General features: G+C 36.0%; 3 protein-coding genes across 4 annotated transcripts; 1 reads left to right on the top strand and 2 right to left on the bottom strand.

Moving 5' to 3' along the window:
• Positions 1-1,728: 1,728 nt before the first annotated feature.
• On the bottom strand, positions 1,729-15,889 carry LOC137399344 (aromatic-L-amino-acid decarboxylase-like). The gene is made up of 13 exons (XM_068085421.1): positions 15,775-15,889; positions 14,804-14,904; positions 10,566-10,679; positions 8,715-8,834; positions 7,850-7,975; positions 7,315-7,458; positions 6,569-6,635; positions 5,644-5,738; positions 5,202-5,360; positions 3,853-3,951; positions 3,602-3,703; positions 2,963-3,040; positions 1,729-2,241 (listed from the first exon to the last, which is right to left on the bottom strand). Exons 1-13 carry the CDS (start codon positions 15,878-15,880, stop codon positions 2,086-2,088), a joined length of 1,467 nt encoding a protein of 488 aa, XP_067941522.1. The 5' UTR covers positions 15,881-15,889; the 3' UTR covers positions 1,729-2,085.
• Positions 15,890-21,137: 5,248 nt separating this feature from the next.
• Positions 21,138-45,114, bottom strand: LOC137399767 (centrosomal protein of 164 kDa-like). Of its 2 annotated transcripts, XM_068085986.1 has the most exons (24): positions 45,037-45,114; positions 44,818-44,905; positions 42,797-42,922; positions 42,481-42,585; positions 41,712-41,822; positions 41,064-41,182; positions 40,276-40,397; positions 39,156-39,228; positions 38,274-38,465; positions 37,888-38,104; positions 37,104-37,297; positions 35,275-35,492; positions 33,064-33,216; positions 32,127-32,229; positions 31,601-31,780; positions 29,123-29,325; positions 28,502-28,659; positions 28,088-28,263; positions 27,681-27,883; positions 24,862-25,030; positions 24,139-24,302; positions 23,635-23,881; positions 23,234-23,414; positions 21,138-21,778 (listed from the first exon to the last, which is right to left on the bottom strand). In XM_068085986.1, exons 2-24 carry the CDS (start codon positions 44,876-44,878, stop codon positions 21,585-21,587), a joined length of 3,669 nt encoding a protein of 1,222 aa, XP_067942087.1. In that variant the 5' UTR covers positions 44,879-44,905; positions 45,037-45,114; the 3' UTR covers positions 21,138-21,584. The 2 variants fall into 2 exon arrangements, with proteins under 2 accessions (XP_067942087.1, XP_067942088.1); XM_068085987.1 differs by lacking the exon at positions 45,037-45,114 and having other exon boundaries at positions 44,818-44,921.
• Positions 45,115-50,026: 4,912 nt separating this feature from the next.
• LOC137400419 (fucolectin-6-like) lies at positions 50,027-53,013 on the top strand. The gene is made up of 3 exons (XM_068086748.1): positions 50,027-50,066; positions 51,880-52,077; positions 52,781-53,013. The coding sequence occupies exons 1-3, from the start codon at positions 50,027-50,029 to the stop codon at positions 53,011-53,013; spliced, it is 471 nt and encodes a 156-aa protein (XP_067942849.1).
• The last annotated feature ends 8,063 nt before the right edge of the window (positions 53,014-61,076 follow it).

Genomic DNA, 61,076 nt, shown 5'->3' with positions numbered 1-61,076 from the left:
ACACACATGGTAATGAATAATACCAATGATTTAGAAGCTTCTATATTATTGATAATACAAAGAGTGACCAAATAGAAATTAAACTAATAACAAACTAATGAATCAAATGAGGTTTAGAAGCAGTTACGCTGGACCACTGTATTAAACACCCATTAGACATGACTGAAAATAACTAGACGAGATAGTTTTTGTCTAAGGTTGGTTGAACTAGATTCCTGCTTTGAAGCGGCATAGTGTTTTCTGATTTTAGTATAGCGATTTAATATAGTTTTGAGTAGACTGTTGGCATGCACTGTACATGTAAAACCTTGATGGAGGTTATGTAATAAGACATATATGTTACTGTCTGTGATGTTACTTGTTTAAAAGCTCTCTGTGTGATACCACAGCTCTCCATGTGTGAACGTAGGCACTTTTCTGCAGCAATTCATATTCGGCCTATCAATCTGGTCACCAATCCTCCTCTGTTTTTAACTGAGATTAGGGTTATGTCATCACTATTTCTATTTCCCAATACTTCGACATCGGTCAAGAACTTGATACGCTCATCACATTTGAGTTAGAAAAAAATCCTCATCACCGAACTCCTCATCTTCACCTTCCTCAGCTTTTGTCTCTTCTTTCTTTTTCTTTCTAGCCAGAGAATGTAGCAGGAGTTGGCCAGTTTTTTCAGCCCTGCTCACATCCAGATCAATACAGTTAACATTGGGACATGGTGTGATATCTGCTTTTATGAACAGTGCTCGAAGTGCAGATCTAAAGCACTGCACATCCGGATTATTGTTATAGCCACCCTTAGATCGTATTGTGGAAAACAGAATCTCAATGTGATCCTGGTTGATCTTAAAGGTTAGGAAGTAGTTGATGTAAGGGTAGTTGCTGAAAAGATATTGAGCAATGTCATGTACAGATTTGGCTGCTGACTCAAAACCAATGACGAAATGATGATGATTTTCCTATTATTTTCCACTAGCAGCTTTCAGCTTGGTGTCTTTAATCGGCATAGATAGCTTATGATATTGTCGAGAACTTCTTGTTTTGAGTTGAAGTTCTGTTTTGTTATGGGCAATTCAGGATATACCTGGGGTGTTGTAGTCTCTTCTGATGACATTTCACTAAGAATTTGGTCTTATTGTTATGTTTATGACTTAAAAACTAGCATGCCAAGCGTGATTCCACTACTAAACTTATTGCTCAATTGAAGGCTTTGATGCTGTGATGCACATCACTACGACGTAACGTCGTGAAAACAACAGCCAATTATAGGCCTCACTTTTGCTCCATTGTATTGATAGCTATTCGCCAATCTAGGGTTTACTATATCTATGCTCTTTATAGATGGTATAGTTTCTCTTTATAGAGGGTATAGTTCTCTTTATAGAGGGCTTAGTTTCTCTTTATAGAGGTCGCAGTTTCCTTTTATAGAGGGCATAGTTACCTTTATAGAGGGCATAGCGTTTCTCTGTAGAGGGCAAAGTGTTCCTTTATAAATGGCGTTGTTTCTCTTTATAAAAAAGAGCTTAGTTTCCTTTTATAAAGATAAAGAGCGTAGTTTCCCTTTGTAAACGTATATTTTCCCTTTAAGAAGGGATTGATTTTCATTATAGAAAGCATAGTTGTGAGAGTTATGTGTTCCTCCAACGATAGAACAGCAAACAATTTGCTTTTGTACCATATATGAATCAGAACCCTTGTACGAGACAAAAGAGATGTTTATCTTTCCTTGTTATAAGTCAAAAAGAATTATCACAGGGAAACAGATTTGTGACCTTGAACAAGTTCAGACGAGCTTGTGCTATATACCATTTTATTTTAATACTTTTCAATAATTTAAATAATAGACTATGAGCATTAATGATTATGGTAGTCATGTAGCCAGGAATCTATCACATGTACTCACTTTAAGTAAAGCCTATGGATAACCTACCATCAAAGTCAAGTTATTACGGAGCTGTTGGTGGCAAACTTGAACAGTGTTTAACTAGGACCATATTGACAACAGGTTAACTTTTTATTTGAGCCACCATTTTATATGGTTTTACCTAAACCAACCCACAAGTTATAAAAGCTAAGGCAAGAATAGCTTTATCTGTCGCACTTGCTCGCTCCATTGCACAGTGTGGGGCACTTTCTTCGTACGATCTCTGCGCATTCCTGCACAACCTGCCAGGCAAGATGAATGTCTTCACTGGTGGTCTTTGTAGAACAGATTGCTAATCGCAAGTAGTAGGTATCATTTACCTACAAGGTATGAACAGCTGGTATAAGAAAAGTCATGACAACTGGTTCTGCATGCCCAATTCATAGAAAAAGCTATGACAAGTGTGCACGACATGTTTCTATAAATCTCAAAGTTTGTGTCTGATTCGATTTGTCCAGCTACAGCTATTAAAATCTTGGAATGAAGAATGCGTATCGCTACATCATTTTATGCTTGCTCTCCCGGCTCTTATTAGTAAGTTTGGCAATAGGTTACTAGCTTACTCAAGTTAGCCATTGGCAATATGCCAAGCTAATGGCAAGTGGCAGGCAACTGCATCACCTGTAAATGTTTATGAGCTGATTTTTAAGACCTGCGCAACACCGGGCATTCCACTAGTAATGCATAAAACTTATTAGTTTGAACTTTTTGATTATATATCTGCAGACCAGCTTTCCTTAACAATCATACTAACAGAAGTGGCTATTACTTCAGATCATAAAGTAATCAGTGTGATCTTGAATAATGAGGTCTACAGCTCATCTCTCAAAACACTATGACTATGCATTAAAGAAGTCTCTTTCAGCTAAACTGAAGTTAAAAGTCTGTTGAACTGAGCAGTATAGTTGGTGCTAGGAATTGTACTCGTAACATATTTGATATTACTTCAACAAAACTCTAGCAGTAACTAATGTATGTACAAACGCATTCAGAAGTTGAGGATTTACTGATGTGAATTTCTTTAAATTATGAAGTGCTTACTTTGCTTGGTGTTATGTGTATCCGTCTATCCACATCATTGATGTAGTCATTCAGGGTGATATTCAATTCGTTTGATGCCTAAAACATTATGCAGCCTTACACGCTCATTGCAAACAGTGGGTATTGATTGGTCAAACTTAAATCCCTCTGCAGTCTTAGCAAGTTGTTCTTCCCTTCCCATTCTCACCAGTTGCACGGCTATAATAGCTGTTCATTTAAAACCAGCTGCAGGACTAGTTAGCAGCTGGATTCTAACCAGACTAATTTTTGGATTCTAACCAAACTAGTTTTTTAATGCCCCCAGACGCTTTGGCCAGTTTGTCTGGCAATCTTGCTTCAAAATAATCTTTTAAAATCTACTTGGTTAAATTGTCTCTGATGCTATAAAAATCAGCTCTCTATAATACGTTAGATTCATTCATCTCTACTTAATAATATCCTGTATTCAACATTCTCTCTTTCCTCCAATATCCTAAATTCAATAAAAGCATTTTTCAACTGTTGACCTGAATTAGGTCAGCTCAACCATATTATCTATATTAATCAATTTGAACATCAGCTCCCTATTTATGTTTTTGTTCCCGATAATCCTATCATGTATCTTTATGATATTTTCATAAAAAAATAAAAAGTATTTACCTTCAATCTGAAGCAGACTAGGCCAAGTGTAACCTCGCCAATAATCTCATACTGCCTGTCGCCTTTCACGAGCTCCTCAAACTCTTTGGCTAAAGCTATTTGCTGTAACGAAGTGAACCAGTAGCCAGAGTAGCTCAATTAGCGAACCATACAATTTAGTACACAATAGAAATGTTGTCATAGCTTGCATCTAGTATGCTCATATATCTGTGAACATATTACTTTGCATATAATTAAAAGAATCTACTTACATTTCTAATGTTTTGTTGTAAGGCTTCTACGCCCAACAACCTGAAGACGAACCAAAGTTTTAAAGACTTGAATCGTCTCCCCAATGGAATTTGTAAATGCTGTAAACAAACCAGTCAGACAAGCATTATTGTGCTCTGTTATATAAGCAGCTTGTTAAATACATTGTTCATGATTACAAAAATAAGTTTTTGGTTTTAATTCATAGTAAAATAGTTTGATTTGTATTTCACAGCTCTTACTATTTATTCCTTTACTGGCAATAAATTCTTTTCAAACAAACATTTTTAAATTATGGTATACAGCAACAACAACAACAAAAGAAATAGAAAATGGCAACAGCTCACCACTAAAATCAAATAAATAGTCTGACATATGCTGTTGAAGTTACCTTTTTTCTGTTAAGAAAATGGATGTTAGGTGGAAGATTGTTAAAGCGGCTGGCAATGAGATTTTCAAAATAATATTTTCAAAATAATTTTTCTTCGAAGTATTTGACAAAGCACTTACTTGCTTCATCAATGTGCGTACCAGAAGCTGACTGCTAGGGGGAAAAGTTCAGTTTAATGAAAAGACAAAATTTTGTGTAAACTAAAACTATGATGCAGTAAATTAGGAAGTAACCAGCTTAGTAAAAATAAACAACACCAACAGCTTTCTTATTAACCCCAGTGTGTAAGTACATATCTACCCCAGTGTGTAAGTACAAATCTACCCCAGTGTGTAAGTACATATCTACCCCAGTGTGTAAATACAAATCTACCCCAGTGTGTAGGTACAAATCTACTCCAGTGTGTAGGTACAAATCTACCTCAGTGTGTAAGTACAAATCTACCCCAGTGTGTCGCTAAATATCTACCCGAGTGTGTAAGTAAAAATCTATCCCAGTGTGTAGGTAAATATCTACCCGAGTGTGTATGTACATATCTACCCAAGTGTGTAGGTACAAATCTACCCCAGTGTGTAGGTACAAATCTACCTCAGTGCGTAGGTACAGATCTACCTCAGTGTGTAGGTACAAATCTACCTCAGTGCATAGGTACAGATCTACCTCAGTGTGTAGGTACAAATCTATCCCAGTGTGTAAGTACAAATCTACCTCAGTATGTAAGTACAAATCTACCACAGTGTGTATGTACATATCTACCTCAGTGTGTATGTACAAATTTACCTCAGTGCGTAGGTTAAAAATTACAGCAGGTACAAACACTGTGCTGTATTCGCTAATAAGATTCCACCTAAAAGTAGCATGTATCTACAAGTGATCTGTTTTGGAAGTACTGATTATATTGATACACGTGTAAGTACTTCTACCTTTCACACATACTCTATTCTAAGCAAGCTTACTTACCCTAAAATCAACAAATGACTGGTCATGTTTGTGTTGCAAGTAGAGCGGCTCCACACTGAATGCATCTGCCACCATGTAGTAATCTTTCATCCACATCGCTGAACAGTCAAAGTTAACCATCATCCATTTGTGGGGGTTGAAGTTGAAGGAGTCTGCAAGCTTAAAAACAACAGGCAACGCCTTATAATAATAGCTTCGCCATCCACTCATATCATTTTGGTGATTAGACCTCAACTGTAATTTTCAAAAGTAGATCACTGTTAGATACTGTTTATTCTATTTATATTGATAGCTCCACGACCACCCTTCCCCTCCCCCCTCCTCTCCCCTTCCCTTCTCCCTTCCCCTCTCCTGAAGTGTAGCAACAACCGATTATACTTGGAGAATATGATAAGTGACCAGGGACAGACACTAACATTTGGGAAAAAAGGATGCACCTCACCTCTACACCATCAATTATGTGTCTATACTCTGGGCAGATGGCAGCTGAACCAGCATACGCGGCATCTATGTGTAGCCATATTCGTTCTTTGTTACCTGCAGTAAATATAAAGTAGACTACACTTTGACTGGATGACTACTAAGCAAACATTATGATTCCATTTATAACTCTCTTATTGCTATAGATCAAAAGTAGGTGAGGTACAATGTAAACAATTTAGATCTACAGTGGTGTGCTAAACAAACTATAGGTTCATTGAACGATTTCTTTTGTTCATCGACCAATTTCTTAAAACTATTTACCATTTTATGTTCGTATCTTTGTTACTAGCAAACAATCATAATTCAAGTAAGTATATTAGTACATGCAAAGTCTCATCAAGTTTCTGAATATCCTATTACGTAATGTGTAGGATGCACCAAAATACATCTGCACAGGTTATTAATTCCATCCAAACAAAGGAAATATTCAGATTTTAGCCTACCAAGTCATCCAACAAACTAATTTTACAGCTGTTTGATTTAAATATTTGAACTCAAGACAAGATGAGAATTAAGCTAATATATAGTTTTATGACTATTGACTAAATACATCCTGAGTAACTATCTCAATAAAAATTTTAGTTTGTCAACAAAAGGATGCAATTATTTTGCACACCACTGTAGCTGTAGAATAAAAAAAATTGGTCAACTCAAAGTTAGCTGGTGTTAGTGAAGTCTCTTCTGAATAGAACCATGATATTACAGGTACTTTACATGAATTTGCTAAAGGCTAGTTTCATCACGTTTGCTGACACACAGTCAATATCTGGTTTACCACAAGCAAACGATTAGCAAAGTAAAAGTACAGCCTCTGCTGCAAAATCTTAAGCTTTGTCAACACTTGAAGCCACTCTACCAAAATACAAGTTGTGAAATTGACGTACAAATATTTCCTAATTCAACGAGGTTGTCAAATCCACACAACCCTGTAGTTCCCACAGTGGCAGCAACCTGTAATATAATTTGAATTGATCAGCACAAATCCACAAATCTAAAAGTACTAATTCGCTTTTAAAAACAATTTAATTATACAGCAAGCATTTCTAAATACATCGCATATAGTCATTACATATTTTCAATGAGCGTTCCTGCAACAGATCTATTGTGTGGTGAGACCTGTGAAAATCTATCAGTCACCTGAAGACACCTTCAGATTAGTTTCTGCTAAGCTTTTTGTTACAAATTAGTAACGATATTGGTGTAGCAAATCTTGCTATGTTAGAATTTCTTTTCAAGTTTGAAACAATAAGTTAACTCTTCACGCCTAGAGTGTGACAAGTATTACCTAAACAATTAACAACTGCATACAAGAATCAAGCAACTTTTCTCCTGTTAGAATAAATAGTGCACTGTCGACATATGAGTCAACCTATAATACTACATGTATATTATTTTTTATTACCCACTCGGCCTGGTTCTGATTCATGCTGGAATTACCTCTCTGCCTATCAAAAAGGCGTCGGACGTTTGTTGGTTGCGACAATTTTACAATTTAATAACACTTTTTACAGCTGTCAGAACTCTAAATGCAAGTCTTCAACACATACTAAAACCAATGGCCAGTTCTAAAACTTCCTAACTGCATCTAAATGAAATATTTTGACTTGAAAGCTATACGGTTTAAGCTTACATAAAATGGTATGAGCCCTTCTTTTTTATCTTTTTCTATTGCTTTCTGTAAAGTCTCTCCACGCAGTGAATACTTGTCATCGGGTGGAAGGAGTCGCATTTGAACATGACCAATAAGAGCAGCTCTCTCTACAGATGAGTGGGACTGCAGAGAAATGATGAAATTTAAAAAGAAAAGTGAAAATACTGAGTACATAGCAAATAGCAAAGGGGCAAAATAGTTTCAGGCTAAAATCAATTTTAGAATTATACATTGTATCTAAAACGCCTTAGCTATTATTGGCTAGCCGTAAGCCTTAGATATTTAATCATTCAAATGTCATTGACCACTGATGGACAGCTGAGCTGAAAGGCTTCAGACAAGAAACTATGCGCTAGGGAGTGCTCCAGGCTGCTCAGCCATAGTGATGTCAACATATCTAAGGCCTTTACGGATTCAAAGAATTGATATTACTGATGTGAAGATACAACGGCGTACACTGGTCTTCTGTATTGGCATGCCAATATGAAGGTTTGACACTTCTGCATGAACTGACCTGATCAGATGCATAACACACCAGTTTGTCAATAAGCCCCAGAAATTCTTTTGATGGATCAACTTCTTTTAATTTTTGTGTGCGAGCGGCTAGTAGGGCTACAAGCGTGGCGTCACTGGCTGTGCTCTGCAAGCAACTAATAGTGTTAGCATTGGATGAAGAGCCCAAAATAGCAATGGATATTTTTCCTCAATAACATGGAAACTACCCAGATCAACTTGCGGAAGATGCCAGTTCTAGTTTTCAATATATCTCTTATGACAGCGGTCATGACAGTGTTGAAATATATGGCTAGTAAGACAATCATTATCATTTTGCTCTGGGAAACACAATAAATTTTAAGAAGTTTGGGCTGCTACTGGCAGCTACTGGCAGCTACTGGCAGCTACTGGCAGCTACTGGCAGCCGATAGCGATGAGTAATAGATATTCAATCATAGCATAGGTAATGTTAAACATTGCTAGAGATATGGGTAGAAAGATGCTTATATGTATGAACAATCCTCCAAGATCAAATATGATGCCTTTTTTGCCAACAGTAAGCAGAGACAGCGGATGTCTTTAAGAGCAATTTTCTATTAACTATGTTTATGAGATCTTGGCTGGACATGTGTGAGCCCAGTAGCAGAGAGTAAGTAAAGGTTACATGTCATTCCTATCGCAACTGGAAACTTTTTTGGGAATTAAACCCCTGTCTGCTGTTCACAGGACAGGGGTCCTTGACCACTGGGCCACACCCAAAAGTGTTCAAGCCTTGAGTAAGATTTTCTAGGCTATAGCAATAAATCAAAGCACACATTCATCTAAAATACACACATATATTCTTTCTGTGAGCCCTATTTGTCAAGGCTAGAACCTTTACTCACCTGTAGAACACCACCACCTGGCTGGCCTGGAATATTCAGAAAGGATTCTGGTAATTTTAAAAGTTTTCCCAGCCAGTTCAGCATGACAACTTCTAACTCGCTGCAAGCTGGACTAGAATTCTGCAGGAATAGAAATGTTCACAAGTTATAACGGGAACAACAGTCGATAGAGAATGCAAACATATAACTGCTATAACAATATTGTTATAACGTAAAACTAGTTGCAGGTTTTAAATTAAATGTGACTAAATCAGCATTTAGTAAATTGCTGGCTATAGTAGAATAACAACGCGCTTTATCATGGGAGTTAGCGTATGGTCTTCACGAAAGACAGAGCAACCTATCCTCCTACATGCAGGGTGAAAATGCAAATTAACTCAGCCGCAAAAATACCATTGAGAACTAAAAATAGAAAGGCACTCAAATACAATGCAGGGTCAATAGCTAGAACGAACTGGCCATTGACAAATAATGCAAGTATAAAGTTATCATTGATTGTGAAGTTGCTCTCCTAGCCTTGGTGAGCGCAGACCTAGTAGCCACTGTTCTTTCACCACTGTGTAGTAAACCATACTGAGATGAGAGAAGGAGCACCAACAATGACTCTGTCTGCTTGCTGAAAGTTTTGCATAAAGATTAATTATTTAAGATTTAAATATCTATCCTTTAAGATTTTATATTCAATATAAAGAAATATTTAAGAATCTACCAACTTGCTGTAATCTATGTTTTATTCTTTTGGTCGCTGGGGCAGGTAATCAATCTGACATATAGGAATTTTTAGTTAGTGAATTAGAACTTTCTATAAGAAATGAAGTTTGTAGATGACATGGTCGAAAGACAATCATCAGATGGATTATGGTGTTCCCATTATACCCGTAATACCGTGTTTGACCAAATTGTCTGTATATAAACAAGCGTTTGCTAAATTGTAAAGAATTGTGTACAAAAAGAAGGAATGTGATTGCAACATATTTTCAATTATTCTTTCAGCAAGAATAGCTGGTACATTATATAGATTTCTTGAAGCCATCGAATAGCCACACTCAACATAATATCCTCAAACAATTTTGATATGTTTATGCCTAAAATTTGGCAAAAATGATGGTCGATGGTGCTGACGATGTTAAGTTATATCACGATATTACCTTTGAATTAATGAGTACATAACAGCCATAGGTGTGCAGGGCATTGTTAAATGGCCTTCATATGCCAAAATTATTAGGCACACATGAAATTACAGCCTGATGGTCCTCATGCATAAACTGTAGCGTCCTACCTAGGTATATATGTGCTAGTGAACTCATTCTTGTAAGTAAGTAAACTAATACATGATTCTTTGACTTGACTAGAGTATGTCAATGGATGTAATTCCATAAAGGTATCTAATATGCTAAGCTATCAAATCTTTATGTAACTGCATCTATCAACACCCATGATATACACATGTATGCATATATTGTATATGGGTATACGTATATCACTATGTAAAATTTAGCGCCTTGTTTGCCGACACCTTATTGTGATATCTGTCTCTAATAGCAACCGAAATGTTTACACTTACAAGGACCTGGCTATTTGCCCTAGAGTAAAGTGACCAGATGCAACGAGGGTTCAAAAGGATTTTGTCCTATTTATCTGGCTATTAAAAGGCAGCACTTGCACAGGTTTACAAGCTCCCTTCACGTACATATTTGTGCCTTTAGCTGTTACAATAAATTACAATTCTCTTTATTAACTAAGAATTCACTCTTTATTAATTTATACAAACCTCTATCTTAATATGACATTTCAGTGGAAGAAACAGAGAGGTGGCTACTGCTTGGTGTCCGTAATAAACAAGTGACTTACCCATGTGAAGCCGATGCAGGCGATGGCGCCGCACAGCATGTCTGCCAGAATCGATGGGTAAGAGCATGATGAGGCAAAATAAGCGTGAAAGTTGGGGTGCTGCCACTGGGTATTCTACAATACACATGTTTAGATATACACTTATAGCTGTACACATTGCTTACACATGTTTAGATATACACTTATAGCTGTACACATTGCTTACACATGTTTAGATATACACTTATAGCTGTACATATTGCTTACACATGTTTAGATATACAATTATAGCTGTACACATTGCTTACACATGTTTAGATATAAACTTATAGCTATACACATTGCTTACACATGTTTAGATATACACTTATAGCTGTACACATTGCTTACACATGTTTAGATATACACTTATAGCTATACACATTGCTTACACATGTTTAGATATACACTTATAGCTGTACACATTGCTTACACATGTTTAGATATACACTTATAGCTGTACACATTGCTTACACATGTTTAGATATACACTTATAGCTGTACACATTGCTTACACATGTTTAGATATACACTTATAGCTGTACACATTGCTTACACATGTTTAGATATACACTTATAGCTGTACACATTGCTTACACATGTTTAGATATACACTTATAGCTGTACACATTGCTTACACATGTTTAGATATACACTTATAGCTGTACACATTGCTTACACATGTTTAGATATACACTTATAGCTATACACATTGCTTACACATGTTTAGATATACACTTATAGCTGTACACATTGCTTACACATGTTTAGATATACACTTATAGCTGTACACATTGCTTACACATGTTTAGATATACACTTATAGCTATACACATTGCTTACACATGTTTAGATATACACTTATAGCTGTACACATTGCTTAAACATGTTTAGATATACACTTATAGCTGTACACATTGCTTACACATGTTTAGATATACACTTATAGCTATACACATTGCTTACACATGTTTAGATATACACTTATAGCTGTACACATTGCTTACACATGTTTAGATATACACTTATAGCTGTACACATTGCTTACACATGTTTAGATATACACTTATAGCTATACACATTGCTTACACATGTTTAGATATACACTTATAGCTATACACATTGCTTACACATGTTTAGATATACACTTATAGCTATACACATTGCTTACACATGTTTAGATATACACTTATAGCTATACACATTGCTTACACATGTTTAGATATACACTTATAGCTGTACACATTGCTTACACATGTTTAGATATACACTTATAGCTATACACATTGCTTACACATGTTTAGATATACACTTATAGCTGTACACATTGCTTACACATGTTTAGATATACACTTATAGCTGTACACATTGCTTACACATGTTTAGATATACACTTATAGCTGTACACATTGCTTACACATGTTTAGATATACACTTATAGCTGTACACATTGCTTACACATGTTTAGATATACACTTATAGCTGTACACATTGCTTACACATGTTTAGATATACACTTATAGCTATACACATTGCTTACACATGTTTAGATATACACTTATAGCTGTACACATTGCTTACACATGTTTAGATATACACTTATAGCTATACACATTGCTTACACATGTTTAGATATACACTTATAGCTATACACATTGCTTACACATGTTTAGATATACACTTATAGCTATACACATTGCTTACACATGTTTAGATATACACTTATAGCTATACACATTGCTTACACATGTTTAGATATACACTTATAGCTGTACACATTGCTTACACATGTTTAGATATACACTTATAGCTGTACACATTGCTTACACATGTTTAGATATACACTTATAGCTATACACATTGCTTACACATGTTTAGATATACACTTATAGCTGTACACATTGCTTACACATGTTTAGATATACACTTATAGCTGTACACATTGCTTACACATGTTTAGATATACACTTATAGCTATACACATTGCTTACACATGTTTAGATACACACTTATAGCTATACACATTGCTTACACATGTTTAGATATACACTTATAACTATACACATTGCTTACACATGTTTAGATATACACTTATAGCTATACACATTGCTTACACATGTTTAGATATACACTTATAGCTATACACATTGCTTACACATGTTTAGATATACACTTATAGCTGTACACATTGCTTACACATGTTTAGATATACACTTATAGCTGTACACACTGCTTACACATGTTTAGATATACACTTATAGCTGTACACATTGCTTACACATGTTTAGATATACACTTATAGCTGTACACATTGCTTACACATGTTTAGATATACACTTATAGCTGTACACATTGCTTACATATGTTTAGATATACACTTATAGCTGTACACATTGCTTACACATGTTTAGATATACACTTATAGCTGTACACATTGCTTACACATGTTTAGATATACACTTATAGCTATACACATTGCTTACACATGTTTAGATATACACTTATAGCTGTACACATTGCTTACACATGTTTAGATATACACTTATAGCTGTACACATTGCTTACACATGTTTAGATATACACTTATAGCTATACACATTGCTTACACATGTTTAGATACACACTTATAGCTATACACATTGCTTACACATGTTTAGATATACACTTATAACTATACACATTGCTTACACATGTTTAGATATACACTTATAGCTATACACATTGCTTACACATGTTTAGATATACACTTATAGCTATACACATTGCTTACACATGTTTAGATATACACTTATAGCTGTACACATTGCTTACACATGTTTAGATATACACTTATAGCTGTACACACTGCTTACACATGTTTAGATATACACTTATAGCTGTACACATTGCTTACACATGTTTAGATATACACTTATAGCTGTACACATTGCTTACACATGTTTAGATATACACTTATAGCTGTACACATTGCTTACATATGTTTAGATATACACTTATAGCTGTACACATTGCTTACACATGTTTAGATATACACTTATAGCTGTACACATTGCTTACACATGTTTAGATATACACTTATAGCTATACACATTGCTTTGTATCTCAAACCTTTTCTATTTACTAATAATGTTTTCAACTGCTACAAGTCCATCATTTAGTAAAAGGCCGCTTCAGCATGCACGCGCGTCTGCTGATAAAATATGGAAAGATATGGAGTCAACAATTATTTACAACTCTCTAAGCTGTGGCTAAAACTTCCATAAGAGAGTAACCTGTTATCTTATCCTAAGGATAATGAATCTATATCAGGTGGGAGTTTAGTAGCAACTTTTAGGCTTCCACTGAATGTTTCTTGAAGAACCGAACAAGGAATAGATAGCGGATATTGGTAAAGTCACATATTTCATTCACTAAAGCAGCTGCCTCAGAATTATAGTTATTAGAACGAGGCAGTCCGGTGAGCTGTGATACATCGTCATGTGTGATAGTTATGTGCACAATTAATCTTTAATAAGGGAATGTAGTTGAGTGGTGCAGCTGGTAGCAAACTTATCTTGGAATCTGTATATTGAAGTTCAAATCCTGTGTTATACAATCTATTTTCCAACCTCCAACCGTGGCCTTAAAGGTTGACTTGCAACCAAATTCACGAATAGACGAACAGCCAAATAGACGGACAGCCAGACGAACAGCCAAACAGATGGACAGACAGACGGACACGATCCTTACTATTGTAAGCACTAGTACGTTTGCAGTCTCGCGTGCCGCGAAAAATCGTCATGTGTAATAATTATGCGCACAAGTATTCCTAAATGTGAAAAGGTCATCGAGTGGTGCAAATGGTACCACGCTTGTGTACCACGCTTGTTTGGGATGCTGAATATTTGAGTTTGATTCCCTGCAGTGCAATCTATTTTTCTAACTGTCTTACGGATGTTGTCTTACTTAATGTTTTACGGACAGATGGACAGACAGCTCTCACTATAGTAAAGATTAGAAACTACAAGTGAGCTCAAAGCATTGACAACAGATACAAGGTTATGTTTAGTGGGCTTTGAAACAATTCAACTGTCAGCAATTATTTGCTCTGGATAAAACCTCCTCAGCTCCATTTTTCATTCTAAAATCTGAGTTTCTTGTTTTGCTTATAGCTCCAACTGACACTTACCCCTTATAGCTCCAACCGACACTTACCCCTTATAGGTCCAACCGACACTTACCCCAGGTATTATGTGCTTGTCTACATCCCGAAGAATATCCTCTAAGGTGTCAGGTTTATCAGGAGCCTCTGATGGCAAAACTCCTTCAGAGGTCAGGTAGCCTGCAAAGTATGCGTCAGTTTACAAATTCTGACTATCAAGGTGACCCAAAGAATAGTGCTCTAGTTGACCATTCAACAGGCACTTCAGATGGTCATTATACGTGTCACAGTGTGACAATGCGTCATTATATCTCATTTGGTTAGCCTTTCCCTCAGTCTACTCTTTTAGATCAACACTTGTGAATCATTCTTTCTACCCTGATGTATCAATAAAGTGAAAAGCATTGTTCAAGACTTTAGAGACAAAAAGAGGTCTTCTACGCATTTGTAAGGCAACCGATAATCGCTTTGTAAAAGCTAAAGAAAGCCCTAAACAATAACAATGCTATGAGACTAAAAAATACCAAAGTCATCTAAATTACTTTCATGTGACTGTTGTTACCACGTTTTGACTTTGATAAAATTACTATTCAATGGATTCGTAGGAAAATATTATTTGGTATTACAGCAGCAGCTCTAATATATAATTAGAAAATTAAAGTTACTTTTTTAAACATGCTACAGGACTATAGGGAGTTCACTTCTAAATGGAAAGAATGGGAATGTTTCTTAAATAAAAACGCTGCTGAACTAATAAACAGACAAACAGGTTGACGGAAACTTCAGGGTTTGCTACCAAAAACTAAGTGAGACAATATTACTGTTAAAATGAACCAAAATGGTGTCTTTTACAAGATATTTACAGATGGTTCAATCATTAAAAATACCAAGTTTTCGCAATTCCTTTCAATACTTCTTGACAGCTTCATTATTTTCAGCGTATATACTGTAGGTCTAGGCTTCCTGAGAGAATCACTATAATACGTGTACAAATTTTAAACCTTTGTACTGACACATAACCGATGTATTTAATAGTTGGGTGAAACTTACCCACTTCGACATTGTGTAGAGGCGCGAGGTCTCTCAAGTTCTCCCAGTAGTTGCTGATATAGTCAAGCATAAGATGTCCATCTTTCTTCAGCGCCTCTCCATTCATGTTGGCTGTAAGTGCATGGCTCAGGCTACTGAGATAGCTTATATAAACATAGGCTTCCCCTAGCCACAAGACTGATAGATATGAGCAACCAGCGTGTTAATCAGCGATGACACGCGACATTCTCATACGACTGAGTCTAGCCGTGTGAAAGTTTTCTAAAGGTTGTAATGCAATCAGTGATTTCCAAATAATTTCCAGCTATTGACTAACCATCTGTATTACTGAACTTTGTTGCCAGCTTTAGTTGTACATGTAAATGTTTAATTAGATTTACTGTATGAATATATAAAGTACCAGGTAGCAAAGTTAAGGTTGTTGCTAGTTACTTTCACTACATGTCGTTGTTTAAAACCGCAGTACTTAGTTTCAATAAAATTAGTTTGCATAAGTTATGTAGTAACAAAAGGAGGGAAAGAATGCCTGTAATAAGGTGTACACTTAGCAGTCATTTCTTTGTATCCTATTCTAGGTGTCAGAAATACATTTTCACAGATTGTCACAAGGCATGGTGATAGACTCGCTTATATACATGTAGACTATTTCTTGGTGCTCTAAGATGTCTGTTGTTATGCTTACATCACTACTTAGAAAGTAAATGTTTCATAACCGTTGTTTAGCTTGTTTTGTCAGCTCTAGAAATAATTAACACTCAAACTTCAAGATCTTGTTCTTACATAACCTTCCTACATCGCTCATGTGACACAAAGTTCTTTGGTAGACAAAGTAGAGCAACTTATATAACTCTATTGAGGTGTAATGAGGCTATTTCAAAGAGAAAACACTCAGCCAAACAAAGAGCTGATTATTGTCTCCTACAGTATATGCTTACTTTTGGTAATTTGATTAATATGGTCACAGTTTAGTTCTTATTCAATAGAGACATGCTAGAACGAATCTGAATGCATTTCTCTGCAATGCTAGTACATAGGACAAATTAAATACTTTATTGCGCTAAAGAGAATAAAATGAGCTGTAAAACGTCCTGACAAATAGACTCAAAGCAAAACAAATATAGCGCAATATATAATATAATATATAATAATATAATGTAATATATAATTAGGTATATCATGTTTTATTCAGCAGCCCACTCACGGACAGAACTTGCAGTGCTCTACAGATAAATGCATAATACGGTTCAGAGAATGAAAAAATGGACATAGCATTGTTTTATTGAACTCATAAACCTGTTAAAAGAGATTTTAGTTTTTGCTCCAGAACAAATTTTATCTTATAGCGTATTTTTTTAATGATTCAGTATACAATCGCTGTCTCCATACTAATCTCTCCCTTTTTAGAACTTAAGGATACAAATTTATGCTAGTATTTTCAAATCTTTCTTAGATTTTATTGGGAATTTCTTCAAAAATTATATAATGCTGTCAGCTTCACCAAAACCTTTCAGTTGACAACAGTTTACTCTAAAGTACAGCTAGTTTAAAGCAATCGCTGTCCTTTGTGTTTGCAAACTTTGACCACTGACAAAAGCTAGAGCGTGGAGACCTACCTTGGCAATGACAAGTAAAGTTAATTACTTTTGCTTGATTATTAGCCACAGCTATCAGGTCCTTCACTATCAGGCAGCATTTACTATACAAGCAGCGCAAACATATTTCATCCTAAGCATAGCTGTATAGATCAATACTGAGTGATGCTTGAAACAGCTATTCACGCTGTCGCATTCAACCACGCATTATTACTTCAAATAAGTTCTACTCACATCTAGCAATTCTCCAATTACAAAAACAATGTCCTGTACTTTCATAAGATTGATTAAAATATCCTTTAGGCGTGAACAAGTGACGTATTGTAAAACAGCCCTAAGTTGCTTAATGATAATCAGTGAGGCGATCATTACTCCTGCAAGCCGATTCACTCTGCATCGCCTTATGTAAGGATTGTTCTCTCGACGATTAGTCGTCGACTATGTCAACTGTAAAATAATGTCATCGCTGAGGCAAAGCAAAAATATCGAAAAACATTTGCAGCTGTCAAACCTTTCGGATATTTTGCTGAGGATCCAGAGCAGTCTGCGCTGTGAGCACCACTTCGGCGAGAGTGATTGGCTATTGTGAATTGCTTGATCTGTATTGTTTGTGACAGTTACTGCGGGTCTAGTATTTCATCGTTTCAGCGACTATTATGTACGAAAACAGATGATTACCGATGTTTTGTAGGATTAATGCTGACATGCTGTGATATAGTGTGAACCAGCCTTAAGTAACGGTGACACTGCGCTGTCAAGGTTTGATAACTTCTTAAGAGATTAACCCATCAGCAATGCTCTGATAATTGACTTTTTTTCGCCGTGTGATCATCAATTCTGAAACGTTGGGCAATAGAAAGTTGCTGTTGCTGATCAATGATAAGAAACACTTTAAGCAGAATCAAAATCTATACTATAACAGGAGCAGTGTCTGTCCATCACTATGCTTAGCGGTTAGGAAAAAATTCCTTTCGACTGGATTCAAACTCGTAATTTGGTAGACCAACCCTTTACTAACTGCACAAATAAACTAGAATACTTGTGCAATCACTTATTATCCCTAATGATTTTTCACACTTGATGCACACAGGACTGCACCAAGTTACTAGTTGCATACAGATAGTGATATATGTCTATATATACATGCACATACAAATATAATATACATATATGTATATATAAAATGTACATATATATATATACAACTAGCTGTGCTACCTGGCACTACCTGGGTATAAAAAATCAGCTTATAAACAATGAGAGGTAATGAGAGTTGTTTGCCACATGTTATTAGCCTGGTACATTGCCAATAGATAGTTTGAGAAAGCTTAACGCTGGTTCACATCATATCGTTGTATTTTAGTGTTGATACCGCAATATTTCGGTGATCGTCGATGATAACCATGTTTCCACTATCACAAACCCTTCTGCGTTTGCATCGGGAAATACTCTGTGATGAAGTGTGTTCATTTATCTTTTTAAACCTTTGCGGTGAAACTTCTTTGTTTTCGCATGCTGGAATTAAAAACTAGTCTCGCAATGACTATCATAAACGGATATGAACAAATCACGCTATCCATGGCCACGAATATTCATCGCCGAAATGGTTCACATTTGAAAGGCAATTGTCGACGCTCGGCAAAGTATCGGGAAAGTTTGACAGCTGCAAACTTTCCTGATGTATTCGCAATGCTTCGTCGATGCCATCGGTTCACGGTTCAGATAATCGACAATTGAGGCTAAAATGAAAACGCTGACTAACAGCGATATAGTTTGTACCAGCCTCTATTAATAAGAGCTACTTCTCATGACACTACGCCATGACTGCATCGCGGCCGAAAGCGTAATTTATTCGCCCCCATATACCATCATATATTCCCTAGTGAACGGGAGGCTCCAAGATCAAATCTTCTGCCATACGGATCTTCAATTCCAAGAATTTAATAGCTATAGCTGGCCATATACAATGACCCCAATCTTTGGGAAATATATAGATGTATGTACCTGTATATCTTTATATATCTAATTGATATGTATATATATCCAGATATATTTATCAGGTTATATATACGTATATAACTATACATTTTGTTTGAGTAATAAGACAGTTGTCAACAAGTAGATGCATAAGGAGTAGTTACCTAATTGTTCACATTGACAGCTGCTTATTGGCAGAAACGTGACGACTGCCTATGGCAGAAACTTGAAATGACCTGAAGCATTCCCTGGCTGAAATCTTGCATGAGCTTTTCTAGCACTCTCTGATATTCAGGTGGCTGTAAACTTAATTTCTACTTGAGAAGCCTTAAAATTATGTTCCTATGTATCTCTAAGAGGTATTATAATTTGATAGTTTCTAAATTGCTTTCTACAGTATTCATGAGAAGAAAGTTTATTATAGTTTTTCGCGCATTATTAGCAGTCTGATTAAGGCAGTATTATTAGATAGAGATGTATTGCAACTATCTCTCCACGCAAGAAATATTGAATAAATCTGTACTCATTCTATTTATAGAGATTAGAGCTCAATAGCTCGTATATGATGGAGAACACCTCACACTCCACAGAGAGCTAGAGCAGATATATTTTGCCAGTACATCCTGCATTGTATACTTGCTAGTGAGGAAAGCTTCACTGCACTATTAGCAAGGGATGCTCATAGCAAGATTACAATAGGTTGTGTGAAATGCGGTCAAGGAATGTATTTGTTGTTTGGGTGACAAAAGCCCCTCATCTTGAAATATCGTGATATTTGACAGAATGCAACAAGATCAAATAACAGGTCTAGTGGAAGAAAATAACATACAATTCAAATATAGAAATTATCTAACAGTATTAGAATGTTACAGTAGGTTAAGGTAGACCAAGAGGCTCAAGTATTGCTGAGAAATTTGATGTTGAATAAACTTGAAGCCTAGCGGTAAAAGAAAGTGTTTATGCACTTTAGCTTTTATGATGACTAGCTAGCGCTCATCACTGCTCTGCATGCAATAGAGCACCAGACTAAATGCAACCAGACTAAATGCTTAACATACAACCATCGGCTTGTAATATGGCCATTCCAGTGACCAATGTTCCCCTAGTTTTTCATGTGTCTGAGCTTACGTTCAAACTTTTTGGGAATGCCCTGGACCATTATGATCACAATCAGATGTGCATGCACACTGTGACTTTAAACCTGTCCAAAATCTGAGATTATCACAAAATATATGGGTTGTCAAAAGGATAAAGTTATAATTTTTATATTCATTAGCTTAATTTTGAAATAATACCTCAATTAAACCTGCTTTCAACGAAAAGACAAAAATCTTGTTTTTGTATGAGCTGTGCATCGTAGCATGCATGCTGTATGCCCTGGTCTGATTAGAAGTTACGCCTTGCGTTTTCTGATGTTCCACGGTTACTGGCCGTGAACATCGAACAAAAGAAACACTATAACTAAACTAGCAGACTAAACAGAGCGATATTACTTTCTAGTTTGTTAGACTACCGGCTCCCACAATAATAGCTGACATCAAGTCAGCGTATTACTAACAATACCTCTATCTGTAATCGACTTACGAAGCAAAAACAAGTGGTAGTTAGCAGAGCCAGATAGCTGTGTACCTGTGTTCCTACATTCAGAAGCTGCAGATCTAGCATTGGAAGATTATTTTTGGCAGTCATAAAACAGCGTGAGAACATGTGGCCCTCGCTTAATACACTGTACCAAAATGGTACATATACCATCCAACCAGGTGTACAAGGTCTGACAGACAGAAGACAAGCAAACACATCATAAAGTTTATTTGGTAAAACTGATCCAAATGCCACACTAAAATAATAACCATGTATAACCGCTGCTTATATAAAAATATGCATAAACATCTCGACATAAACCATCCTACAAAATATTCAATAAGTTAAATTAAATAAACACAAGAATGTGTGTCTAAATCTTATATAATAGATTTCCTAAATATTCTCAAATCAAAGTAAATTAATGGCTAAACTTTATGATTGGACGGATTAAAATAAATGGAGGAAACATGGCAAGGCCATGACAGAGTAATAATTACAGAGTGTGAAGACTGCTATTGTGACTGGTGACTGTATGTAAGAAGGTGCGAGAAATGACTGCGTATGATGAATGGGAGTGTTAATCAAAGGCAAGACAACTCCTGTGTGTGCATAAATAGACTCAAAAGGTACGAGTGTATAGTGTTCGCTAGCCTCAGGTTAATACTGCCCGGATGTAGTGCGGTGAGGAACGCTTTTACTAAACTCCTCCACCCATCTCTTTTGCTCAGAAAGTTTGCCGTTGATATCAACTGCAGTAGGCCGAAGAGAACCAAGGCTAGATCGAAAATCTGTTGCTTTAGAATGAGGAAGCTGTGAGCTAGTTGGGTTGTAAGGGGAGCGTCTCAAACCAGCTAAAACGTAACGCATAGCTAAATATTTACAGTGAAAATGTTTCAAGGACACTTGAAAACCCTAGAAAGTGACTGCGGCCATAAATTGGGCAGCGCCTAGATTAGAAATAGTATTAATTTATATAAAAGTGGCAATTACAATACTACAACATCGTGTGTACAACTCAGCTACAACTGTACAAACGCTTTGCGACTATTTTGATGCAATGACAAAATTTAGAAACTATATTATAATATTATAATTAAAACGCTATACATGTATTCCAGATTGCAAAGTTGCTTTATTCCGCGCTTCATTCCTACGGTTGTGCCCCACATATTTGTGCCAGTCATATCTCTAATGTTTCATAGTAGCTCTATGGTTGTATGATAACTCCATGACTGCGCTGTAGCTCTATGCTTGCATTGGAACTCCCCTTTACACCTTCACAGCTGCACTATTTAATGCAATATCACACATATTACTAAAAATCAAATTTTTCAACAAGAAACTAAACAACATTTGCCCGGAGTATTATATCTTATCAAACATTCTGTTACTAGATGTCTCAACAAACATGGTGATAGTTATAACATTTAGCTGAATGACTGGTGAAATCAACAAACACAGTATTCTCCTACACCTCATGTTACCCAAAAGGCAGATGATGCTAACTGTGTAAGGCTGATGAAGAAGTCTAGAATACTCTGCAATGATACCTTTTTTTATAATTTGGGAATAGGAAGCAACAAAAACTCTGATCAACAGAAAATGATGATATTCTTCACAATGCAATGGTTTTTAAGAGTTATGCCATCTCCTGCTAGATATGTTCTACAGTCAGACCAATGATATACAGCCCATATACATATTGGGCTGTATATAATTGGTCAGACCTTGACCTCCACATTCATACATCCAGACAACATAAAATTTGAATAGATTTGTCTTGACACAAAATAACTTTGGGCGAATGCGCAAATATTTTCAAAACTTCACTTTTGTAAGTAAGGGTTCGCAAGATGGTATAGATTCAGGATGAGATGCAAAACAGATAACTGAAACTGCAGCCAGTGTAAGTTAGGGCACATTATGCTGCATATTTGTATTTACTCAGTTCATTAATGAACTTACGCGGTGCTGTGTCAACACTTCCTGATACGTACCTCAAAGGTGCAGTAACATGTTGTCAGTGTCTTTTTTTCTGATTAGTACTTAATCAAAATAATTTTCAAATAATTTGAATTTTTTTATTTAGTGTTTTTACATAGTGTTATAGATGAATTTATAACAATGTAGCATGTGGCACTATGTTCTTATCACTGTTTTTGGACTTGGGAACATATTAAAAAACACTCGATGTATTTTTATAAGAATATTTGCTCGAACATACGATGCTCTGGAAATACAAAGCAAACATAATCATTACTTAACGCCATGTGTCTTTGACTGCAACACGACCGGACATGACTTACAGCTAGAGAGAGAAGCACCAGTCCCAAAATATGTTCGCCACTTTCTCTCCAGGACCCGTTCAGCGTGATCATACATGGTTCCCCAAACATAGTCTCCCTTGGGCCGCTCTACATATGGGTTGCTATAGGAGAGATTGGGAACGCTTCCTGAGATGGTAGGGGTGTAGATAGCTGATGAATGCTGCAAATATGACAGTTGAAAATAAATTAATAAAATAGTAAATAAATAAATTCATGAGGTAAACAGAGGTGTTGTCGAAGTGGACACCCCTTCACAGCACTGGGAATCGACACAGCAATCACATGCAACAGCGTGTCACTGATGGACATGACACAACGTACGTAGCAGCTGCTGAACAATGTGAGCTGACCTGAACAATCAAAAACCAAACAAAACTGACCTGAACTGGAGGAGGAATGTGCTCTGTCTGTACAAGCTTAGGCTTAGTTCCAGGTAGAGTTTGCGTGGTTTGGGGTTGAGTAAGGGGAGATGTTTGTGTAGCTTGCTGCAACATGACCGAGGCTCCGTAGGTAGAAAGATTCTGAAGCTGGGTGAGAGGAGTGTGTGAGGGAAGCGGCGAAGGAGAAGGGAGGTGCGAAGAAGCGCCGGGTAAGATTTCCTTATTTGGCGAAATGAGGCTGTCCATCCTGCAAGACATAAACAGAGACTATACAGAGTGCAACCTGAGCTAACCTATAAAGGTGACACTACAGACAGTATGCAGGCTAGCTTTGGGGTGAGATGATATGTATGCTGTCTATTCGTCACAGATGCTGAGCAGTCAAACTGTCCTGGATGCACAACAGATGACGATACAAGCTTCTTCAATGAGAAATAAAAAGAAAACGTCCAATTGGAAGGATAAGAAAGAATCGTGACAATATGCAGACAATTAGAGTCAAACCTTTGATTAATTCTCATCTGCAGTTCAGAAGTGTCCAGTTCTGCGAGGTCAGTGACTTCACTGTCGGAATCTGTTTCTGAGAAGTACTTGGTGGTCAGTGGGCGGTAGCGAGTGCTTGATGTATTTAACCGCCGCTTTGTTTCGGTCCAGGCATCCCCCGCATCCTAAAGCAAACAACTGACTGTCTGCAGGATATGGAGATGATCAAAAAACATGGAACATAACAATGGCAAGTGGTAACGCAGTCTCACATTCACTTATACATATCCGACTTGGGTAGCTTAAAAGATAATCCTCGCAAACTGAATTTTTAAATATTTCTATAACTGTATGGAATCTACTCAGTCAAGTTTCAGCTACACTAGAACAGGGTTAAAAATTTTTGCACGACTTTGATTGAATCCCACTCAAAATCTTTCATCGTCTCATGGGACCACTTTCGAAACACATTTATTCCCTTTGCAAAAGTTCTAAGAGCACCAACATGCTTGCAACGTCTCTCACTTTGCTTTGATATTTACTCGAATCTCCCTGTATTTCATTGTTGCACCTAATCACATGAAATGTTTAAAATTCATGAAGATGTATAAAAAATGGGGACCTGTCTACCTGTCCAGAAGTACAGGTCGTACTTCAGTATTACATGTAGACCACAACCTAAGAAAGAAATGCTTGCTATAACCAGATGGGGCACATTCTAAGGATTGCGCAACAGATAAGCACCTTGAGAGACTTGGCATGCTTCCGCAAGTACCGCTTAGCAATCTGGACAGCGTTCTCAGAGTTAATCATCCGTCGAGACGTCTTGCCTTTAACCATAGAGTAGTCTGAAGAACCAGACGTGTCATCTAAGGAGCCATAGCCAATCCTTGACCTCTCTGACCGTCTTTGACTAAACACAGTAAACACAAGTGTTGATAGTGTAATGCATCAAGAGAAATACCCCACAAATTTAGCATTACTATTACAGAACTTCTCTGTATATACCATCCAAAAATTAGAAACGCACCAAAAACTAGCGAGTTTCAACAGTTAAGGTACAGGAAAGCTAACATCTAGTACAGTATTGCATGTCAATGTTCTTTCTAGCTGGTTCCGGTGAGGTGTGACTTAGTGTTCCGTCAAAACAACAATATCTACTAGAACTTCCACTGTCATACAGCCCACGACCAAAGTGATATTGGAAAAAAGAAAGGGTACTGATGGTTGAGAAATGCAATATTAGCAGTCAAATAGGATAACTGCAATGGTAGCTGTAATGTATTGGGTGTGGGTGTTATTATATACAACAAATAGCAATAATGAAAGGAAAAGATTATATGTTTATATCTCTCCTCCTGCAAAAAGAGAAATGCAATATTGGCCAATATTAGAAGTAAAATTCATTGATATTATTAGAATAACCAATATTATTTATATAGTAATAATATAAAACCAATGCACAATTTTTTTTACATTTCAAAACGGCATAGCTAACAATATCACAAAGTTGTGATATTTATATAGGGTTTTAGAAAGTCTGTACTACGTAGTCATTGTTCTGTAGTCATCCAAACTTATAATTAATTATTGTAATAATCTAATAAGAAATGTTAAAAAATATCATCGTCATGCCTTTACTTACACTGGGTTGGACATCAGTTAGAATGCGAAAGTATTCAAATGTGTCGGCAAATGAAAATGAAAAACTTGAAATCGGCAAAAATGAAACGATTTCTGTACTCCTATGTTAATTGCCGAAACCTTCGGCAATTCAACAATGCTATAGACTGGTGAAAAGTGCACGTTATTTTTTCGTGAAATGCGCAAGACTATCGATCTATTAACTGTCGCTCCGCGTTTCAATTTCCGGTCTTAACTTTTATTAAACCAAGCTTTTCAAGCGCTTTGTGGCGATTTTCGTCCAAATTAATCTGTCTATTTGTGTATAATCCGATCAGATGGGTTAGATTTAGGAATTTGTGGTAACCCTTCAAAGGCTTGGTAACATATTTAAATAGGTTTAAATGTGTTTTTTATCGTTATTATAGTTTAACGACTTTACAAAACGACGCCTAAATTTGTTGATGAAATTTCTTGACGAGGGTTTGTCTCATTGTTGATGAATAATTTTCGTACGTTGTGTGCACATGCATTTATCATAAAAACTCCCACACTTCGCTCCGCTCGTTTGGTCGTGGGATTAAGGGCCATGCTTCTGAGAGTCGGCTTTCCTCATATATCAAATGCGCTCATATTTGTGTCAAGAAAACGGATTATTGCAAACGCTGGGCTTCAATCAGATATAAATTTTATTTTACTTCCGACCGCCAAACCCAAACTAATGAAAATAACTTTGGTATTAATAACATTTTCATAGAATTGGTTTATAACACACTTGAAACTGAGCTTTATCCAACAATTCTCATACCATAAGTTAAATTGTGATGAGACTAACTCAGCCTCCAGAAATCAGTACATAAATCTCATTAACTTTTCATAACACAGATAATAAAGTTGGAAAATGAAATATTTAATAATACTGTCATGAAACAGTAAGTCAGCGTTGAACAACAAACACTGTGTGCTATTCGGTTGATAGCAACAGACCGATGTCACTTATAAAATGTAGCAGATAAAGAAAAACCAGAAATACTAAAAAAGTAAATACCAGAAACTAAAAACTGCTTAATGTGTTTAGTTTCTGGTATTTTATAGCAAAAAATAACTCGGACGATTAAACGCTGAGTTAGCAGTATTGACTTTGATAACATTCTGTACCACCCAAAGGGGAGATGTTCAATTATAACAACAGCCTGTGTTTCCCTATCCTATTGTTTACTATCATCATCATCAGTTCAACTGATCATCGGTTCAATATCAGCGAACAGTAATACACATGTATCATTTACACAATTAGCTCTGTATAAAAATGTTCTTACTAACATTTAATTTAAATAAAATTAGTTTGTTAAAACGATGTTTTAAGTGATCCAACCTTCCAGATATTGACAGAATGTTAAGAAAATACCAGAAAAAGACCACAAAAACCAGAGCAACGTGTTTAATGATGAACAGTTTTAGTAAATTTTCTCAAAAAGCGTCAGTACTTTTATCATTTATGATCATTTTTGTTGTTTGAGGTGATCTGACTGTCAGGATGTTTCAAAATCGACAAAACTTGATCGAGGTTAAAAAGCTCAGAAAAACAATACAAGCATGATGACACCACTGGTTGTTATTGTAGCAGGTAGTTAATGTCGGCTATTGTGTTAAACTGCAGAGTTATGCATGTCTATTCCGCCGGTTTCTTTACAACTATTAGAAGTCATAATCGCGCTTTCGCTTTATCCGAGCGTTTGAACCATGATCAAGTTTGATCAATTTCAATCTTGTAACATCCTGGCAGTCAGTTCAGCTCAGACATCAAAAACTATCGCAAATGATAAAATAAACAAATGATACAAAAATATCAATACTTGTTTTGTGTAAGTGCATCTTCAACAGCAGTGCAGATATTGTACTGCTCAAGCAATAAAGGACTGCACCAGAGTCATACTTACAAAAAGACAGGACTGTCATCCATAGACCTTCTTTTGTCAGGTTTTCTTTCAGGCGACGTATCATCACTTGCCAAGTCCTCCAATGAGAGGTGACTGTCCTCATCGGGGTAATTTTCCTTGTCAGACACTGCTGTAGTTCGATGTTTATTGTGAATCTGTGACTTTACCTGTTTTTTCAGCCTTTCCAACTCTTTTCCCTGCTCCTGGACAGTCACAAACAATTGAGCGATGAAGCGTAAGGAAACCTACTTGTTTCATCATCATCACATTGCTGCCCTTCATCGCTCTTGATATTATAGTCTCCTCAAAAAGAGACACGATAATAATGAAACTGTTGTAATCAACTTCCAACTACAGCACCGAGGAATGTGCGTAGGACTACGACAGGCGATAAGTATCTCACTCACTTTTCCTTGCTTGTTTGAAGCTTTGAGCTTTTCTTCGAGTTGCCTCCTCTCCACACGCAGTTTTTCTACCTCCGACTGTTGGTCGGTCGCAGTTTGTCTTAGGACTGACAACTCCTCGAGCAATGCCTCGTTCTCTTTTTCAGCTCCCTCGGCCAATGTCTCATCCCTTTTTACTTCTACATTGACAGAGCATGAAGCTATGATAAAAATGGAGGACTTTTAATGACTTACATGTTTACAAAAATACAATATACTTCCGCTTATCAGATGTGAGCCTTAAACAGACAGCATATAAAAAGCATATGAACCGTTGTAAAGAGAAGACAACTAGCCCTAGCAAGCGAACAGACAACTTCCCTATTTAATAACTCAGCATAGACATGAACAAAATAAAAGCTAGCCAGTAGATATGACCTCTCTCTTGTTTCTTTAGAGCATCCTTTCTCTTCACCAAGTCCTCGGATAGATTCTCTAATGTGAGTTGATCTTCATCCAACTCCCTCTTTCTTTCCTCCATTCGACGAGATCTGCCTTCTAAATCTTGCTCTTTTTCCTCTATGCTCATCCTAAGCCTAACAAGGATAGTTTACCAACTATCAGCAGATGTAGCAAAGCAATAATCTACCTACCAGTAAGATATACGTCTGCTGATAGTTTACCAACTATCAGCAGACGTAGCAAAGCAATAATCTTACTGCCAGCTCTTGGCTTCACAAACACTAGTAACAACTATGTCCCAACTCAATAACCTCGCGAGCGCAAGCCAACATAGACATTAAACTACAAACCACAACAGTTGGTGTGCCTGTGGAGCTCAGCAGCTGTCTATGAAGTTTATCACACAGTAAAATGATGATTTCATAAGCTCGGAGAATGAGGTAATAACAAATTTAGCAGACGGAGAGAGGAAAGCTACAATACAGAAAATGCGGCAAACTCAAGTCACAAACATAATATAAGTACAAGTACCAAAACAAATGCATTAAATGGCGTGAGAGCACAGCAGAATGCATTAGTGTTAGTCATTCACTCTACCTCGCCATTCGCTCGTTGTGGTCTTTTCGCATAGAATCCAGACGTTTCTCAAACTCTCTTCTCGTTGTAGCAACCGTCTCTTCATGCTCCCTCTCCATTCTACTACGCTCAGTTGTGTCCAGAGTAGTCAGCTCCGCTCTCTTGAATTGGGTTGCAGAACTCAGCTCTCGTTTATACCTCTGTAGTTCATCCTCTTGCTGCTCCTGTTGCGTTCCAAAGATATTGCAGACAAACCAAATAATAAAAATGACTCTCATTTCACCACCGCTGATTTTTGTAAGCGGATAACCAAGTACAATAGTTCTAGTTTCGGCGTAAAGATAATTACGAGAATCGCACAAAATGTTTGGAAGTTTCTTTGCAAAGCAGAAACACACAGCTGCGGTGTGATCAAGAGAATTTATATGATGACAAGAATAAATGCAGAGAACGCTAAAACTGATGTCAAGCACCGGGATCTAAGAGCACACATCACCCTGGGGTCGTTATAAGCAACACTTAGCGAGTTATCAAGAGAAAGAGCTTTGAATCACTCACAAAATACCCAGGGCTGTATGAAGCTAACTTACTCCCTATATAAAACAATGTGAAAGTATTATAGAAGTGCGTGTTACACCTCATAAGGAGGAGCAACGAGTAGCCTCCTTTCTTCAACAATGAAATTGAGTCAGTATAATTATTCCAACTAAATCTCTAAACACTTGATCCAGTATACAACATACAGTCAGACTTCGACTTACAAAGTCTAAATTCAATACTTTTTACCTTCGGCGGAAAATTTGAGCCAGTATTTGTTTTGGCATGTGAAGTAGTGTTCAACATACGACATAAGAAGTTTTTCAAAACATCGCAGTATTTTAAATCCAAAACACACAGTTTAATTTACTTCAAGAATATTAAACATTTCTTCATGCCTTCCTTTTTTAGTTTTAAAAATTAAAGTTAAAAAGCTAGTACGAGCGGTACTCGGTTAAAACAGAATGAAGGCAATCTTTTTCTTACGCTGTAAACGGTAAATAGAAGAACATGAGCAAACAACTTCTGATCAAGCCGTCTAGTAACTATAGAGAGGAGGAACATGAAAGTGATGCAGTAAAGAGAGGGCTGAAAATGAGCGGAAGCGGAGAGGCTGGGAGTGATAAGCGAAAAGAAAGTTTAAAATAACTTGCATATAAAAACAAAGATATATACAAATTGATCTTGGTAATCCATAAGATTCACATAGTTTAAATGTGAATGGCTCCCTAACTCTAACCTGACCTCCTACTGGTTTTTTTGTATCACAAAGGTCACGCCTTATTTAGTGCCTGTTTATTGTGACACCAAAGTGACGTTAAAAAAAAACTCTTTTTATTTATTCTGCCTACGCAAAATTAATTTCTTACAATTAGTCTTTCTACCTTCAGTTTTTTTTTAATTTTATGAAATGCATTTATATTAACGCTATATATTTATCATACAACTTTATGGGATGCGAAATAGCTTAAACAAAATAAAATGTATTCGTATATGAATTTTTGGTTTAACATATACCTGTTTCGACATATGAAACAGGTATTGGAACAAATTTACTTCGTATACCGAAGTTTCGCTGTACTTAGATAAAGTGACCTTGAACCCGAGCGACTAAGCGGCATTTAAAATAGATTGAAATCAATAAAATAGCTCAATGAATTCTTTTTAGCAACGCTTCTTAGCATACAGGACAACAGACCTCACCTACACAGACTATAGATACACCATTAGAAGTGATAACGAGCTCCTCTGTTGCTCTATCATACGAGCAGACATTTTATTACACTGAGCAATAACCAGAGACTGGTTCAAATGATGAAAAAATCAGAGTTCTGTGTTAATAGCAATCAGCAAGACGCTTCAACCTGATGCAAATAGCCTACCAAGGACTGTCAAATCAATAAAATCAGGCCTAAACTGGGTTTGCACACAGAACATCTATAACGATGCTGCTTATAACGATGCTGCTTATAACGATGCTGCTTATAACGATTATTAGGGAAGAGAGTGACCAGCTCACTTGATGCCTTTTGAACATGTTTTAGTAGAAATTTGAAAAACAATCAAGATTTATAACATTTATAAAATTTCTCATGGCAAGCTAAAAATGAAAAGCTGAAAACTGTCTTTTCTTTCATTCTCTTTAACATAAAATAGGAATGAAGCAGACAATTCCTGATATGGCTTTAATATAATGTAAGTTTATTAAACCTACCATCAGACGGGTCCGAACTTATATTTCAGAGACCATTTATTGTAAGTATTTAGTGAAGATGCCACGCATGACCCTATCAAGTCAGCAGCCCCATAGCTGCTTAAATACCTTCAAGTACAGCCATCCTATCACCACTCAACAAGTCTGGAGTTACAGTAGGTACTACCTACAGCAGCCGGTAAGCGAGCCAAAAAGACTTGAGCCATGTGGAGAACTCACCCAACTCAGCCTATAGCATAATTACACACCTTAATCTGTGACTTCCTCTCTTCCAGCAGCTCTTGTAGGTCCGTCTCCAGTTTTCCGATATCTCGCTGGGCAGCCTCTGCAGACCTTAATTCACCCTCCTTCTGTCTCTTCTCCACCTCCTGCAACTCATCTATTTTCTTCTGCAGTGTATCCATTGCCTTCTGGTGGTCTGCGTTCATCTGGGCAGAACAATGTTTCGTTTCCACAGTCATACAGTACAGAAGTATGCTGATTAGATGAAATGTACATACTTGGTGTTCGCTAACTTTACCATGAGTTTTATTTACCAGGAATATCATCAGCTGATTTTCTACTGAATACTTTCTGGGTAACAAAGTCAATTTTACTACGACTTGAAACCACTTACTGCAAACAGCTTCTAAAGAAGATAAGCCGAGTTTCAAAAAGCAGATTGCTTTAGCGAATGAGGTAAAACTGAAGATGCTAGATTGTACAGCAAGTACAGAAGTAATAAGGAAAACAGTATACAGGCATGGAAATGAATCCCGACACCTGATGACTCACCCGCTGCCTTTGTTCCTCCTCCTTCTCTTTAAACTCAGCTCTTAACTGTTTCTCTCTCTCCTGTGCCTCGGCCTCCAACTCATTCCGCACCTGCTCCGATTGTCTGCAACCGTACCAAATAGGCTTTCAACTAGAACAGACTCTATAACGACTCGAATCAATTAAGGATGTTAATATGTAGGAGGAAAAATCCTTGATAGTGCGCAGGTATGCTGTGTCACAGAAGAACTGAGGCTGAGATTTGATGTTGAGATTAAAAAAGCAGTTAAAGTAACTGATGTGTATAAATTGCACGCAAAGCTTTGGGCTATGAACAATTTGATTTGACTAGAGCTAAATAAAAATTGTGTTTCATTGCAAAACATATGAATAGTGAGTGTGAAAGCAATAGTCCCTTTAGTTCCTTGTCATTGTAATGTGATAAGTAATGCGATAAGAGTATCATCCTCCATGAACTGTTCTTACAAACTGGCTGAAAAAACGTATGACACAAATAGAATCCTGTAACAACAGAAAAACAAATAGCTGGAACGAAGCTAGTTCAGTTCGAACTCAGAGTGATGGTCATTAAAAATGGCTATTGCGTTGGCGAAGATTTGAGCTCTTTAGTAACTTGAGTTCCATTTTTGTATGTGCTACAGGAAGCAAAGCAATACACACATTGTACTGCTTTGATGCAATACAAGCATTGCATCGCCGTATTTAATGACAAGCCATAACTTAATGAGTGAAACGGCTAGTAGTGATTAACTAGTTATTTGCTAGAGGATGTGATAAGACAGGGATTGAACAAACAATCGCGCCAGACTGCTGAAGTTATATATTGAGTTATTAAATCTTGAATGCAACCTGCGAGTTATCTCAAAGCCTGAGCATTATAACACTGAATGAATGATCAGCTAAGAGAATACCACACGCCTAGCAACACTTGATATACCTTGAGTAGTCCTGCTCAAGCTTCCTTCGCTCCTCTTGTTTCTGCTTCTCAAGGTCAGCCTTTATTTCATCCCTGACCTTTTCTTGAGCGGAAGCTAATTCCTTTTCCTTGAGACCGTTCATGTCCTCGAGACTGTCTCTCAGCTCAGACAACCTGCAGAACGAAGTCTACCACTGATGAATGGCAGCCTGATAGAAAAACAGAAAAGTGCTGAATTTAAAGTATTATGAAGTTAAAACTGAACAGGTCTGGTGGTAGCAGCTTTGGTCAGAACCACTACTACCAAACACTACTAAACATGTGGCTGTAACAAATAATACTGGTTGTTTGTGTGATGATACGGCATAGAGGCCTTGTTGACTAAATGTACCTATATGTGTCAAGGGCACATAACAGGGTCTGACACCTTCATCAGTATTTAATGTTTGTCAAGTCAGATAATCAACTGCATGCTGTATAAGAGTGTGTGTTGAAAAACGCTTTTATTAGAATCGAGCAATAGAGTCATTACAAACAATAGAGTTATTACTAGCAATAGAGTTATTACTAACAATAGAGTTATTACTAGCAATAGAGTTATTACTAGCAATAGAGTTATTACTAACAATAGCATTATTACTAGCAATAGAGTTATTACTAGCAATAGAGTTATTACTAACAATAGTTATTACTAGCAATATAGTTATTACAAGCAATAGAGTTATTACTAATAATAGCGTTATTACTAGCAATAGAGTTATTTTTAGAAATAGAGTTATCAATACCAATATAGTTATTAATAGCAATAGAGTTATTAATAAAAAAAGAGTTATTCATTTCTAGCAATAGAACTAATCTTAGCAATAGAGTTATTACTTGCAATAGAGTTATTACTACGAATAAAGTTACTGCTACCGTTAGAGTTATTACCAGCAATAGAGTTATTCCTAGAAATAGAGTTATTTCTGTGGCGATTGGATATTAATAGAACAATTTTTTGTGTCAATCGAATATTGTTAGAAGTGGTGTGATTGGAAATCACAAAGTTTATGACTATGCATTATGCATAGTCATAAACTTTGTCATAAACTAAGTCATGATAGGCATCAAGGATTGCCATGAATCAACAGAAGCAATTTTCAAAGGTGCCGCAAAAGGGAACACTATGAAAATCGAAATATTTGTCTCTTTTTTGTTTAAAGACCATAAATTCCCTTTGTGATTAAGACAATTCCTTTAAAGGTGAGAAATACAATTTTAGAAACAATAAGTAATAAATATTTTATATTTTAATTTGAACTAAAATTAAATTTCGGTTTGTCTCCCCTAGTGTTCCATTATGAGATGGATTGTTCAAATACCAGCGACTGCACACTCAAATTATTGTCTATACAACTGCGTAAGAAATAATTGGCATGTTTCAATACTTGCAATGCAACTCTAAAATATTTTGTGTGTCTTGTACAATATTGAAGCCTGATTGAATTCAAATTACAAACTGTATACTAACATACTCAGCTGACTTCTTAAATATAGCCAATTGAGATAGTATGACTGGCAAGTAAAGACAACAGTGAATTGTAGGCTACATTCCTTAGCAGCTCCTTCTTAAAGAAATTAAGGTTCCATAATAAAGCACCGCAATTATACTTGTAATTGGAAGACTACTAGTAGGTATGTGTTGAACAAGCTTCTACAAGAGCAACAATAAAAAGGCATGTGGTAATATAATACCAGCTGCGTAGTTAGCAGTGAGCTTTGTTTACAATCAGCTCATAGAGCGGTGATAATAAGCCTTGTTTGTTAGTCATTTACCTTGGCTACTGCTCGTGAACAAACAACCCAAATCTTTAAAAATCATCCAGTAAGTTTTGTAGGATTAAAATATAGTTATCATATGTTGACCGCAAGAGTGTCTCACCCTGATTCCTAAATACAAATGAGGTTGTTCCACCTAATCACCCCACCTTGTTAGACGTAACTATAGAAATGAGTCTAAATTGATTAGTTGAGTTGGCCTGTTGCCAAGACTGAGACAGGAAATCTCTAATATAATTCCAGGACACAAGAGATAAGAAAACGCCAACAACCTGAGGCTAATAAACTTCAATCATATTGAGGGGTGCAAGTGATAAGAATTGGATGTGGCTGTTAGACATGTACCACCTCGACGGTGGCCCTCCTAAATACAATTCTGCCGTCGGCTAAGAGACACACCAGGTGTAGACTCACCTGCTCTCACTGTTTTTTCTTATGTCAGCCATTTCCTTCTCTTTCTGTCCTTCCAGTTGTTCTCTGTACTCCTCCAGTTCTCTCCTATATTTCTTTTCTATCTCCTCCTTCTCCATCGCTAGCCTTCCTTCCTTATCCTTGCGCAGGGCGCTAAGTGTGGACTCGTGCTCCTCCCTCAACTGTGATTCTTTAGACTTTTGGTCTGTGTCTAGCTCAGCCTAAAGCAGAGCATGAGTAAATATAAATAAACAGCATCAGCAGCGAGGCAGCGTGCTACCACCACTATGACAGCGCCTAGTACCGTTGGAACTTCCCGATATGGCGATTTAATTATTTAAGGGTAGTTTTAAAGGTAGACGATTCGAAAGTTGCCTTCATTCAAGAGATATCGACTATCGCATAAACGATACAATCGTGTAATATAATTGGGTAATTGGTGTAGTTTCACATCTGATGATTGTAGAGTGATACTAACATGCTGATGATGAACATCCTTTTATTGAATTGAACAGGAAACAATACTGAAGAGGACAAAAATGAAAGAGTGATATTAATAACGTAGATAGTGGAGTAAAAGAAAGATATTACAGGATGTTACTAAGAACCACAGATATACCGCTATATGAAATAAAACAAATCATATTTTAGAGGACAACTAGATCGCATGGGCCTTTTAGTATTATAATTAGCTCATTCCATGGCCCTCCCCGAATAATTCATGAAATAAATATTTCTAATTATCACGAACCCAAAATAGTTTTGTCCTAAGTAAAAATATACAAAAAATATTGAATAAAATTTTTTTTACATAACCATATATGGCAAATCATCTACTTGCAACATCAAATTGATATGTCGGGTGATTTTTAGAAATCAAGAAGCTCTAAGTACCAGCAGCACGGTAGCGCTTGAGTATCTTGGCAGCACAGTACATGACACAAACAGTATGACAATGCATAATACCAGCGGCAGTGTAGCACTTGATACAACCATCGAAAGGGTTGAGTTGCCATTGCGCTGCTGAGCTGTCAATATACTAGTAAATGTCAGCGTGACAAAGGCAGCGAGTGAAAAGGTTATGTTTCCCTGTCAGCTGATGTAGCTGATGAAAAATTTATTAAATCTTATAAGAATCTTCTTGATGTTTTGAGATGATCTGACTGCCAGGATGTTTCAAGATTAAAATCAATAAAACCTGACCGCGATTAAAAGGCTCAGATGAAGTGAAAGCAGGATTATGAAATCTATAATCGCACTACAGCAAAGAGAGACTGAAGAGAGACATGTAATGATGTAACTTAAACGCAATAGCTGAGCCAACTGTAGCAACGATAGCAACTAGAGACATTTTGCACATTTTTTTAAGGTTTCAACTGCGATCAACCTTTGTGATTTCTAACTTGAAGCATCCTGGCCGTCCGATCACCTCAAACATCAACAACGGTGAATGGTTGAAACATCAAACATCGTGAATGGTAAAAAAATTCTGATACTCTCTAATAAAACCTACTAAAATCTTGTTTAGCTCATCTTCAAAGGCTACTTGTAAAGGGGCAATGGTAGATTATCAGCTGCGTTTGGTGAACTTTAACCAAGGGTTCAAATGGCTGTCACTTCGCGTTGCTAAATCCACTTAAAAACAAGGACACATCACGCATAGTAATGATGTGCCCTGAAAGTGGCTATATAAATTTTCAAAGTATTCATTTATAGAATCCCCAAAGCCCTCTCTGTATAATGAGGTTAACACCCTATGAGCCGCATTATACACAATGACCAGTTCTGACACGCCCCAATTCTCGAGACAATCCGCCCTAGAATTCGCTCACCTTCAGTCTCTTCAACTGTTCATCATTTTCTTCAAGAAGCTCCAGCTTGGCATTCTCCCTCTCGCTGTGCAGCCTGGCTCTCAAGCTAGACAACTCTGCCTCATTCGCCTCTTCTGCTGCCCTTTTCTCGGCAGCAATGGCAGAAGCTCTTTGCCTTTTGTCATCATCTGTCTCCGTTGGCTCCAAGAAACCAGCTAGTAAAAAAGAAATCAAGAATCTAATAAAGTCTTATTTTCCTTTTAAATGCAACAAAACATTCCAGATAGAATCCATGCTGCAACTCTTCATGTCTGAGTGCATGTATGCTAAAGGACCACCCTACATGTCTGAGTGCAAGTATGCTACAGCAGGATCAGGCAGATTTTAAAACCTATCACATTCATATGCTAAGTTTTTACGGCATTTATTTTAAATTAATAATGGAGAATAGTAGGTAATAAAAAACTATAGCTCAATAAATCAACCGCCTTGTACAAACCATGATTAGACAAATTATAAAGATGATCATGAGTTATTGATTGTTTATTGATTGATTACTACTCAGCTGATGGTGACCCAGAACAACATGGATTACTGAAAGATCACTCTTACTTGACAAGGAAAGATTTTAGAGTCTGATTAGAGAGATTTTAAAAATTTCTTGGAGTTTAAATGAATACCACAAATAAAAAAAAAGACCAAATGAAAAAAGACCAACAACCCTAGCCTAAGTAAATAGTTAAATATTTACTGGGTGACAGGCAAGTGCCTCACTGGAGCGGTTTCAGGGGTGCTAGCCACTCACCTCTCTCTGACTCGGAGCCCTCCAGCAGCTGCGGATGTTCATCAAGACTCTCAGCTAAGTTAAGGTCAGCAAATAGATCTTTTTTTAAGGGAGAGCTCCTATCTGTAGCCAGCTCACTAGTCTCCAGCTCAGAGCTCTCGTCTACACTTTTGACAACTGGTGCAGCTGGTGGCTTGCTTCGTAGAGCAGCTGCTGTTACTAACCCAAGGGGCTCGGGCTAAAGAATGTACCGCGATACAGATGAATAAAATAAAGGTGAAAAAACTGATTCAAATACAGAGCGAGTTTGAGAAATAGTGAAAAACTTCAGCCATTCATGCAAAAGCATTAAGAGATGGAAAACCAACCGTTTCGACAACATTTTAATGAAATGTTCGGGACAGTACCTTGGGTTTGTTGCTTTTAAGGAACCTGCTAATAGGTTTGGACGGATCCACACGAGGAGTAGATTGATATGAGTCATAACTCTCTCTCACGTCAAGATCGGTGCTTGCTCCGACCGGAATTGTTGCATCCAACATGTCGATGTCCATCACTCCGAGTTTGACTAGATCCGTCGTGTTGTCTAAAGTGTCTGTCTGTTGATAAAACATGTTGAAAAGCTAATGAGCGGTACATTGCAATTTTTTGCTGAGAATATTATTTGTAAATCAAATTATTTCCAAAATATCATTGCTAGCTGCTTTAACAATCTTCCACCTAATATTCATTTTCTTAGCAGAGAAAGGGTATTTCAAACACTATTGTCAAATCATTTGCTCGCTTTTAGTGGCCATCTGTTGCCCTTTTGTTGTTTTATTATAGTTGTATGGCATAATTTGAAAACTAATTATATTTTAAATGAAACCACTGCCAATAAAGTTAAAGATATACCGGTATATTTATATATATAAACTGGTAAATTTGTGGCAGACTGTTTGTTACAATAGTCTGCCAAACATTTGTCATGATTCCATGTTATCCTATCGTACATGCGACCTTGCACACGCATGTTGGGCCTCCTGCGGCATCGCTTTTTACATCTAGTAATGGAGACACAAGTTATCACATGGGAAAATAAAATTCCTCAGTTGGAAGGTTGTACTAACTATCCAGAGCTCCAAACTAACAAAAATGACATTTAGAAACATACAAATCTTACCTGCATAGCGAGATGTCATACAAATGATATGCCGTACAAATTTATTTATAACCAATAACTATGGATAACCATAGTTCATTAAACATCAAGTACTTCATGCACATATCTCATGCTCAGAGCTGCCTACCTTGTTGGCAGTAGCGGAGGCAGTGTATCCTTCCAGAGCAGAGGAGTCAAACTCATTTGAAGCGCCTTGTAGGCTGAAAGTATATATATGTCACCGTGTTAACGACAGAACAGGAGCTGCTACCAAATTCCTGTAACCAGTGTCAGCTCTGTTTGATAGCCCAGCTGGCCTTAGCAGCAGCTTGAGGGTCAGCAGATAACCGGTTGATTCTAGTCTAGTGGTTAATATGGCCGCCTCTGCACAAGCCTAGCTTAGTAAACCCTAATGCTATTAAAAAACCTAAAAAGTGTTTTTGAATAAGTAACATATGATAATATAGTATTGTACTGCTAAAAGCTTTTTAGCCTCATAGCTAACAAATAACATTTTTATTTTCTCTCAATGTTGCAAACACTCAATTGATCATGTAAAGGCACAAACTTCTCATACCCTTTCTAATATTGTTAAAAACTACTACAGTCCCTGAAATAAGTCCAATTTAATTGTATAAAATTTGACGGAAACATTTGAACAAATAAAAGGAACTTAACAATGGTGTAATAAGTCTAAAAAGTGAATAGTCAATTTTCTAGCTCAAGTTTTGCAATAGGTAGCGGAATGTTGCTCAGAACAGACTGAAACTACATGTAAATAGAAGGCTCTGCTATGAATGATCAAGTATAAAATCAAAGGAAAGAAAACCAAATATCCACTCACAATTACTGTGAATCTGACACCTAAAATAAAGCCCTGCTTGTAGTTGCTCTAAAATTAATTTTAACATATCAGAATCCTGTATTCAACAAATTCAAATTTATCAATAGTATGATGAGCAGATGGCAAGGGAAGAGTAGTTCTGCCAACATTAAATGTTTTTGGCATCAGAAGGGTTAAAGCAATAACAGACACCACATATGCTCAAACAATAAAATGTAATGGAAACACTAAAACAAAAATACAATTCATGTTAGTAGCAGCTGCTTGTTCAGGCGTGTTGCCAGGGAAAATCACTCGCTGTCATCTGATGAGTCAATTGCAAATGTTGTTCCTGATCTACTGACATACACCTTAGCACTGTTTACTTGTTACCCAACATAAACGACAAAGCACGCTAGAAGAGGCTCTGACAAGGTAGACATACTTAATGCTACTTGTTCCATCTACGTTTGTTGTATCTTCCTCACTCGCAGACATGGACAGCATCTGCACATTGCCGAATGACTCATTGGTTCGACTCATCAATGGCATCGATCCCTTCAGAGCCTAAAGGAGATACATAGCTGCATGATAACTTGCATATTATATACCCACTAAAATGGACAGAGGAAGGGGGGAAACACATGCGGACAAGGAATGACAAGTTATAGCAGGTACATTAACGCATATGCCAATGACAGTAAATAATATTTTTTTTAAATGTTTGGAAGCGAATGGACAGCGAACAGAGACCCTCAGATGACTTGCTGTAAGTCACCACCTGCTTCTACATCACATTTAGTGAATGGCTGAGGAATCAAAATCAGCTTTTTTAACCTTGCCAATTTGAAACGCTTTTAAATAAGTAAAAACAAATTAGTAATCGCAGAAACAAAAAATGTTATTAAATTATATAACAGCAGTATAAAGCCAATGGTCAAAGATGGCAGCTTGCTTTTTCTTTTCCCGCTAATGACAAGTGTGTGACAGGCTTAGCAAAGATTTGATCATTTTAACAAGTTTTCTCCAGAAAACCTTACCAGACACATCATATGATGGGGTCAATATCGATGACTCGCTAAACAAAAGCACTTTAAAATAAACTCCATTGTTCTGAAGCAATCAGTAGTCAGCCATCACAATTGGGTAGATGCATAACTTACCTTTCATCTGTTAAAAAGGTACAGCTACATGCGAGATAAAACACTGGCTTAATCCTATGACTATACTGACCGAAGGTGCCCCCAACAAAGAGGTTGTAGATATATGAGAAGGGGGCATGCCACCGAGTGACTTGAGGGGTGCCAGCCCAGCTCCAACTGGAGACAAGGTGCCAGAAGCTTTGAGTGGAGCTACAATGAGATATGGCACCATAATCATACTTTGGAATGCATCTACCATACAATAGCCCAAACTCACATATGTATACAAGTTTAGTTAGTTGGTAGTCTGAGGTTCTGTGTTGTAGCTTTGAGGGCAACAGAGTTATACATCTTACAATGGCAGGAAGTAGGGTCAATAGAAATTGAAAAGTCTGATACAAAACATTGACACACATCATGTGATATTTTGTGGCAGTTGCCTAATTCATGTTTTAAGATGATTGTTGTTTCCTTGTTGGCAATATCAACCGTTAAACTTCTGATGTCAAACTAGAAGTGGCCACCAAGAAAACCTGATAGCTAGATGACATTCTAGTATATCACTGTGATGAACAGAACCATGCATGCAATAAGTGAGTGCAAAGTTTACCATCATAACTAGATGATACTAGTTAGAGTAGTCTAATAACAGCGCAATAAAACCATTATGGTGTCTAAAATAGAGGGCCAAAAAGAAGCCAGTCACACAGAGCTGTAGATGTTTTGTAAGTTTAGTCACCGAGTGAGGATGCTGGTTCGGCAGAGGATTTTTTCTTTTTTCCATCTGCTTTCTTTTTTTTCTTATTGTTTGGAGGTGCAGAGACAGCATTGGATGCTGGAGATGGTTCAACTATCAGAAAACAAGTACACATCAGCAATGACACCAATAGGAAAAACTAGGGTAGGAATAGTAACTTTATCCCTTATTGGATGATTGATAATGCTACAAATGGTGACTACATCCCTGATTGGACCAACAGAAAAACTATTATTAGCAACTAAATCCCTGATTGGACCAACAGCAATGCTATTATTAGCAACTGAATCTCTGATTGAACCAACAGTTATGCTTTTAGTAGTAATTACATCTATGATGGGAGCGTAATAACTATTTCAATAATGACAGCCATGATTGGGTAAGACTCGCTGGCTTACTAAACGTTCATCGATTAAACTAATCTTACAAAACAGAGAAAAAAAGGATGGTAGAGAACAAACCCTGCCAGTAAGAGCATGAAGAGGGGAGAGGGAAAACCCTGCCCCTACAATCTTAAGGAAAGAAGAGAGGAAAAACCCCGCCACTAAGATCATTAGGGAAAAGGGCAAACCCCACTACTAAGCTCGTAAAGCGGGTAGAGGGCAGACATGACCACTAAGATCATGAAGAGAGGATAAACTCTGCCACTAAAACCCTGAGAAAAGCAGAGGGTAAACTCTGTGATCAGGATTGACACATTTCGTTGGTAGTTGAGAACTATACTTGTTCTTGAGACAAAGCTATAGCTTACCTTCTTTTTTGTGCCTAGCCTCAGTGACCATCTTTTTATAGTAATCGTCACAGGGGTGTTCCCAAATGCTTGCCCCAGACGAGAAATTAAAGTAGTAGATGTCCCCTACAAATATATATGAGGAATAATGTGAGTGGTGCCATAGGCATTAATTAATAAACACACTAGTAAATGGCTAAAAATCACATCACATTTACCAACTTGAATGTGCATTAGCTGTTCTTACAGATGTTGAAGTTGAGACTACCAAACAGGTTATCCCTGTCCAATAAGCGATAGAAAATACATGCATATCATTGGTATCTAAGTAACCTACCATTAGTGTCTTGGCAGGGTTTCCAGTCTTTAGGAAGAGGTGCATTTATACCCTCTTTTGCAATGTACATAAGGTGTGGTTCTTTATCAGGGTCGATCCCGATAAGTAGTGCATACTCCACAATCTCTGTAAAACGACAGTACATTAAGGGCCATCAACCATATTAGAAAGTATATGACAATTATTTTTCAGGTCCTTGCCAATGAGCAAACTAGCTAGTATTCACACAAAATCGATTTGAAGAAAAACTGTTAAAATTTAACAGATTACCTTCAAATATTTTATGATTTAATAACTATAGGCTACCGAGCTTTCCAATTTTGATACAAAAACTATTATGCCACAACAAAAAAGCGCTTTTTTGGAAAAAAAGTTTTGTTTTCAAAAGGAAAAATTCAAACACAAAGTAAAATTTCATTATATATTTTCTAATCGTTGCCAAAATATTCCTAACAAAACAGACAGTGTTGAGTGTGAAACCCAGGAGAATCCTAACAGCTATGAGCCGATAGCATTTTCTAAAAGCGCAGATTTTTGTAACAATAGTAAAAAAGTTTCTGTTAAATATGTTTAAACACAGTTTGAGAGAACTTGAAATATTTCACTTTCATTGCCCGTTATTATACTACCTAGTGTTTAGCAGTCCATACAACAATCAACAAGATACACTAACCATCCTAATGCCTATGCAGGCAAACAACATCGGGATATAAACAGTGTGAATGCAATAGTCACTTTATTTTCTTGTCATTGTAATGTGGTAAGCGATGCGATAGCCAATAAGTATATTGCCATCCATGAACTGTGCTGGCAAACTGGCCGAGGAACCGAATTTTTTCATTTAGGGGTTGCCACAGCAATTGATATATCTCGGTAGGCTACAGAATATATTGTGACCACTTGATAAAGGAGACTTTGGCACAGCAAAAATGTGGCGGTATGCCCTTCCTAACCCCACCAATGGTATTAGGAAGTGGTGTTTAATCTTTAAAATGAATTCATATCATCAGATGCACAGTTTAGACTTAAAGCAGCAGTCTCCATTATATCATTCGTTTCTTTTTAATTTCTTTTCATTCATTGAGTTCCACTTTTTGTAATAATGAAATCAAAGTACTACATTTTTCACGATGGCATATTTATAAATTACCACATCAACGTATGCATGTGCTTAGGCTTTAACTAAGGACATACGAGTATAAAGTGTTCTAAAGTTAATTCAATTGAGAATGTATACGCAACCAGACCTGCCAACCCAAGAGTGGGGCAATGCGTGAGATTTGGTTTTGGGGCAATTGATGTATCAATGATAGTATATATAAAATTGTGGAAATTGGGGCAAAAATCTCACGCATTGTCATTTTTTCTTTGGGGTGATTGCGTGAGTCTCACGCCCAATGCGTGAGAGTTGGCAGGTATGTACATAACTTATGTCTCTCCAAGTTGCTAGTGTAAAACAGAGCTTGCTAATCTGAAAAGAGCCTCAATACTTTATAACAAGTAAACTCATATTTTACTGATTGTTTCCTGCTCAAGCAATTACTTTTAGTGTTAGTAGATGACTGAATCCATGTAAAATCACAATCTTAACAAACAAATTTACTGAGACAAAAAAATTAGACATAGATTTAGCTTTGGCTGATTACCATATTTTATATTTATCAAAATATTACCAGGAATGGTTGCAAGCCTGCAACTTACTTTTAGTGACAAGATCAATAATTTTGTTTAAAAAATAGTGTAGCGTATTGATGCATAAGAACGTGTTGAGTAATAACTGGTGCTAAACTGCGTCACTATACTCTACGTTATTCATAACTTACAAACAAAATTTATCTTTCTGTTCTATTCATAAGTGTACGTTGTAATTCAGAGAAATAAGCATATGTATGTAAAATACAAAATTTTGATGATTAAGCCATGATGGTTTCATTTCTAGGTTATCATTGATATTGTATAGTGGCTAAATAAAAAATATTTTTTGCTTCCGCCATATGGAGAACATATCGTGTGATGCTTACCTTCTTCCGATGGCTCGTAATTCTCGTCATACTGCTCTTCCAAAATCAGTTGCTCAGACATATTTCCTATATTATAAACTTGATAAATCTAAAACAGAATGCACTATTCGATGTACGCCAAAGATTTGTGATACAGGCTAAAACAAAGTGTTCTGTGGAAGTTCACGATGATCACATTAATAATATCGTTTTGCAATAGTGAAGATAATCTGCATCTACCTGAACGTTTGCTAAAACCAATTAGTGCTTTAGTAAAACGTATTCTTGACGACACATTTCTGCGATAACAAAGTACGAACGCAAATATTTATGAAAGTATTTTCTATAAAACAACTGGTAGGTTCGAATTAGATATATGAAGCGCACGCTCGACCCGTTGTTAGACGCTGAAATGCATAGTGGGTAACCAAAATATAAAGACGACCAAATGTACTCGGTAGTAATACTGCGATGAATGCAAAAATTGAGGAGATAACTCTGTCCTCAAACTTTTGAACGCTCCATGGTTGATGTTAGCATGATGGTGCTGTTATGTGGAAACATAGATATAATAAACATAAACATGAAAAAATAAATCATAAATATAATAGATATAATGATGAGTTTATTATATCTTTGTGTAGAACTCTCGAGACACACCATCTCAGCATGCACTTTTGAGCCTGCCATATAAAAAGATCTTACTTACTTAAAGGTTGACTTGCAACAAAATTCACATTGCAGTTATTTGGTATCAAAAAATTCACCATGTCTTACTCTGTTGTGTTGTAAGTGCCAAATATGTGGAAATGTGATTACAAGTTTTTAAAAGCTCAAAAATGAAAAGCCGACGTAGATTGGAATCTCTTTATTTCGATGACATAACCGCGAAATTTGGTTATCGTCTTGTCACGTATGTTCTCACGTGAATTAAAAGGCCAATACAAAGCTTTATATAAAACTTATCGTAGTACTAGTTTATGATAAACACTTCGGGTTTTACCGAAGATCCCGTATCAAATATAGATGCTCGCTACTTTACAGTTTTGTTTCGACTTGGTCTAATCGTCTATTCGTAATCTGATCATGTGACCCAATACTTCGCAAATAATTTCTGCAGTGATTTTTAATTATCACAGGTGACCAACAGGCTTGTCATGATTATCAGACAATGATATGTACTCCTTCGAGCTAACTAGTTCTTTTCTATGATGCACTCTTAACAACTTCCTTCAAATACTAACACCCCGCATCGTAAAAATAAAACCTGAGCACCTAAACATGTCCTTACAGGCTAACTGTGACATCTATAAAAGCAAACAGCTCCAATAGCTCGGCCTCTTTCGACTCTTGAGGCTGGTTCGCATTCAACATTTAAAACTCATATATGTAGGAGTCTTAGCTTAACAGCACAACAGCTGTTCATAGATGGCATAACTTTCAGTGGCAACTCTTAATCATATATAATTGCTATTATTGTTTTAGAATTTTGCTTAGTTTTATCTTTGAAGTGTTAGACTTGTAGAAATAAAAATGGATTTTTTACTGATAATTATTGGTATTGCTTATAGCTTAGCCCCTTCAGAAGTATCTGAACCAATTTTAATACTCATCAATCAGTTCATACAGCCTAAAAACCATGCAAACTAAATACAGTCTAAAAACCGGACTCATGTTGTCAACAAAAGATCAAGAGACCAAGAGAAGTGGTTTCATATGTTCATATCTGTTGTCAGAGTCGTGTTAACTTGTAATTCATTATCTCTGCATTCTAAGCCCATTTTTGTTTTGCTATCAGAGTGCTTTACTACTTGAGTCTCTCTATGGATTAGTCATCCTACTAGTTGCCTCTCAGGTTTCATACTCTTCTGAGTTATCATCTCTTAAGGAAGAGCTGATTGCAGGCATTTAATGGTCTCCTTGGGAATATAGACAATTTTAATATGTTCAATGGTTGCTCAACAGAACAGAACCTTCCAAAGAACATATTTACCAAGTTCCTCACAATCATATTAGTATTGGTCTAGAACTGTGTCAATCAACTGGATGATGTTCCAGTTTGGCTTGTTACCATTAAACTGGTAGTTTTAGACAGCAGGGACAGGTGTCAGTTGTCAGCCAAGATCCTGCTTCTGAGTGTCATACAATCAAGTATGATCAAGGTTCAGTTAGCTTTTGACTATAGTTTTATATCATAGGTGATAGAGCTAATTGCCTTTCCTATATATGCTCATTGCAATTGGAAAGTTCAAAGTACATAATGTAATGTTATTGTTAATATTGTGATGACCAATGGGTATACGAGGTATTCTATGTAAGGATAATTTGGCTACACCGAAGGTTGTTAAAACCTGTTTTGTACAGTTTTTAATCAGTCCAACTTGTGAAAGATCTAATATTCTAAAAGGTTATATACATGTATCTACACAATAAACAAGTTATACAGTATTTGAGTTTTCAACTTATTCATCAATCTCTTTACCACTAACTTAAATTAATACTTGTAACAAGCTTATGTAGAGATGGTTGAGCAGACTGCTGCTGGACAACCAGGCTCATAGCAGAACACTCATGAGGTGATTCAAAAATGAAATTGCTAAAAAAGTTATCTTTTCTCATTATCTGGTAAGATTGGCTGTTCTGCTCTGCATAATGAGAACAAAATATCCCATTGTTTAATGAGCAAGTATAAGTCTTGACCTTGTGTATGTGCCTCAGCTCTTCTTCAAACTCATGGAATAGGTTAGCATAGAAATAATATTAATGTAATCAATTGCTTCGGGGATATAGGCATATGTAAAAAGCAGCGGTTATGAGGAGCCACATTGATAGAAGCCATGCTTGATTGTAACACTTTCTAACTCCTTTCCATAAGTCTCCAGTTTGTTCTTCCAGTGGGTCATTGACTTGATGAATATCTCACCCAATGCAGGATGAATACCGGTATTATACAAGCTGAGGCATTTCAAGATAAATTTGTGAAATATTTTAGTAATTTCTATCAGAAAGTGTCGATATTTTTTTATTATTCGAGATTGTTTTTAATGCTTGAGGTGATTTGACTTCTAAAATCGATAAAACTTCTTTGCGGTTAAAATGGTCAGACAAAAATGTGCGCAAAATGACATCACTAATTAATATTGTTGATATTATCTATTGGTAAGCCTTCTCCTGCTGTCGTGAGAGAGGCTATCCAATTCACCAGCAACTGGTATTTAGGTCCTTGAGTGCAACTCCAACTCCTTTTAATGTGCTGGTTATACGCTGACTCATGTGCTCTTGCAGTTTGTCTGCAACTATTTCTGAGACTTGTTTTCAGGGGCTGGACAAGCACGTTTTTGACTGGTAGTTCTTGAGAACTGTATCGAGCCCTTTATCAAGCACCACCTTCAAGTCTGACCCTGCTAGGTTATATCTTTATAAGAAAGATAGGTTTGGGGATGTATCTTGGAGCCTTATCTTTGCAGCAAATATATAATAGCAAAAAATTATATATGTTTAACACTTTATATCGGAAAGCATAAGAATCGTATAACACTACATGTCTGTCATAAAAAGGAAATGTCTCTATTGAATCCTTCAACAATAAATAGAGGTGCAAAACAGCAATTGACTTCATACACACGCATGCACACACACAACGCATGGTTAAAAAGCATACAAGCTCTAGAAGAATGAAAACTCGTAATGTTTTGAGATGGTTTCCGTTCGAAATAAATTAACTAGACCATTTTTTTATATTTACGATTATATGAAATGTCGTCTTTCGCAACATGAATAATTTGGTGCGAGGCGTTATTACAATATAAAATTCAATGAGCAGATGAAAGAAGTACTAGTAAACATGGCAGTGTACTAAAAATAAGAAGCACAGGCACTTACTATGTTCAACAAAAACTGTCATTGTCACATCAATGCATCTTTGAGTTTGACCCTGTCTTGTATGTAGTCAAAATGATTTCACCAAATAGCGGGTCATTTAGAAAGAAGCCTAAAAGTTTATTGGTTCACTTTTTGACAAGCGTCTCATTCATAATTGAATGACTGAGCTCACTAATGTAAATCAACGCAATAAAATTTGATTTTAGGACCCTAATCACCATGTAATTCCTATCAGACTAATTAATTATAGTCTGCGGATCTCTGAATGCATTGCTATAAGACTTCACAGGTTATAATGCTTGATAGCATTTAACAGTTTACCTTCAAGACCTCTCGTAGCTAACAAAAATATTATCTCTTTAGGCCTTTTTTTGCAGGTCTTAAAGCTGCGTTCACACCAGCCAATTTCCAACCGATTCTCTGCCCGAATTTGTTAGTGACAGAAACTTGCATCATGTGAACAAAGTAAACATAACTCTTCCCTTTTTATATTTTTAGGTTTCTCAGTCTCTTTTCTTGCTCCCTCAGTTTCTCGGTAGCCTGATCTCTCCTCAGTGGCCTGGAGGAGCTTGAGTTCCTTCCATTTGTTCGAGCGTTTTGCAGGCGTTCATGGCGAACCCTGGCACAGTGAGCAAACTTCCCTTGAGTCTTTCTGAAAGGTGCTAGCCCTATAGAGCGAGTTCTTTGTGAGTCAGTCATCTCAGCTCCATTAGCTCGCATTTCGTCTTCACAATGCATAGCTTTCCATTGGTCTTCACAGGTCTGTCAGCTGAGCCCATTGCGTTCCCATGACGCAGACCGGCCCGGTGCTCCAGTGTAAATTAAAATTAAAATCTCCAACCACCTTGCCACTTAGTTGGAGGGCTTTTTCCAGTAACGCAGCTACTGCAGAGAGGCGTGATCTGTTAGTAGAAGAAACTGTGTGTGGAAGATGTGAAAGTGCTTCATAGCCCTTACCACGTCAAAAAGCTCCCTCCGGATAACGCAATAATTTTTCTCTGCGAAGATCAGGGTCTTACTGAAACAGGCTATCTTCAGTGCATCCCCATAGTGCTATCTCAGGTGCTGTCAGGATTTAAGATAGTACCATCTCCACCCCCCAGCAACTGGCATCCGTGTCCAGAATGTGTGGGAGGCTAGAATATGAGTATTCTAACACTGAAGCTGAGGCAAGCTAACTAAAGGCTGCTTTTACATCTTCATAGTCATCACATGCGAGTCATAAGTATACCTAACAGATGTAACGCATAATGATAAATGATAAATTCTAGCATTATGTAAAAGTCTGTACTTGTCATTTGCTAGACCTTCCCTTCTCACCCCGTGTGATTCGGCATGATAAATAACAATGACATATGAGTTTTCAAAGATCGTTACTGAGTGCCAAGGTATGCTGATTTGAATAAAATACTTTTCTAAGTTTATCAAATAATCTTATTCACTCGGAAGTTCTGTATGTATATATTTGAAGTTTTAAGGTTTTCTTTTCCTAGAATATAGGTCATGTTGCGCAGTAGGTGCTGACACTAAACCCTTCTGAAATGTCTTTTTATGATTCATCAGGTTTGGACTTGTTTGCTCAATATTTGTCTGTTTACCTTTATGCACATCATGATGCATTAGCTCTCATGATTTTGCAGTATATCAAACTCGGTGTACAAAATAATAGTGAGAACTGCTCCGTAAATGATACGGTTGTAACAGAGAAGAGAACTAATAAAAAAGTGAAAGCTGTTCACAAAGCTTCTGCACAAGAGTTTGTGTAAATAAACAGTGGCGTTGTGTAAATTAAAGTGTTTGAACCAACAACTTTGTCTAAATAATAAGACACGTTACAGCTGTGCAGAGACTTTTAAATACTTCCATTTCATTTTAGCTATAACTTAAATACTTTTGGCATCAGACTTTGGCAAAGGAAAGAATAAAAACAAAACTAGACATTTGTCTAGTACCTAAATCTGTGAGTTAAAATTATGAGTGAGTTTGGAGTTAGCTTCTTTCCATTTGCTACAATTGAAAAGAAATTTTTTTGCAGTTATCTCTCCTACATTAGCCTTAACTATCATTTTTCTAGTTATTAATTTTACAATAAATAATCTAATTTGTGAGCAGCACGCTTTCAAAGCTTATATGGCAATAAAAATTGTATGTTAGTTTATTTATCTTGCTTCATTTAATTGTTAATTTATAAAATATTGCTTCTGACATGCCTAAACAGCCTTCTTATACTCAAATCCGTTAAAAATTGCAAGCTTCATTAAATTTTGTTACTATAACGAGCAGATCCTGTTTTGATAGTTATTATTTTGGTATAACAGACAAGTTAAATCATAGATATTTACCTTTTGTAGCCGTTAGCACTGAAGTTACATTTAGTTGCATGATAATCATTTATGACAAGTGTTATCTACTGTTTGTTTAGGATAAGTGCTACAGTGCATAGAAACCTTATCAAGTACCCCTAGTGTTTAGGAAGTATAATTTCTTCCTCTCCACTCAACTACTGCTCATTCTATTGCTAATTACCAGATGATGCAGCTGGTAGAATGACGACTAAACTGAAATTAGTTTGTCCAGTTATTTTATTAATCTCTGTTGGAGCACAGTCTATGTCTGATGGTAAGTATTTAACATTCACTAGTGCTGAATGAGACCTAAAATTTTATCAAATTTTAAATTAAAACAAGTTTACTGATTAAGTTATATGGTTTTAGGCAAAACTTTATTGGGGCTAAAAATAATTTGAAAAATTTCTACCAATCTCTAAACTAATACAAATGCTTCTCTAATTAACTATCTAAAACTTCAGAGAAAAACCTTATGTGGTTTTGGTTCAACACGAGTGATAGCTTTCAGATGTAGACAAAAGTAAAGAACCTACTGATGAGCTTTTGTGCACTTTTTATTTAAAACATACACTCTAGAATATCAAGATTGAATAAAGTTGAACAATTTTTTGAAAACTTCATTTTGTATATCTAGCCACTGCTTGTCAAAGACTGATATCTCCAACTTTCTGTACATAACATTTGGTTTCTATTCTATGTTATAAAATGGTACTTCTCATCCCTGTGTTATATTCATGTTTCCTTCATGACATTTGATTGTGTTGGTTACTAAAATAACTTTTCAGTTCAATTTTTTTAGGGGAAAACTTGATCTATTTTGAAAAAAAAAATAAAAATTGCTTCTGCTCTGCAGGAAACTTAGCACTGAATAAGCCTGCAAAACAAAGCAGTAATTATGCTGATAGTGATTACTTGGCCCAAAAAGCTGTTGATGGAAACACAGATGGATTTGACTTCTCTCGCACCGAACTAAAGGCCAACCAGTGGTGGATGGTAGATTTAGGCGAGCAGTATGAAGTTACCAACATTGAACTCTACAACAGAAATGAGAGTAAGATACTTATAAATAAAAATTTTTTTAATAAAATTTTCCATGTTTAAGATTGTTGAAATTATAAGCTAACTTCTCATAATTATATGATACACCTTGTGTTTGAAATACTATAGACTGAGTGACTGTGCCCGACATAGACCTACTAACTATACTATATAGTATAGTTAATAAGTGCCCAATGTGCCCATAGGTGCTCATATATAGGTGCCCAATGTGAAATGCCATTGTATGAGTTTGTTGGACAATTGCCAGGGTCATGCATGCATCAAACGCGGGGTTTTATCAGCTCAGCAGACACTGCAGTTTTTACATTTTTTTTTGCTGGCCTAAAAAATATTCACAAAGAATGATATGAAAAATCTATAACAACACAAGTAGTGGATATTAGAGAATTAGTAGTTGTTGAAGAAGCAATAGGCATGTTCTTCTCTTAATAATGTTGTCTTTTTTTAATTATAATTTAACTACATGTAAATGCACATCAAAAATTCTATAATTTGAAACCGCTCCATTATGGTTTAGTTTTGTGCTTTTAATTTTTTATTTTGTATGTGTTTGTTTCAGCCTTGAAGGTTATTGGGTGAATCAAGAAGCTAACTTTTTAAACAGATAAGCCAGCGCTATTACCAACTATTATCAGGAGCAGGAAAAGCTCCAGTCCACTATACCTTGAGTTACTGACTCTATGTTATCTCTTTAGACAGGTCTCGTCTACAAAAAGTCTACATCCTCACATCAAATTATTCCTCACCTTCAAACCCTTATCTAAACTCAGGTGAATGGACAGTTAGGTACTACCATCACCCACCGTATGGCGCAATTGGTAACATTATACTAGAAGAAGGAGTCTTTGTGAGGCATGTGGCTGTGCTCAGTTCTCATGATGAAGGAGTCACATTAGCTGAGGTCAAGGTCTATGTCTACCGTGAGTGATTCTCATAAAAATATTTTACTTTTCTTTTAACAGCAGTGTTATATTACTGCAAAATAACACGTAAACATTACATAGCTTGCTAAAAATTTCCCTACGATTGCATCCAGATATTTAAAACGCATAGCAAAAATTTGGTTTTATACAAAAATAACTACGCCCTAGTAAAATAAAGGAACAGTATGAAAGATAGGAAATTTTATCAAGTAAGTTAATAAAAGCCTTTGTATTGAATGCAAAAATCTTGATTTGTATTCAGCACTCGAATATTATTTTTGTATCATGTAGTTTCAGTTTGATAAAAGCCTGATAAACTTGTAAACGTTTCAACGCTTGTTGAAGGCAAGTTGCCTTTATTATTTACTGCTACTTAATAAAAGCAATCTATTATAAAAGATGACAGAACTAGTTTATATAGTTTAACTATACCTAAATAAATGCTCATTTCAAAACATATTTTAATTAGCTGATCAAATAAATTTATAAATGCTAGAGTTTACATTGCTTTCATTACAAAGCGTGATTTTTAGAAACAACCGCTATAAAAGATTTATGAAATCTTTAGTAAAAATAAAAATATATGATTTAATTTTTCAAAGTACACATAAAAATCTAGATATCAATTCACGTCTTGATTTCAGTTAGCCAGCATAATTGTGAGTGAAAAGTATTTATAATGAGTATTTAGCCCATGTTGCTATTCTGTGTTGTCAAACTCTTTATTGCAAAGACTTGCCAAGCAATGCACCTAAAAATCACCAGGTGATTTAACTTTTGATTAGATTCCTTATAGTACAAGCTGCAAGGGTGAAATCGACACCTTTTAGAAATGTGTTTAATATATTCATCAGTGAAATATTGACTTTTATATTAAATTATGTTTTGATAAAAGAAATCATTTCTAAATAGCATTTTCCATCTGAAAATTAAGAAACCTATGCATCCGTCCATTAATTTTTACACAATTGTCTAAATGTCTAAATGCTCAAAGTCTGTTTTCCAACGCCAAAGCTTTTAATTTTGTTTCATTGGTACTTCAAATATAACATCATAGAAATAATCAGTAACTCTATTAGGCTAATAGACACTCTTTGTAATTCGATGTATGTGAAACAAGTTTTTGCATTTACAATGAAATCTGTGCTACTACGTATTTTGAGGCTAACATTTTGAGGCGGTTGCTTACGCACAGTTTCTCTTACTAACTCTAGAAGTGTCTATTTAAAATGGCTTCACATAAAAGTTTTATCTGCTAAAAATTGCTTAAACACTAATATTGACTAGCTGAGCCATGCAGAAGACTAGTTGAGGTCAGAAGACGCTGTGGAAGGTATTGAACAGCCAGAAGAATATGAAATGGTCCCAAACAAAAGCAACTATCAGAATTTAACTGATTGAGCAAACAATGCTAATATTTTAGTTTTAAAATGCTGATTTTTGTTTTAAAGTTTAAATTCTTGTTTCGGAATGTGTTATAAATATGATTTGTTTATGTCACTTGTTCATGAATATATATTTATAGGATTTGACTAACTAATATTACATAGCTTACAAATCCTTCGATTTATAGCATATTATTTAATAGCATCATCACGGTAATTTGAACTCGGCTTAAAAAAGGTCGACACTCGTAACTCCCTCTTCTATGAACATAAAAAGCAGTTTTGGCTGCAAACTGCAGCAAAAATATTATTGTTAAATATAGTTAAAAAATGAAAATATGCCTTCAAATCTACAATAAAACAAAAAAATGAAAGCTCCAGCAAAATGCAACGGGGTCTATAATATCATTGTCGGTTTTTTGCAAGCAGTAGATATCAACTGTTAGAGACATGTATCAGTTTCCTTCAGGCATACTTATTTAAAAGGCAACAAATTGCAATGCAAAGAGTTAATGCTGCACAACCCGAAGGAGAGTGCAAAATATAAGCTACTAAATACAGAATAGAAAGGTTAAATTTATTTTTTCAATATTCTGACAAAGTGTTTGAAAAATGCAACGGTAATTTTTATTTGAATGTCACCTTCAATAAAGAGCCAATTTAGGAGAAGGGTAAAAGAAAGAGCGTTTTAGCATTCAAGTTAAGGTTTTATGGTACATGTATATATACAGTTTATGTACTTTGGATCGCTTGACAACTAAAGGCATTGTCCTAACTTTTGTCCACAACTTACTTATTGAGCCAACAGCTAATTTTGTAGACTTCCTTCAGTGATCCATTTTTTACTAGGCTTCTCTACTTTGAATAGATTCAGGGTTGACTTTTGTCAACGAATTTGCACCTTAGCGTTTTAATGATTTGAAGCTGCACTTTATTGCTTTGTCCTAAGACTAGCGAAGTACTCTTCAAAGCTGAACTTGTTAAAGTTGACTAACTTTCAGGTCACGGGCACTTTTCAATTCATGCTTTGTACATTTGTTGCACTAACTCAGTCATGATATCTGATTAGATTTATTTTATTATTGTTAATATTGATGTTCCTCTATGTTACAAAACAGCAACATAGTTTACTATTTGCTATATCGCTATTACTTCAAAGGTCGCTTGAATGACAATCGCTTTTAGTAAAAAACATTTTCTAGGCTAGAAAATTTAAGCCTAAGAAGGCGTCGATACCAGTGCAGTAGAAATCTGTACAACCAGTCAGGTCCATTATTTAATAAGGTAGCAAAATAAATAAACTGAAATAATCACATCATTGTTGTATGAGCAACTTATCATTGCTAAAGTGCTGAATGTTTTACCTCTATAGAGGTATATGAATTCAATTTTATAATATTCAGTTAAGTTCTATAGAGTATACTCTATAGAGCTTAACTGAATATTATGAAATTGAATTCATTTGCAGTGAGCATTTTTGTGACACTAAATAATAGTCTCACTGCAAATGCCTTGGCAGAAATTTTGTGGAGCAAAATGAAGTTGAATCCATTCGGATTTGATCGTTTCTGTGATTTGGAGTGACAGAAACTCCAAATCCATCCCATGTATGAAAACTCTGTAAGTGACTATACTAATCTATCTAAGCTTTTACTAAATGCGTTGATGAATGCCTTAGCTAATACATGAAATAACTAGCACAGGAATAGGATGTATAATTGCGATTTAAAATCTCTCTGCAGCGATTACAGACAAACAATATATAGTAAGTATCCATGTATACCTATATATATATATATCGTAAGGTTTGTTGTTTTGTTTGCTAGTTATAGCGATAAAAATCTTGCAATCAAAAATCTGCTAGGTAATGGGAACTCGAAAACACAATTCATTGAAACACGTAACACGCGTTCAACTTACCACTCCATGCTCCGTCTTGCCTCGCTATGGCATAGTGCTTACACTTATAGTAGCTCCCAAGCCAAGTCCGCGTGATTTTGCATCTGTGCATTTAAATGCACCCGGTTCCAGTGCTAAGGTTTGAAATGTTTTTCTCAATGCTTTAGGGAAGCAATAGTCGAGTTTTTTTAGCGACGCAAGTTTTTGTGTGAGCTGCATTCGGTTTTAAGTACGCTGTTTTTAAATTAGACATGTACACTTTTCCTAGCCGGGTTACAGGCTGAACAGCTTGCGTGCCACATTCACTGAATACAAACTAAACTTTGCCTTTCCCTGTATTTAAAGTTTTTATGTTATTCCTTTATTTATTTTAATTCAAACCAACTTTTTATAATTATTTATGCTTTACAAATTTTCATTTAAACTGTTTTTTGGGCACATGCTATATAGTAAATATAGTACATTAACATGCATAATTTCTTTTCATGAACAGGAAAGCGTTAAGTTCATTACACTCTTTCATCGCAAAAGCGCATTAACGTATTTGTTTTGTGTATTATCTCACTCATTTTCTCCTTCAAGTTTCACAAATACGTCATTCCCATTTTCACTTCGATTGGCTAGATTAAGAACATTGTTTACCCTTGCGTGTTTCAGTGATGTATTTAATTACGATGCATCATTTTTCCGTATGCACAAGCATCCCTGTATTCAGAACTTTGATGAATAGCTTGTACAGCAACAGTAATATTTTTATACCCACTTCTATGTATATATACATGTATATACATATGTTCTTCACATGTATATATATATATACATGTATATATACATGTATATATACATGTGTATATACATGTATATACACATGTATATATACATGTATATACATGTATATATACATGTATATATACATGTGTATATACACATGTATATTTGTACATATATTACATGCGTACAATTCTCATGTAAAAAAACTAAATATATATATAAAGTCAATCATATATTCATATATATTTACTGTGAAACTTTTAATGGAACGCCACCTCCATTTGACTGCCAAGTTGACATTATTTGATCTTTATGAGCCCATAACATCAATTGATCAGTAGAAAAGTATCCACAAAAATCATATTAATAACGAATATTTTACCTTAATAACAGTTAATTCTCTCATTGTCTAACTTCAAAACTTTTCATTTTTTTTCTCCTTGACACTTTGAAAGCAGCACCATAGAAATAATCAATTACTGTCTTGGACTATTAGTTTTTTTTGGTTAACACAGTTTTAATACTTTGAAGTATATAAAAGACGGTTTACATTTACGATGGAAGATGGTTGGTTTATTGAGCAAAACTTTTACGCATTGCATTTATGTTAAAAACAACGTGTGAAAGTATTGATTTGCCAAAAGTTTTTGGACGCTAATATCGACTAGTTCAGAAGGCCAAGAAAAGAGTTGAGGTCAGAAGACATTGTGGAAGGTATTGGACCACCAGACATTAAAAGCAACAATCAGAATGCAGCTATTCGAGCAAACGATACCAATACTTTTGTTTTGCTTTTTACATCCGCCGACATGTGGATGAACACCATTCACTGCGAGAGTATGTTCGTATGCCCAATGTTCATGGGGAGTCACCCATCTTCAATCTAGAATCTTCTATCAGTTCTATTTAAAAAATCTTTTTTGTATAAATATGATCTATTTCTAGATTAATATTTATTTTAATTTAAATATAGTATATTAACACGTGCAATTCACTCCCATCAACCGATGAATATTGAATTCGTTGCATTTTTCGCTTTGTGTATTAACTTACACATCTTTTCACATGATTTTGAATTTTTCACATTTTTGTATTTTCATGATTTTCGGCTTTAACCTTTTAGAACAAACATAGTTACATTACTATTTTACTGTAATATTGTTTAAGGTTAGAATTATCACTCTCTTGTGTTCAATAAATAGTTATTACACCTATAAGTTTTTATTAGTTTATAACGTTACAATTGCTTTCTGTATTTGCTTACACATTTTTCCTTTCAACCTAACAAATAAGTAATCCGGGATTGATCTCACAATTTGGAACAAACGTAGTTACAGTACTACTTTACTGCACCATTAGATAAGATTATAAGTACCGTCTATTCCTCACCCTTTTATACTCAAAGAATAACTATGACATTTATTAACTTTTTATAAGTTTATAATATAAGTTTTTAAAGTTTGTTTTATTATTACTATTTCAGAGTTGCATTTCTTTGAACATAATTTGAATATTGTGTTTCAACAATGCTAGTTTTCAATCCATAGATATATAAACCTTACATAACTATGCTTATATATCGAGGTTTATATATCTATGTTGCAATCACTGTTGCCATCACTCAATTGGTTTCTAATCTTTTTTATTATTAATATTTACTTATTATCTCACCAGTTCATTATCTCTAATAAAATTTTAATCACAAAATTGTTTTAATTCAGTTATAGTTTTTATTTTATTCTGTTAAATACATGTATTTTGAAAAATTAAACATATTTTAATGCCTCAAAAAGAAAATTTGTAATTATTATGTAGTATAATACATATTAAAATATATATCTTAAATTAAATGTTCATATGTAAAAATATATTATATATACATCTTTAATGTTATAATTAGACAGAAGTGCGGACACAGAGATTTATGTATATAAATATCTATAGATATATCTATATTTTAATACATTTAAATCCTGTATATATTTGGTCAATATATGTACCATTGAGAGTCTCTTTGTCGGTTCAGTTTTAGCAATAAAGTTTTAGGAACAAAAAATCTGGGTCTCAAAGAGTTTGATCTCAGAACCACCAGTTTTGGATGTGTCTAGCTTATCCATTAGACTATGCATCCAGGTGAGCATAATGTTCAATAATAGTAATGATATTCATCACATCAAAAAAAATACTCAGCGCGGCGTTAGGTCATGTATAAAAATTACCAGCTGGTCTCATGGGTGAATGCTCAGCATTGCACTGGTGATAGAAACAACTAATAAACAGTCGCAGAAAATGCAGTGTAAAGGTAATGTAGTACGTAAGGTAATGTAGGCAATGTAATGTGTATAAGCTGTTTTCTATTCTCTGCGAGTCAGAGCATTCAGTAGCATATATATATATAAAGATTGTTTCCTCTCCCCGGTTAACGCGTATGGATGGTAAATTCTGCTCTAACTCAGGTCTCTTACCAAAGACCTGGGAGTTTGAGCACTCGCCTCAAGATCTTAGCTGTTCCCAATAGCGCACTTTTCTGCAACTCACCTGAGTTGATTGCTGTCGATATCTGGGCAAGCCACATTTTATGTCTGGTGTTATTGTGCCCAGTGTCCCAATGACCACTGGATTTACAGTTGTTCTTACATCTCAGCATTTTTCAATCTCTTCTTCAAAAGGGAGACCTTTCTCTACCTTTTTCTTTGCTTGCTATATTGTAGTCATTGGGTATCGCTATATCTATTATATTAGCCCTCTTGCTCTCCTTGTCCACCACCACTATATCTGGTTGGTTTGCTAGGACATGCTTGTCAATCCGAATGTAGAAGTCCCAGAGAATCTTAGCGCGGTCATTTTCATTGACCTTACCAGGAGCTTCCCACCAGTGTTGTGGTTTATTAAGGCTATACTCATCGCATAGATTTCTATACACAACACCTACGACATGATTATGCCGCTCAGTGTATGCGTTTCTGCTAGCTGCTTGCATCTACTGATCAAGTGTTGGAGGGTCTCAGGCGCATCTTTGCACAGTCTTCATCTAGGATCGCCTCTAGTGTGATAGATCTTTGTTTGGAGTTGCCTTGTTGGAAGCACTTGCTCCTCAGCCGCCGTGAGTAGCAACTCTGTTTTGGCCGTTAAGTTTCCTTTGCTCAGCCACATATATGTCTGGTGAAGATTGCCAACTTTAGATATTTGTCAGTGGTAAGCACCATAAAGAGGTTTTATGAGCCAGTCAATTTCCTCATCATCAGGGCAAAGCTCCATTGTCAGAGCAGCCGATTGAAATTCAGCTAGCAACTTTTCATGGCAAGTGGCCATGGAGGCTGCATAGGCTTTGGTGCTTTGTTCTTCCTGTTTAACTGTCTGCAGTACATTTTTGAGTCCTCTACCGGCATCTTTTCTTTCAAGATACAATGTAGTAGTATCAGATTTTGGATAAAGGGCTCCATGCATGGTCAGCAGTTTACGAGTTGCTATATCTGTTTCCTTGATGGCTTCCTGAGTTCACTTTATTATGCCTGTTGAATATTTTATTTCTTGCAATTTGTAGGTATTTATTTCCATGACATGATTCCTGGCATGGAGCTGTCTATATATATATATATATATATATATATATATATATATATATATATATATATATATATATATATATATATATATATATATATATATTCCAATGTAGTGTGTTAAAGCTGCCAAATAGTGCTCAATGAGTGATCAGAGCTCAAACATAAAATTTATTCAGGTAAAACCTTAGATAAAAACAACTTCATTACTATTAGTTTCATGTCTGTTACGCAGACAATCATCAGATAAAATTGTTTTGGTTCGACTGAGTTATATATGTAAGAGAGGTGTAATTACTATAACGACTGATAGCTATGTAATTGCATTTCGTAGTGTGTATTGTGTTGGATCCTGCGACCAACACGTAGAGGCGACCTGGGTCGGCTTACTCTACCGGTCTGCATTCACTCTCCACAGGGGCCGTGTAAGTGTTGCTCGTTGACCAACAC

This window comes from Watersipora subatra, chromosome 7 (assembly GCF_963576615.1).
Source record: "Watersipora subatra chromosome 7, tzWatSuba1.1, whole genome shotgun sequence".
NCBI classification, from domain to species: domain Eukaryota; kingdom Metazoa; phylum Bryozoa; class Gymnolaemata; order Cheilostomatida; family Watersiporidae; genus Watersipora; species Watersipora subatra.
This window is presented reverse-complemented; position numbering and strand designations above follow the sequence as displayed.

Excerpts from the sequence above, each read along its gene's own strand:
- LOC137399344 (XM_068085421.1), bottom strand. The coding sequence starts at position 15,880 with ATGAATGGAGAGGCGCTGAAGAAAGATGGACATCTTATGCTTGACTAT. Across the intron at positions 14,905-15,774 it reads TCTACACAATGTCGAAGTGG|GCTACCTGACCTCTGAAGGA; the intron begins GTAAGTTTCACC and ends CATACTTTGCAG. Across the intron at positions 3,952-5,201 it reads AGTCATTTGTTGATTTTAGG|CATTTACAAATTCCATTGGG; the intron begins GTAAGTAAGCTT and ends GTTTGTTTACAG.
- LOC137399767 (XM_068085986.1), bottom strand. The coding sequence starts at position 44,878 with ATGTCTGAGCAACTGATTTTGGAAGAGCAGTATGACGAGAATTACGAG. Across the intron at positions 33,217-35,274 it reads AGAAAAAACAGTGAGAGCAG|GTTGTCTGAGCTGAGAGACA; the intron begins GTGAGTCTACAC and ends TTCGTTCTGCAG. Across the intron at positions 23,882-24,138 it reads CAGATGAGAATTAATCAAAG|GATGGACAGCCTCATTTCGC; the intron begins GTTTGACTCTAA and ends TATGTCTTGCAG.
- LOC137400419 (XM_068086748.1), top strand. The coding sequence starts at position 50,027 with ATGACATATGAGTTTTCAAAGATCGTTACTGAGTGCCAAG. Across the intron at positions 50,067-51,879 it reads GATCGTTACTGAGTGCCAAG|GAAACTTAGCACTGAATAAG; the intron begins GTATGCTGATTT and ends TCTGCTCTGCAG. Across the intron at positions 52,078-52,780 it reads ACTCTACAACAGAAATGAGA|ACAGGTCTCGTCTACAAAAA; the intron begins GTAAGATACTTA and ends TTATCTCTTTAG.